Source organism: Esox lucius, chromosome 20, assembly GCF_011004845.1.
Source record: "Esox lucius isolate fEsoLuc1 chromosome 20, fEsoLuc1.pri, whole genome shotgun sequence".
NCBI lineage: Eukaryota > Metazoa > Chordata > Actinopteri > Esociformes > Esocidae > Esox > Esox lucius.
Window position 1 is genome coordinate 15,345,091 of NC_047588.1, and position 72,089 is coordinate 15,417,179.

Below are 72,089 nucleotides of genomic sequence, written 5' to 3' on the forward strand. Positions count from 1 at the left end.
TTTGTTCATGAATATTCTTGTTATTATTTTAATGGACGTGTGGTTCCCATTCTTTTGTTTACAGCTTAAGAGCCTGGTTGTGAATAATGAAGCCTCGTCTGGGATTTGAACGCAGGACCTTTCATATTTGTTCGACTGACTTGTTCAGCTGGTAGTAAACCTGCCAGACTGGAGTCTCATGACTGGCAAGAAAGGCTACAAAAATGTTGTTTACAGAGTGCACACTTAGAGTACTGTGAAACGTCTCAGGCCTCCTGACAACACTGTTTAAAGACATTTATCTGAGAAGTAACAGCTAATTTGTCAGAACAAAACACAGCTTAACATTCACATGAACACAAAAGAAACATGAACACAATGACAAGTAACAAAAGCTTCTTGTGTTCTTAAAACAAGCCAGTATTTTTTGTGGCCTTCCTTGGCATGTAAAATTGAAGCATCTGTATTGCTTTGCAGATTGGGGTAAATTCTATCAAGTCTCTGGGTGGATTTGCAACAACTATTCTTTTGAATGTACCAGGATTATGTTAAGAATGTGTGCAGAACTCGTTCATAAATACCTAACATCCATATATTGGCCGTGTCTAGAGTTATCTTAAGACAAGGCTACAGTGTCTCCGGAACCCCTAGTTTTATGGTGTAGTAGTTTATCAGCTGGAGGATTAGCATTAGTTGGAATTTCATTCAGAACTATCCTTTTGGATGAAAAAAAAATGCTCCCTTTAATTTCCCTGGTGTCCCAACCCCTCAGGATTATCTGGTTTGACAACTCCTGGGTGTCCTAGTTCACAGTCCACCTTGTTGGGTTGCAGATCTAGCTTCTGTCTGAAAGCTCTCGTCCCTGCCCGTCCCTGCCCAAAGCCCACCTGGTCGTCCCTGATGATCTGGATTCTGCCAAAAGACTCAGGACATGGCCCCCCTGTACTTATTGACACACTAGTTCCTTGCTGTTGCATGCTCTTTAGTGTTTTAGGTTTCAATCTCTGCCATAACAGACTTTTGACAAAGTAAAGGGAAAACACACAAACTGTCTCGATGTTGGGCCACCGTAAGCCACTCGAACTGCCTTTATGCACCTTGGCACAGATTCTATGTCACTGGAGGGATGGAACACCATTCTTCCATAAGATATGCCGTGGTGGTGGTGGTGGCGACGGCGGCGGTGGTGGTGGTGAGCGCTGTCTAACACTAAAACCTTTCCTCTTGCCATCTTGATCCAAATCGAAGTCAGCTGGTCCTGTACAGCATTTTTATACACGCCACAGAGCATGAGGGGGTGTTAATTATTTAACTATATCATGCAGTACACCTGTATGGAAGCATATGTAATTTGTCCTGTTCCTCCACTCATTGATTCAGGATTTCCCTTTAATTTGTCCCGAGTGGTAACTGGCCAGCGATGCATCACCTGATATCACAATATCCTGTCAGATTGGATGGTTGTACTAGCATGCTGGTTCAAACCCACCCAACACTCCTGCCTCAGCCTGTTTGGTTCTGTCTTTCTCTGACTCCTTTGTGGGGTGATCGGTGCTGCGTACCATGCTCATTGTCTATGGGGATGGCTATCAATAATATCATGGCGATGTTATTGTTGGTAGTATTTCACATGATCATGTGATGGCAGTGAGTGACCCCAGAGAACCAGTTATAACTACATGTCATCAAGAGGTTCAGAAAAGCACCAGCAGATGTCCCTATTACCTACGAAACTTCTTTAGCTGTGTTAATTGAGGCACTGATAAGCACACAGACATCCCTCAACCCCCTCCGTCACGCCCTCCCTCCCACTCTTTCTCTCCCCCTCTCCGCTTAGAGATTCAGTCACTATTGCAAAGCCAAAATAATAAAATGCTGACCTCTCAAAGTGCTGCCAGTATCCTTGTCTCAGCACAGGAGTCTGGGAGGTAAGAAGGGGAGGGGAGAGGCGGTGGGGCAGACAGAAAAAAAGCTAACTGGTTGGAGGGAGACAGAAAAAAGAGAAACGCCATTCTCGGGTTCCAACAGCAGGCTTTAGCTTGTTGAGGGCTCCAGCACTGCAACTCTGTGAAGGTAGGTGGGAGGCTGCTCCTCTCTCAACTGTGGGGACACCAACAGCATGAGGGTTGCCCTTTCTTTATTCTTTCACTCTATCTGGGGGTCTGCTTGGGGCAACGCTTTACCCAATGTGCATGTGTCATTGTGCGAGAGACTGTGTCAATGACAGTAATGTTTGAGTGAACATTGGTCAAATATGGTTTGGCGGCAAAACCAATGAAACCTCTGAAAACATTATTTTCATACAACATTTGTTTTTACAGGTGTCGCTTGAATAACATATGTTACTTTGACTGTATAAATTGGCAGGTTGCATTTCTAATTGCCTTGGATTATTTTGTTCACAACTTTGGCCAGCTGGACATTTCCTACGGGAGTTCAGTGAAACTCTAAGCTAAAGTATTTTCACTCAGTGAAGATCTTTGGCTGATATGCTGGGGTTAAGTCATCTTATATCTGTCTATCGTTTTGCAGTTAATTTGTCATGGGGGCTTTGTAGTGTTGTCTCAGGGGACAGTAGTTTTTGGGGGGGGGGTGTCTCACCGCCCACACCCAGCTCACTTTAAGGGAGCACCTGATGTTTGATTGGTAGTGTTGGCTGGATCGAGTCGTCTTGAGGGCCTTACCTTTTGGCTGATTTTTGCTAAAGAGGCACACAGCGTGTGACTTCATTGTGCCTAACTGTGTGTTGTTCCAGCAGCTTAAAAACGCAGAGCTGAATTACAATGTCCTTGTAATGCACTAGAGAGAAATCTTTTCAAAGTCGCTTTTACTTGAAAGGCAATTGGCTTTCATCCTTCAAAGAATTGCAATATTATTGCATTGTCATCAGAACAAGTTACTGTGATTTTGATGAGCATTAACGTTAACATACTTCAAGGCCTTTACAACGCCAACAAACAAGTTCAACATAGCAGGTTCTAAGTTGCTTTAAGTTCTCCGATTGGAGCTCCAGTGTGGTGATGGCACAACCCAAGCCGAGGAAGATTTACACCACTGGAAGGAGATGACTTGCGAAGCTAAAATTAAGCTGCGGATGATTTGGAATGTTACACTTGGTTGGCAAGGCATTGAGTAGCCAACCCAGAAACACAGAAATCTGCAGACTTGTCAACCAATGGAGTGACTCACCTCTTTGGCACTTTGGGCTCCCTCTCTATAATGGACATTTCATGTGGCTTGTTCGGCAGGTACTCAACAGGGTACATATCAGTCATATTGGCCTGAATCAGACTGTGCAGCAACTTGGCGAAACAGCTGTTTTGTGGAAAGTCGTTTTGAACTTTTTACACATTGGAGGCTCGTGAACTAGGAATTGACATCCTCGTACAGCTTGTGGATGCATAATTTGGTCGCAAGGTGCCACAAGCGGACTTGGAGAAAGTAGCTGAGTTTACAAATTCAAAGTGAAAATTGTCTGAACCAGATGTCACAAGGGGAAAAGTAGGGCCGCTTTAACAAAAAAGCATGAGAAATGTAAAAAATAGCATGAACTTGTTGGGAAACAAATGTAAAATAATGGATGTTCTCAAAGCTAGTGATCTCTGAGTGACTATCTGCCCACAACAATGTCAATTTCCTAAGGTTTTGATTAGCTAAATCAGAGGAATGTTTTATTTTTATTTTTATTGTGTACTGATTAAAAACTATCACAAGAGAATCTTTTAGCTAGGCATTGACCAGGTGCAGAGAATAACGGTGATTCTGTCTGGAAAAACATTCCTGAGCCAGCTGGCTTTGACAGGTGACACTATTCTGGTCGGCAGGCTTGGGCCCAATAAGAACTGAAGAAGGACAATTCAGGAAGTGATTTGAGTTGACATTTTGAAAACTTAAAAATAAATACTGTCTACTTTTCAGATGACTAAAACTGATTTCATTTTTTATTTTTTATTATTGGTTTATTTATTATTGACTTAAATGTACAGAATAATGTCTCTTGAGCACATCATGCATGTCTGTCAGATTTACAAGAGTCCAGATAACCCACTTTTGGTCCTTTAACGGTACAGCAGTCCAGCTCATAAAGACTTCAACTACTGCTGTATTGAGAAACCAGGCTAGCCCAGCTATATATTTTATTCAACAAAGTCTGAGTTGATCTAGCAAAGAGCTGTACACTGACAAAAAGTCTGCTGTAGAAATGCAGTAACTGCAATTGTCTGTTTCATGTAAGACGCAGTAACTGCCATCTACTGCAGTTATGCCTAACTTTACCTGAAGTAACAAGAGCATGGTAAGAGAACAAAGAAACAAATGAATTCCTGTCAGTCTTCAGGTCAAGACTCTAGTGAACAGGTGCCATCCGCATCTTTTCCATACTCAGCTGTTTGAGCCAGCCTTTTGTGTCATTGGCTTTACACATTAGAGCTGCACTGTGCTATTGAGGTGACTGCTCCACTGACATAAACATATGGACACGTGCCCTCACAACCACGAAACACACATCTAAACTTATATGTACGCACTTCAGTGTTATATGTTATACACACATTCCCAGAAAGATAGCATTTCAAAACTTTCAATTTCTGTCAAAGTGCGATGTTCATTCATCTGTCACAACATGTGTCTCTACTATAATACAGTTTGACATTGTAACTTGATCTGCAGGGATACAAAGCATCATTCCAGAAACGAACAAGATTAGAGGCACACCACTAATTTGTCAATCAACGGGTCCACATGACACCGATTTTCTATTGATGGACGCATTAGGTTTTCTGTTAACACCTGGGGCGTTAAACAGATCATCACAGCCACACTGAATAGCTCCCATCAAACTCTTAGTGTAGCAATGGAAGACTAGCAGCTCCTATTGTCATGTTCTCTAACTGAATTAAAATATGTGGTTATATATGTGTTAAGAGGCAACTAGGATACATTCTGAATGCATTTCCTAAAAAAGTAAACATGAAATGGAATATGGATGGAAAACATGTATTACATATATTATTCACCTTACGTCTAAAACAGTGGATATAAAAAGTCTACACACCCCTGTTAAAATGCCAGGTTTTTGTGATGTAAAAGAATGAGACAAAGATAAATCATGTCAGAACCTTTTCCACTCTTAACGTGACCTATAATGTGAACAATTCAATTGAAAAACAAACTGAAAGCTCAGAGGGGGAAAAATGAAAAACCTTACAATAACTTGCATAAGTGTGAACACTCTGTTATAACTGGGGATGTGGCTGTGTTCAGAATTAACCAATCACACCCAAACTCATGTTAAATAGAAGTCATTACACACCTGCCATCATTTAAAGTGACTGTGATTAATCACAAATACATTTCAGTGGTGATTTTTTTGTTCTAGATTTTCTTAGTTGCATCTCAGAGCAAAAACCATGGTCTGCAGAGAGCTTCCAAAGCATCAGAGGGATCTCATTATTGAAAGATATCAGTCAATCATTAGATATACCATTGAACACATTGAAGACAATAATCATCAGGTGGAGAAAATATGGCACAACAGAGACATTACCAAGAACTGGACGTCCCTCCAAAATTGATGAAAAGACAAGAAGAAACCTGGTCAGGGAGGCTTCCAAGAGGCCTAGAGCAACATTAAAGGAACTGCAGGAATTTCTGGCAAGTACTGGCTGTGTGTGACAACAATCTCCTGTATTCTTCATATGAATGGGCTATGGGGTAGAGTATCAGGACGCAAGCCTTTTCTTATAAAGAAAAACATCCAAGCCCAGCTGAAGTTTGCAAAAACAAACATCAAGTCCCCCAAAAGTACGTGGGAAAATGTGTTATGGTCTAATGAAACCAAGGTTGAACCTTTTGGCGCAAAAACAACACTGCACATCATCCAAAAGAACACCATACCCACAGTGAAGCATGGTGGTGGCAGCATCATGCTTTGGGGCTGTTATTTTTCAGGTGGAACCGGGACCTTAGTCAGGGTGGAGGGAATTATGAACAGTTCCAAATACCAGGCAATTTTGGCACAAAAACTTCAGGTGTCCGTTAGAAAGCTGAAGATGAAGTTCAGCTTTCAGCACAACGACCCAAAGCACACATCCAAATCCACAAAAACATGGCTTCAACAGAAGAAGGTTCATGTTTTGGAATGGCCCAGCCAGAGCACAGACCTGAATCCAATTGAACATTTGTGGGGTGATCTGTGCACAGATGTCCTCACAATCTGACAGATTTGGAGCGCTTTTGCATAGAAGAGTTGGCAAATATTGCCACGTCAAGATGTGCCATGCTAATAGACTCCTACCCAAAAAGACTGAGTGCTGTAATAAAATCAAAAGGTGCTTCAACAAAGTATTAGTTTAAGGGTGTGCACACTAATGGAACCAGGTTATTATTATTTTCCCCTCAAAGATTTCAGTTTTTTTCAATTGAATTGTTCACGTTATAGGTCAAATTAAAGGTGGAAAAAGTTCTGACATTATTTCTCTCATTCTTTTACATCACAAGAACCTGGCATTTTAACATGGGTGTGTAGTGTACTTTTTATGTCCACTGTAGGTACATTACTCATATGAGTCACCAGTTTTGCCTGAGTTATACATTATACTTTCGTTGGGGTATTTCCGCCACTGATTGCCCAGTCTTTGCGTTTGCTTAATTGTTGACCTCCACTCTCCAGGGTTTGGTGGAAACTGCACTCATATCTGGGGTGCATTTCGATCTGTGTCTGTCCAACGGTGGGTGTAGAGGGGATATGGGTGGGACTGCTCATGGGTGTCAGCCAGTGATAAATAAGGGAACACACTTTCCACCTCTCTGCTACGCTATCCTCTCCTCTCTTCTGTAATTCTAAACCTATTCAACGCATTGGAACTAAGAATAGCAAAGAACTGGCAATCTCTTTCACTTTCTTTCCTTCTCTGTCCCTCTTTCACTGTTTGACTATCTAAGTTCTATAGGAGTGTATTCAGTTCAGTTTCAGAAGAAATAGGTCCAAGTTTGGCAGTACTGGTTTGTGCATTCGTGGGCAGCAGTGTTGGCCAGAGGAAATGTGTGTTGATCACTGCAAATGCAGTTATTATTAACATAATACCCTCACTCCGGGAACACTGGGGAAATGGACTGGATATAACTTAATGGATATCACAATTCAAATGACAATGTGGTGGCTGTAACGGCCGGTCACGTCATTACGTTTCTGTGCTCTATGTAGTTATGTTCTATTTTGTCTGTTTCTATGTTCAGTTTAGTTTAATCTTTTTAATCAATTTCCCCTGTGTCCTGTTGACCCCTTGTTAAGTTCCTATTTAAGTTCCTACTGCCCTAGTGTTTCTTGTCAGTCATTGTTTCGAGTGACATTTGTGTCCTGTGTCTTCCTGATTTGCCCGGAATAAACAACCCTTATTTGAGCACTTCTGCGCTTGTGTCCTGCAACGCTCCACTAAGCGACAGTGGCAGCTAGCTAGATTTAATCCCTAAACCGGCATGACTATAAATCTGTTGTTCTGTCTCTTTGCGAGGTAGCTAGCCCTAATGATCCCAGGTTGTTGCATAAATGACAGTTAAACTAAATATGGTTAAAAAAACAAATGTGGTTAACTTCTCGTTACCCTAATGAAAAGGTTATCGGATGCATCCCTACATACATGGCGGGCATGGACATTGAAAGCATCCGCCATTTTAACTCAGTTAAGTGGGTGGGACTTCCAACTCCTCCTTCCTGATGTCCTGATTTGACATGACAACTGGCCAATAGCCAATAGTTCAAAGTCCCACCCAGTTCAAAGTCCCACTCAGTTTACTGGGTCATCAGAAATGATAACGTTTCCACACACTTAACTATATTAAAATGGCAGATGCCTTCACTGATGATGTCCATAATAAACTGACTTTTTGGCTGCTAGAGGCCTCTATAGGCTACTCATGCAGGGTACTGGCTGGTACTATCTGAGTTCTCTCTTATTCCTACAGACAGAGTCCTGCTCACCCCTGGGGTTGTGAGGCGTGTTTGTGTGACCCTAGCTAGAAGCCCAGCAAGCTTGCAGACATGTCAAAAAGCGACCCACGGGACATCGACGAGGATGCCATCCTCAAAGGGATGAGCGCTGAGGAGTTAGATGCGCTGGAGTATGAGCTGCAAGAGATGGACCCAGAGGTACTGAGGGGCTAATAGGGAGTTCCTTATAGGAACAATAACTCTAGCAAAGAAATTATGGATGTGCACAGAATTAATAGTTCACATAGAAAACCAAAAATAACTGAGCCACTGGCAATAATAAAATTTCCTTTACCATCTTTTGACATTGTAACATTTACTTAGGAATGTCTGCTTTTAGCATGTGCAATATATGTTCAATTTCTAACTTCCTGATTTTTCAGTGGATTAAGTAACTTTATACTCAACAATAAGTCTCCTACAACTAGTACTAGAGCCCCAGTGGATCCAGAATGTTCCGTACACTGTCCACAAGACCTCTGACCCCAACTGTTTGCGTCCCAGAATGCCATGCTGCCTGCAGGGTTCCGCCAGCGTGATCAGACCAAGAAGAGCCCGACAGGGGTTTTCGACCGTGACGCCCTGCTGGATCACTTGGAGAAAACTGCTCTAGAGCATGCGGACAGAGAAGACCTAGTGCCCTTCACTGGAGAGAAGAAAGGTACAGTAACTAGACTACAGGACAAAACTATACACTACACAAATCCACACTACAATACTAAAGGGTCCGCCTTTAAGTTCCAAGCCCACAGTTTGAGAACCGCTCAACCATAATATTGATATGGCATGAGATGCATACAACTCTACATACAGCTCTATGGACATTCTAATTTACAGAGGTTCACAAAGCTCATACAAGCCAGGGTTTGCTGGTGTTTTCCAAACAATACAAATACAGGTTTTCCCCAAACAATCAAGTCCTTTATTATCTTATAAGAATGCTACACAACACACAGTCCACTCTGGGAGGACCGGTGGTTTTACTCACTCTGCTTGCTCGACCAGGAAGTAATAACTTACACTCTATGATAAGAGCACATTCCCCAGGCCAACAGCTCAACCTGCCACCAGGAGACGCTAGGGGTCTGCAAGACAAGGCAGCCCTATCCAACATCCCGCCCCATCCACCATGGATGGCACTTGAGCCAATTTGGACCGCTCTCTGTGGAACCCCTGGAACTAAGATTTGTTTTTCAAATGACAAGATTTCAACCTGCAACTATTGGAGCTTAATCGCCAGTATATGATCTCACACCACAATGCCTATCTGCCTGCCAGTGTATTTGACTGTAACAGCAAATTGCCCTTGCTGGACGTCATATATAGGGTCATATATAGATGTATTTCCCATCTGAACAGCATCTAAATTAAAGATCTGGGATGAAGTCTGACTCCTGAACCCTTGTATATTAGTAGCCTTGTCAGTCCCTCTGTTTTTGTCTTTCTTCCTGTCTTTATTATTTTTCTCTGTCCCTCTCCAGGGAGAGCGTTTGTTCCTAAGGAGGGCCACGGGCAGATCCCCATCAATGAGCAGATCACCCTGGAGCCTGAGCTTGAGGAGGCCCTGAAGAATGCTACAGATGCTGAGATGTGTGACATAGCAGGTGAAAACCTATTCCTCCATGTACTTAAGACCCAATATGTAGTCCCATCATTGTGATTAAGACCTTTACTGTCCCAATATGTAGTCCTATCATTGTGATTAAGACCTTTACTGTCCCAATATGTAGTCCCATAACTGTGATTAAGACCTTTACTGTCCCAATATGTAGTCCCATCACTGTGATTAAGACCTTTACTGTCCCAATATGTTGTCCCATCACTGTGATTAAGACCTTTACTGTCCCAATATGTAGTCCCATCACTGTGATTAAGACCTTTACTGTCCCAATATGTAGTCCCATCACTGTGATTAAGACCTTTACTGTCCCAATATGTAGTCCCATCACTGTGATTAAGAACTTTACTGTTCTACTGTAGTCATGTAAGAACACACTTTTTATGATGCGGTGTCCGCATTATGATAATCAGTCGTGTAGTGGTACCCAGAGAAGTGGGTACATTGGAATATTGCTATTCTTTCACTCGTTTTGGTTCCATGGCTAAAAGCAGTAACAGCAGATGCTGTGTTGGACTGTTAGAGACTTAGAGGTTTGCATCTTGCTCATCTCAATATTGGCAGTGTGGCTCGTTGAAACATTATTGCAATTGCTGTTTCATGAAATTATTTTGCCATATGGGCTACTGTGTAGCAAGTTACATTTAATTGTATATACACTAGAAGGCAGTTAGGACTATTAGCTTCCCCATATTTGTCCTCTTGCTTAGGCTAATTGTTTGATACCTGCCCTTACAAAAAAGACTGCGGTAAGAGTGTAAAATAACTGCAGTACACAGCATTCAACTGCAATTACTGGGAATATAAACTTTTGGGGAATGATCTTATATCTCCTCATTGCCCTCCATTAATATTAGCATATATTAAGGCAAAATTTTCTGTGTCTTTCACACTACACAGAGGTAAATATCTGAATGTCTTACAGCTTATATAAACATTGATTGTCACAAAAAAAAAATTGTAAACATTAGCTGTTAATACAAACAAGAGTTACCTTTAAGGAGTCTTCAAAATTAAAAAAATTACCAGGTCCAAATGACAAGCAACAAAGAGCCAAGCAGATACAAATTGGACTTTAGTAACCACTATTTGGACTATTTACAGCACATTTTTGGTTTCTTATGATGTTAACTCCACTGTAACACTTGAATGCACATTTCTATTGGGTGGTAGGCTACTGTGTTAGCCTACATTGTTACTTCATGGGGTGAAACAACATGATATCATGTAGGCTTGTCCTTCATTTGCACATGCTGTCCCATTATCACTAATAGCATTGTGACCCAATTGTTAATTTTGATATCAGCCTATTTTCTTTTGGGTCTTTGTAGACCCATTATCCTTTCACTGCTTGTTGTTCCAGATATTACTGTTACCGTGCACCACTTAAACAGACATGGAGTGACATAGGGTGAGGGACATGGCAGCGCAGGGAGCTCCAATTCCCTGTGATCAGCAGCGGCACAAAAATAAGCTGGCTAACGGCCACCGAAAGGGAGGGATGGAAAGAGGGATGGGGTGGGAGGGAGTTAAACACTTGTCTGTTGGGTAAAGATAGTATATCAATTTACACCAAACAAGAGGCATTCCTTTTTAAAACATACAATATTGAAACTAAATATATTTTATTCATGTTAAGGGCAATTTAAGATGTTGAAACAAAGTAAAACAACTTAAAATTAGAGCATTCATTCCACCAATTTCTGGGCTTGTTTTTAGCCTTATTTTCTAATGTTCTGTGGTTGCTATTGGACTCACTCAAACTGTTGGAGGCTTAAAACAACCCAAACTCTGCGGTCTATATCTAAACACCATTGTAGTCCAGACCTACACACACAGAGCAGGAATTTCACAACGGCCGTGATGCCCCGAAAACCATTGTATGCCCTACGGCCACCATGGCCTTTTTGCTCCAGCTTCTGTAAAAATATTGCGCTCAGCAGTTGGTTTGTTGTTTGTAGTTTGCAACTGAGAAAAACTACAAAAACGGACTACATGTAGGTAAGCAAACTCGCTAGTTACCGATAGATAGTGGACTTAGTTCTAAACTGAAACAAATGTCTGTTTTGGATGGTGCGTTCATGAGCAATTGGGAACTGGGCAAGTTCCGACCTTGGAGTGGGAGAATCTCGGATAATACACCTGAACCCTTCTTGAGAGCTAGAAGTAACGTTGGGTTGGACATGGAGTGTTTGTGGTGAAAAACAAACAAACGATAATGACTTGCTCCGTGCACAAATAAGTGACTACATTTGTTTATTTAGGGCGTACTCATTATCGCAAATGATTGCTTTTGTGTAACTGAGGTAATGTTAGCCTTCTGGGTAGCTAGCCTTAACGTTACTTAACTGTCAATACCGTTGCCTGTTTGGTGTCAACGTGAACACTCCTACCTAAACATCTGAAATTAAACAAATTCCAGAATCCATACGAATTTTGAGGGAGGAGTAGATGTATTTTCAAGTATTAAAACATGATAATTTGACTTTTTATGTGGAAAAACTATATAAATTACAATACGTTATTATTCAAAGTATGATATTGTGTTTTTTCTTATCAACAATTCAAGATTTCACTCAATGGCATTTGTGCCCTTAACATTTTTGTGACACTGAAGGCCAAATGGCCTTCCCCCTAAACCTACGAAATTCCAAGCCTACACATACATACATCATATGAATAAAAAACTAAAACTTAAAAATGGGAGATGTAGTACATATTGGATGATGTGTTATTTATGTTGGATCATGAGGACCACTACTGGCTAAAATTATATACACACTGCATATTTAAGGATTTAGTCATTTACTGAAGCTGGAGGAAGTGCTTCATGCCATTGTTGTCCAAACAGCCACATTACTTTATGGTTACATTTGCTATTGGGTGATGTTATTTAGCCGTCTAGCTACACAACCATTTGCCACAATCACACCTGCGTCACCATTAAAAACACGCCCATCATTCATAATATGGCCGAGAACAAACCACTGTTTAATGACAACAGTTAAATCCCCATCCGTATCCACCTACTGGGCAGGGGCGGCCTACCTCGGTCCATAAGGCAGATCTAACACTAAAACCACCCGGAGCCTTTCTTTAACAGGAGAACCACACAGAACAGGCATCTGGAAAGTGGCAGACAGGGAGTTTGGGGAGTGGGACTATGCGTCCACATAGATTATCCGGTCTCTAACCCCCTTATTGGGAACAACGTTTTGACCCTGGAGGGAATCCAGATGAGGATTAGCCCTTCATTAGCCTCTGTCACTCCTTTGTTTGAAGCTGGATCTGAGTCTACAATAGCATAGTGGGCTGGCTGGCTCCACCAGCAGCAATGCAGGGACAGAAACCTCCCAACACTTATCAGCTATTAACTATAATGATGACAATTGTTGCTAATGTTGACGTGGGGTTAAAACCAATGTAGACTGCAATGTAAAGTTGAGTCGTGTGACGCTGGCACATTTTCTACATCCCTCTCTCCTCACAAGGCCTTCTTTCCCATGCTTCCCTGCCTGTCCCGGGTCGGGGCCCGGGGCGGGTGGGGGTTTTGCTGTCGCAGCAGTTGGCGTGTGACACAGTTTGGTAGCGAGGGGGGGGGATCTGTCATGAGACTGAGAGAGTTTGAAGTGCTGCCCTCTGGTGGGGATTTGGGCAACACATGGACTCAAAGGGACGCATATAACATTGAACGTAGTGTTTATTTGCATGTTTGGACTCAAAATGTCCTCAGGGCCTGGCGATACTGAGATTACAGAGCTCTCTTTTTAAGAACTGAGTTATCAGGTCAAGCAAATACACTGAGTTGGCACATGTATAACATAGTAAATACCTAGTATTCTCATGTTATAATGTCATGCAGTGTTTAGTAAAGTTGTTCTAATGGGGCCCTCATAAATATGCACAGTCACATTCACACCCAGTTTTGAGATAATTAGGGCCTTGTGGTTCTTTACAGTGACACGCTAAATGTATCAGCTAACAACGTCCTTTAATTATGTTAAATTGAGGAGCAATTAATTGAGGAATTCCACCACATCAAGCCATTCCATTTGTTTGCAGCCATCCTGGGAATGTACACACTGATGAGCAACAAGCAGTACTACGACGCCCTGGGCACCACTGGTACCATCGCCAACACAGAGGGCATCAACAGTATGTATAAAAAGGACTGTCTGCTGAAGCATTCACAATGTTACACATGTAGGACTATTCACACACCCACCTACCATGCTGTGCTTTAGGCGTCGTAAAACCAGATCCATTCAAGATCTTCCCAGACGAGCCGCCCAACCCTACGAATGTGGAGGAGACCCTTCAGCAGATCCAGACTAATGACAGCAGCCTGCTTGAAGTGAACCTCAATAACATTAAGGTGAAGACAGTGGGCTTGAGGATCTTACAGTCTGAATGTATACAGTGACCAATTCCACTATGGAAGATGTTCGTGGAACCTTGTGTTGTGGCTCTGAATCATCGTAAACTGATGTTCTGTTTATGTCGTAGGACATTCCCATCCCAACGCTGAAAGAGATCTTTGAGGCAATGAAGACCAACACTCACGTGGAGTCTCTGAGCATCGCCGCCACCCGTAGCAATGACCCTGTGGCCTTTGTGAGGACATCCTGCTTATCTTATCTTAGGCTAGCCATAAAGAAAATTGAATGTTGTATTGTAATTTGCACCTGATATTTATAAACCTGAGCCTAGTAATGTGTGTGTGTGTGTGTGTGTGTGTGTGTGTGAACTAGGCTGTTGCTGAGATGCTCCAGGAGAACACCACTCTGCAGAGTCTTAACATCGAGTCGAACTTCATCACCAGTGAGGGCATGACGGCCATTGTCAAGGCCATGGCCAACAACAATACACTGACCGAGATCAAGATCGACAATCAGGTCAGACACCCTGGCAGTGTGAATAGAAACATTTGGATAGTGTTAAAAACCAGGGAAGCCTGGTTTAGCCGGCCCATGATTAGAAAGGATGAATGTTGTTGTCCCTGGCTGGTTTCAATCCATTACGCTATTTAAACCGCAGGAATGAAGACTGAATCTCAGCCATTACATTTTTGCTGAAATAATGTGGACAACAGAACATTTATTAACGGAACTAAAATGTACTCTTGTACAAAGATAACTGTAGCTAGCTAGCTAATAGCTATACAGCATACCTATAATGAAAACAATGACTACAATCACTCCATGGCTGGTTAATTTCTTTAGAAAATAAGAAAAATATCAAAGGGTCACGTAATACAATTACTCTTAAATACATGAGATTCATGGTATTACAGAGTGGATATATATTGTTGTGCGACTGCTGAAAAGTACAGAGTGGATAAACATTTCTGAGAGACAAATACTGGAATATCTCAGAGGGGAATCAAACACAGGTCAAAACATGGAAGGGCAGGGTAATCCACAAGTCCACCTCCATATAGTCTTTTATCCCAGCCATTACATTTTTGGAAAATTGTGTCGTCTCGACATTATATCATTTTGTCATGCATTAACATCATGCCAAGTTTGAATATTAAGCAAGACACCTTATTATTATTAAAGTTTACTTCCACCACAAATAGCATTTATGAACTGTATGGCTTTTATTAGTCAGTAATATGCCTAATAGTATCTTAGTACTTAGAATAGTCATAAGAATTGAGCAATTGCTAGCGAGACTGAAGATTAACTTTACACTGCCAAAGCTATTTCATTTCAAAGCACAACGCTTGTTTTTCTTTCATTCGTGAATGACATTGATTCAATAACTATCAGTATAGGTGAAGATAACTGACTATTTCATCAAGTGAAAAGAGAATCGTGGAAACCCCTGCACTTTTACTGCGCAATTGGTTGTGATCTATAGGCTATTTCCCCAAAAAGCATGCACGGATGCGTACTTCGAAAATCTGCCAGAAATAGTCGCAATATAACCGTAAACAGTTTTATTTTAGGCTTACTATAATGTACCTACTGAAGGTTGTAACCAGCTACGTTTTTGTCTATCCTGAATAAATCCTAATGCGTAACTTATGTCTGAAACAAGACTAGAACACCGGTTGCATGCGTGAAAGGCTGCGTCTCAAACCACTGCAAGAGTCGAACACTCACTCACTAAGAAACATTTGCCGGACCGCGTAAGCAATGTCCTATGGGAGTTCCTCAATTGACTTGAAAGATCACTGGAGTGAAATAACCAAAAACCAGAACCAAATCCGTGAATTTATGCTATTATGTAGTTACTGAACTCCTCTAATCCACCACCCTGTAACAGAGACAGAAGCTCGGGGACTCCTGCGAAATGGAGATTGCCAGCATGTTGGAGAACAACTCCAGCATCCTAAAGATCGGCTACCACTTCACCCAGCAAGGGCCTCGTGCCAGAGCAGCCATCGCCATCACCAGGAACAATGACCTGAGTGAGCATCTATAGAATGCAGGAAGTGTTAATCATCACATTTCAGTTGTGCTGTGTTTAAAATGGTTGAATCGGAAAGGACTGGGTTAATTCATGTTAAGGGTTGTAATGCCCTCAGAAAAATGCTAGAAGCCTGAAATAGCACGTTTCCTGTTTGTTAGTTGTCTATGGTTTTCCTACATGCGATGATCTGTCACATAGGCGTTTCAGTTTCACATGACCAATACTGAATTCCTGCTGACTCATATGGTTCCATTTCTTTCTCCAACCAGTTCGTCAACAGAGGCTAAGATGAGTAAGGAGTGGAGGAACAAGATTGTGCCAACAAGTCGCTAGCCTGTCATTTCAGCCCCTTGGATCTAACAACGCTAAAGACTGCCATTGACAGCTTTGTGCTAGCTACGTCAATGGGGCGCAATGAACCCCGACAACACCCCTGTGCCTGCCCACAAGGTCTTACGAGGCTGGGGGTAAACCATTTTGTTTTTGTCTGTGTCCAAGCGATTCATTTCATTAACCACAAACAGGTTTTTGTCAACAATTTAATTAATCATAAAAGGATACATAGGTCACATCATTGTGAAGTCAAGTGTATTTTATGCTTCCAGAGTTTGCCATGAAAACGACTTAACTCCTTTCATGGAAATGTTTAATAATGTGGTGCTATACCTAGGGAAATAAAATCTGTAAATACTAAAAATAAACATTTTAAATAAATAACTGTGGTCTTAATTAGTTAAATATGTGAGATTTTGGGTCATGTAATCACCTCATGTCAACAGGCACAGTATTCAACATCCATCACTTCCATGGTTCAAAATAAACTTCAGCACTCAATTAAGCAGATGCAAAACTACATTTTATGCCCAGAGTTCTTTAAAACAGGAACTTTTCTATCCTTAGTGAGCCTGTCTGATCCCCCAACCACCTAGCCTATTTTTATACACCCCCCCATTGGGAAAGTAACAGAGTCCTCTGGGCTTAAATTACCTTGCCCAGAATATAACAACTTTTAAAGGGGGAGGGGTACCCATACGCACCCAAGGAGATGTATGAACCCTCTCCAAACAGCTGCTAACCTCAGAAGACTTTCACAGCCTTGGAGTGGCTCCATGTGCACATTCATTTTATACTTTATTAAACAATGTTTTGAATGTCACACTGAATGTCACACACATTTATGAACCACTAGAATGACCTGAGATGTAATGTCTCCCAGCAGGTTTTTAACAGGAGATCATTTTGAGTAATTGATTTCTCTTTGATCATACAGCCACAGGGAAAAAAGCAGGTGTATTGAAAGATCGTTATGCTCAGTCTTTAATATAGTACTACAGACCGGCTAAGTAGTGCTTGATTTTATTTCTTAAACAGGCGTCGAACATTGCGTGTAGTTTGCAGTGGAGAACGAGTATGTTTTCTTTATTGAAGCACAAGTATCATGATAAAAGCAACATATGCCTTTGCACTGACACTTCAACTCATCAGTCTTGATGGCAGATGGATCATTGTCTTGTGGCGTTTCAAATATAATGGCCTATGGGTGAGATAGAACCTGAATAAACTTATCCAGCACTTATAGTACACTCTACAATGCTTTGTCTCAACAGGGGACCAAACTGGGCAAACAGAATGACACACAGGTGCTGAGTAGTTTAAATTCAAGATGCACTATAGGTGCCAGTCAAAATCAGATCTTTTATAATGATAAAAAAAATGAAGAAAAAACTAAACAAAGGAGGCAAGGAGGCAGTGCCGTACACAACAGACATTGAATCAATGTGTCACCACTAACCAGCATGTTTGGATAAATGGCCTAGGGATTGAAGTGGTGTTAAGGACGGGTCACTGACCTAGTCAGTTTCCTACTGAGTCACATGGGGAGGGATGCAAAGTGGGTTCATCTTCATCTGATTCAAATTCCACATTCTCATCCTTTATCCACTTGCCACTCCTGTCCTGCAGCCACCCGGCACTACGAAACAATGAAAGGTAGGTGGTAGAAAAGTAAAGATAATACACTGACCCCTAGTGGTGAACTGAGCCATCACATTTGAAAAACAAAGTGCCAAATAATTTACAATGTCCCAGTATTCTGTGCACAAGGAGGCAAATTAAACATATTTAAAACAACATGGGAAAAAAACAAGCTCAAACAATGAGAAATTGTAAAAATGCAGACGATTGTAAGACAATGAATGACATTCACAAATTTCTAGGTACACAATACCTTTTTAATTTCAGGTAGTGTTCCATCTCTTTTCTCCTCTGTGCTGTCAAAGGTTCAGTCTTCAGAGTCTTGGCTGGCTTCTTACACAATTCTTGAGAGGGGAGACCAATAAGTATAAATATATTTATTTGAAAGATGACAGATATACCTATAACAAATATAAAATAATGATAGCATGTATTCTAAATTGTAATCAAACAGTTGTTGGAAGCCTCAAGACGGCAAGGTGAAAAATCAGAAATCCCTGAGCATGACAGCATTTATGGAATCGTGGCTGAAATTACTGAGGTAAAAATTAGATAATGCTGATGAAAAAAACAAACATCTGCTGCAGTCCTATCACTTGGCAATTCAAAAACACCATTTAAGGCAAATCTTTGATGAATTTGTCAACAACTGTACCCATTTAAAGGTAATTTGTGGATTTCCAGAACTGCTGTGGATTTGGTAAATTCTTATTTGCTAACAGGTTTTTATTTAATTTACAATAAATTTAGACATTACTTGCAGTGGTATGGTTGGAGCTGGGCAATGACATGATGTCTGTATTGCTTATGGTCCTCCCTGACAGATGTGGTGGTGATAGTCCTGTGCCAGAGGGCCTGATTTCACACTCTGGACTGGAACTAGTTGATCCTTTTTCAGTCTTTGTGCTGGAAATACATTTCAAAGGGTATATGTAATATGTGATTGCAAATGAGATTGTAATATGGGGCATGGTACTAGTCTCACAATGTTTTGTTATTTTCAAAACAGTTCCAGCATAGAGTACCTGGTCTTTTTGTGACAACTGTTGTATGGCACAGTCTTCAGTAAGGCATGATGAGTGAGTTTACGGGTCTGTGTCAACAAGGGTGCTGAACTAGAGGACTCCTGAAGGAAAACAAAACAGGCAAGGACATAGTGTGAAGTAAGCCATCCTGTTTAGCTTTCAGTATAAATCCTCAGGTTCACAAGAAATAAAATACACACACTTACAAGCTTGTTAGGTATATCGTGTTACCTGTCTACTATCTTCACCTTGAATAAAGTTTTCATGTTGTCGTTTAGATATCTCATTTTTCAGTTGTGTTTTCTTTCCGTAAAACCACTTCATCCCTGGCAAATAAAGGATTAATGTAGACAAATGTTTGCTTGGTAAAATGATTGGGCGTTCTTTCATATGCATGTCCCACCTTCGAGATGTTTTTTCCCTTTTCTGTGTACTGTTAACATGTCAACTGTATCAAAAACGGGACGATATGAACACACGAGGCATGTGTATCTGAAGGGAAATAGAAAAATACAGATACCTATCATGAGAAGTATTTGCTCTGCCAAATGCTTAAATGGATTAATTCCAGTTAATTGCAAAACTGGTTGTTTACCTTCCATTTTTCATCAATGCTGCTTCATCTTCTGGAATGAAATTAGAGAGCAGATCTGCAACACGCCGTTTCTGGAAAGTAAACAATAAGGTAACTAGCTTAATAAACTTCAAAATACAAACGTGTAACTCTTTTGGATGCAACTGCTGAACTACTGTAGCCAGTTAGAGTACTGTAGTTATTAACACAAAAATTGTCAAACATTTATGTGAAACCAACACACATCTAGCAAGCTGAATGAGCTTACCTTTAAGATGTTTAACTGACTCTGATCATTGCCGTCTCTTTTAAAAGACATTTTCAAACACGTTTAGTTAGCTAACTACCAGCTAATTTGGTAGTTACGCCGTTTATTTGCTCATCATAGATAAATAGTTAGCTAGCATCGCTAGCTAGCTACCTACTGTATTTTTAGATTAGCATCCCGTACAAACGATGACATCACATTCACATGGTAATTACGAAAAAATCATCTTCTTTTGGGAGTATATAAGGAGCTTGGCAAACAACTTTTAAGGAGCATTACCGCCACCAACTGGGCTGGAGTGTGGACCAGAGACAGGGAAGGTCTACGGTATCCTAAAGAAAGACTATTAGCTGAACATGTACCCAATATCTTGCTTAAGCTTGGTTATTCAACACCATTATTAACTAATAGAAATATCTCCCTTTCCCTCCCATATATCTGACACTGAAATAGATTGGGTTAGTATGTATTTTCATCATACAATTGAACAACGCCGTTTTTATTGTATATTGAGGAGGGGGGGGGGGTCACTCTTTTCCAGGTGGGTCATAACCTGTCTGTAATATTGGGTGGGAATATTAGCAATCCAACAGTACATTACATGTAGGGAGTGGCATTGCATGACTTGACGCTGGACTAACGTAATAAAACATTTCGCCCATCCTTTTTCCTCCAGCTTTATTTTTGTTGTTGATTTTATTTTAAATGGGTTAGAAGATAACTTGTACAATAAAGCATTGGTAAGTAGGTTCAACATCATGAAGGATTCTAGAGGAGGGAAAACTCTTAAGGCAAAACAGATTCTTACGCACACTTGACACAAGTGGGATGTAGCATGCTCGAATTATGTCTCCCCGTTTAGCAACCAAAATGAAACAGAACTTTCCCAAACAAAAATGTATACAAAGCGCAAACAATGGTAGTATCTCTATTTCAGCCTCCTACTGTCCTCTCGTCGCTCCTTCTTAATACCTATTGGATGAGATGAGGAAGACTAAAGTACCCCCTTAAGACTCTAATGGTTTTTGAGCGGTTTTGAGGCCAGGAGAGATAAAATACGTATTTGAGATAAAGATAATTAGAAAACAAAGGTAATGTTCACTCATGTTGACTTTGTGTAAAAAAACTGATATCGAATCGTTCGAGAATTGGACATCCAAATCCTATCCTAAATACAGCAACGTTTCCGTTCAATTGAACGTTCCAGAACGTAAAACCGTACTGAACGCTACCCAGATTACGGACTTGTGTTCCTCTCCTGCAAGTTCGTGCTTTGTTTATGTTAGCTAGCTAGCTAGTTTGTTATCGTTAGTCAACAAGTTAAGGTTAAACATAGATACATCCAATTACATACGGGTTCGATTGTTAATAGGTAGCTATATCGCTACAATAAATTGGTTTCGTTATCATCCAAAGTAGCTTGCTAGCAAGTTTTCTAGCAGTCAGTACATTGGTGTTACTTTGCAAGTCCAAACATATAGGGGCTAGCTAGCTATCGTTAGCTTGCAGGCAGTTGCAAGTTCTACCATGTTCCCCGGAGAACGGGCTCCTCTGCCAACCGGTGGAGGCGGTCTTCTCCGCGGTAACTGCACGAGATCATACGGGAGTCTTGTACAATCCTCCTGCTCTCCGGTACGACAACGACGAATTGAACACGAAGTTCAACCAGGAGAGACATTGCAAGGGATCGCGTTGAAATATGGAGTATCTGTAAGTAGTCGATGCTACAGCATTTGGAAACTTAAATGTGAAATGTTGCCCCGTTAAGCATGTCAAAATGTATGATTGTGCTCACATACTTTCACAAGCCCTGATCTGCGTTTCATTCTTATTAACAGATGGAAAAAATCAAAAGAGCAAACAGGCTGTACACACATGATTCAATATTCCTGAAGAAGTCTCTGTTTATTCCTGTGCTGTCAGACTACTACCCTGCTGCCAGTAATGGCGTAGATAAGGCGGAGGAGGACTCTGGCCAGGGACAGGACATTACAAATAAAGGCCCTACTGAAAATGGGATCTCAGAGAACAAGTCTGAAAAGACCCAGGCAAAAGAAACAACTGAACTTTCTCCAATGGATTTCTTGAAAATGATGGATGGTATGATCAGCCAATCCAAGCAAGCAGCTGTGAAAAGATGCCAAGAGGGAGAGAAAAGGTCAGTTCTCCCATACAACTTTATATTAGTTTGGCAATATATTTTGTTCAGTTATGTTTAATTTGAATGAATTTGCAGTATCCAGTCAATTAAGTAGTGTTTCATGTGATTAAATAATGACACCAATCGCACGTTAGTATGTTGTCGGTTCTATGCATAATGCATTATTTTGACAAGCTTTTGATAATTTTTCTTCTTGGCATTTTTCCTATACAGATTGGCTTCTCTGGAAGCAGCTTGTGTCAGCAGAACATCAGACCGTCGACTTATGAGGTCACACAGTGCAACAATAACTTCCTCTCCCAGAATACACCAGCATGCCATTCTTGGGGCAGTACCCCTCACCATCACCAAATGCACCAAGAAACTGAGAGAACAAGAGGATGAGATCTTTGAGTTGTGATTTAATTCCCTCTGTCAGGCAGACCATAGGACACACTAATACAAACATCAAAGTGATTAATGTCCCAGCTAATCTGGCATGGCAGATTTTAAAGAGTTCTTATTCACAGTAACAAGTTAACTGCTGCTCCTTTGGGCATGGTTCTTAAAAGTTTGTCGTAAGCACTGTTGAACTAATGTTTTTTGCTAGGATGCTTTATATTGACTTATGAGAAGACTTCTTACGCAAGTAATGCACTGTTAACAATTGATTTGAAGTTGGTACTTTGTGAGTTGTATTTGTATATTAGCGTGCAATCATTTATCTATTCAAAGTAATGTGTTTTTGAATGTATATCTGTTTGGCCAAAGGCGCAAGGTCATGTGAGAAATGCTACCTCCCATTGTCTTATACAATGTCAGAAATGTGAAAAATATCCAAGTTTGGGTTAACAATGGAAGTTGAAGTCTTCAAATCAAAATTATTTATCATAGAAAAGTCTTCTTTGGGTATTTGTTACAATTATGCAATATTGTACATATTTGTTCTTAGAAGAATAATTAGTCTTGTAATTTTTTTCTTGTCTTGGCACTTAGTTGTAGTAAACACACACCCGTTCAAGTGTTTGGGGTCACTTACAAATTACGTTGCTTTCGGGAAGAAAAGCACTTTTCTTTTTGTCCATTAAATGAACATCAGATTAATCAGAAATACAGTATAGACATTGTTAATGTTGTAAATGACTATTGTAACTGGAAACAGCTGTTTTTTTTTAATGGACCTACATAAGAGTACAGAGGCCCATTATCAGCAAAAATCTTTCCTGTGTTCCAATGGCACGTTGTGTTTGCTAATCTGAGTTTATCATTTTAAAAGGCCATGTGATCGATATAAATCCCATTTGCACTTATATTAACACAGCTGAAAACTATTCTGCTGTTTAAAGAAGCAATAAAATGGTCCTTCTATAGACTGATTGAGTATCTAGAGCATCAGCAACTCTGGATTTGATTGCAGGTTTGAAATGACCAGAAACAAATAACTTTCTTCTGAAACTCATCAGTCTATTCTTTTTCTAAGAAATGAAGGCTTTTTCATGTGAGAAATTGCTAAGAAACTGATGGTCTCATACAAAGTTGTGTACTACTCCCTTCACAGAACAGCACAAACTGTCTCAAACCAGAATATAAAGAGGAGTAGGAGGCCCCGGTGCACAACTGAGCAAGAGGACAAATATATTAGAGTGTCTAGTTAAAGAAACAGACGCCTCACATGTCAACTGGCAACTTTGTTAAATAGTACCCGCAAAACACTAGTCTCAATGTCAACTGCACAGTTCTGTGAAGGGAGTAGTACACAATGTTGTACAAGACCTTCTGTTACATGGCAATTTTTCTTTGTTCATCCCTGTCCTTCTGGTCCATCTGGTCATGCTTCCAACCTGGAATTGGTTTAAATAGACTCTGGACTCAGCCCACATGCATTGATTAATTATTATAGTTTGTACTCTTAATATGTTCATCCGGCACAGCCAGAAGAGGACTGATCACCCCTCTGAGCCTGGGTCTTCTCTAGGTTCCTTTCTACATTTCGGCCTTCTTAGGGAGTTTTTCCTAGCCACTGAAATTCAACACTATTGTTGTTTGCACCTTCGGGTTTAAGGCTGGGTGTTTTGTAAAAGCACTTTGTGACACCTGCTGATGTAAAAAGGGCTTTATAAAAAAATTGAATTGATTGATTTTGATTGATTGATGCTCTTAATACTGTTCTACCAGACTATAGAAGGTCAATTTTATTGCTTCAGTCCGCACAACAGGTTTTCTGCTGTGCTAACATAATTGCAAAAGAGTTTCCTAATGATCACATAGCCTTTTAAAATAATACATTTGGATTAGCAAACACAACTTGACATTGAAACACAGGACTGATTTTTGCTGATAATGGGCCTCTACGTAGTATGGATATGTAGATATTCCAGTAAAAATCAGCTGTTTCCAGCTATAATAGTCATTTACAACATTAACAATGTCTACACTGTATTTATGATAAATTTGATGTTACTGTAATAAAAAAAAATTTGCTTTTCTTTTGACATCAAGAAAATGTGTATATGACCCCAAACTTTTGAACGGTAATGTATGGGGTAAGGATGCCTTGTGACTAGCATTAAAATTCTAGTGTAGTGTATATATATTTTTGTTATCCTACAGGAACTACTACCATTTTGTTATACTGGACACATTTTGTCTCTTTTGACTGACAATATAAGGACATTATAAGGAGGAACAACAACTTCTGCATAATCAAAACCATTATGCAGTTAGTACTTGTTATCTCTGGGGAAAGGCAAAACCAGGATGAGCTAGGTTTCCTTTTTGTTTCACACTGTAAACCTTTCAATTTCAGAGGTGCAATTTTGATACTGTGCCCGTCTTAATTACTGGACAGCGAAAGTTATTGCTTTTCTTTTGGATACCTACTCTAAATGTTTAAATATTAAGACAAACCTTTACTTACTTTGAGGTTAAAATATAGATTCTCAGCTTGTCTTTGGCTCCATATTACTTTCACCATGTAGAAATTACAACCTTTTCTTATCTGTAGTCCTCCTATTTCAGGGCACCAAATGTTTTGTGACCATTTAAAATAATACGAATTTAGCACGTTATTTGGTCGCATTTACTTTGCCTGCAGTAACAGGCTGTCATGTTTCCCATTGACCCTTCAGACGGTGGGATGTTCTCTGGTGATGCTCTGCCAGGCCTGTACTGCAGCTAACTTCAGTTGTTTGTTTTATGGTCTTTTAGGTTTATCTTCAGCATATTATAGGCATGTTAAATTGGATTTAAATCTGGAGATTAACTTTGCCAGTCAAGATCCTTCCAGTGTAAGGCTCAGAACAGCTTCCCAGCTATGACAATATGTTTGGGGTAATTATCTTGCTGTATGATTAAGCAATGTCCCATCAGTCTGAAGCCATTTGCTTGTTTCTTTTTAACAGACAAGAATCTTCTGTACACTTCAAAATTAATCCTGCTGCTGATCCCAGGCTTTGCATCATTAAAATGAATATGTGTGAGCTGGTTCCAGTGGCAGCTAGACATGCCCACGCCGAAACCACTCCAGCTTATCTTACCAGTAATGTGGTATTCTGTGGAACTTGTTCCATGGCCTGTCTGGCTATTTACTGAGCTCACCAGTGATCTATTTTACATTTTTATGATTTTCCAAGCTGTTGTTTTGGTTGGCCTAATATATTAAATATTTTTTTATTTTTGCATTAATGTCTTCTTTGACTTGTATTGACAAATCTTTGGTCTTTATCTTTTCAGACACCAATTGCATGCTTGCTCTAATTATGTGATGGCACACAGATAAAAAACAGAAAAATATTTCAAGACATCTCTTCCATTAACTTTGATGCCTCAATACTCGGAGAGTATGTATAAACTTGTCATTTCTATATGGTAAAATACAAACTACCTACACCTTAACCTCATAATTGTTTGTCTTAAAATCCATGTTTTTCCAAGTATAGAGCCCTAAGAACATGATGCCTCACTCTCCCCAGAATTAAGAGTGCTTTGTACTTTGTTTTGTCTTAGTTATTAAAAGAACATATTGGCAAGTCATTTGTTTCTGATTTCTGATGTTACTGTTGATGATGTAGTTGTTGCTCATTACCCAGGAAGTTCCAGTTTTCTCACATCTATGCATTTTTGTTCATTTATTTATGTAAATTGCACATTGTCAGTTAACATACACTAACATACACTGAAGATTTCATATCAATATATTCACAAATAGGTAATAAAAGGGCACAGATTTACAAGTGCCCCACTCATTCACTCGCACACACACTGGGATGTACAAGGCCCAAATGAGACTGGATTCTTTCATTGATTTAATCCAATCCACTCTTATAAAATTACTGTATCGTACCACAATAGTAGATATGCACTATTTTTGTAACAGCTTTTCTTTTTGGTCGGTTCTTGCAGGACTCCGTCAGTTCCAGGCCAGACCATTAGATGGCAGTACTCTCTTAAACAGCATTTCACCTGTCTATTAAAATCCTTGTTTTCATTTTGTCAGTCAATATTGCATTTTATGAATCTTCCACTATACAACATGATATGTTGATGGAGAGAAAAATCTGCAGAAAAACTTGAATAGTTGGAAGTTAGTATACGATTGCAAGCATGAAACGTTGGACACGTCTCTATATAAAGCTGATGGTTTTACAATCTTAACCTGGTCCAGATGTTTCAGGAACTCTATTCTTTAAGAATTTCGCATAAAGAGACATGAACTTGACGTCCTACAAATTCTCAGCCTTTTCACTTTTTCCAGTGTCCTTTCCAGAGTAAAACAGATCAGTGAATTACTACATTAAGTAAACCTTGGGCCACAAATCTCAGCATTTATCATTTATAGCATGGTCACTTCCTGGCTTTCCACACAGTCCTCTTCTAAACAGACCCCTCCAAGCCGATCTCCCAGTGTCTCTCTCACAAGTATAGACTTCATAACTTTCCTTCCTCGATCAGTTCATTGAGGCCAGTACAGATTTTATTGAGGTTGTTTTTGAAGGGTCCATTTGGGTTGAACAGCTGGGTCAGAAGCTCAGGATCGGAGTAGTGGTTGAATACATGGTTGATGCGACCGTGGGATTTGGGTGTGAGGTGGGAGTCTACAAGCTTCAACAGCAGATCTCTGCATCCTGTCAGGAGCTCCGACATCACTGTCTTGTCAAAAGTGAACTCCACCTGAACCAGATGAAGTGGGAAATGGATTACAGTAACATTCAATAGCAGTTAATGCATAAAGGATGATTAACTCACTGTAATGTGGGAATGTAATATGTTACAGTAAAATGTAAGGTGCCGACATGTTTACCTCATAGAAGCTAATTGCTGTCATGGCTCCTTGATGTAGCTTCTTCTTGAAGTCCTGGGCCAGTCTCATCTCTTCTGGGCTGAAGCGGTTGTGTCTGAATAGCACACCAATCTTTACCGCTATCTTGATCAGGTCCTTCACCACTTTTTGGGCCTCAGCACGGTTCCCTGAGTATTCCTTAGAGAAACGGTAGAGCTCATCCAGGATCTCACTGCTGGTGTCATCTATGAACATTTGGACCATGGACTTGTTGGCCATGTGACTCAGAATCTTCTTCTGGGCCTGCATGGCCATGTCCTTGGAACTGAATGACTCCATGGTGACCTGAGTTTTGGAAGGAAGGCGGAGAGATGTTGAGAATTAGTGTAATCTTAACTTGGTTAACCACCTCACATATAATTCCTACTGAGCTCCCTCAGGTTTTTGGGCTATTACATAAACATTTATTTGTCCCAGGTTGAGGAACCATGGATAATACCCGCAGAGGATCCAGCCTCTCCACAGTCCCCAGTGTTCCTGTCATGGAGTGGGCATACAGGGAGACACTCCTCCTGGGATGTTATCAGTGTTCCTGGATCATGTAAACATAGACAACTGTTGCACTACTCAATGTTCAACAAGATTACAGCGCCATTGCACTGGAGCTTTGTCATGCAGCTGGGTTTCAGGTTTATGTTATTTATTCCATATCAAATAACAACAACTTACGTTTCAAGGAACACACGGAATTGGTTGTATTTTTGTTATTTTCACACGCAAAAAGTTGACGTGTGAAGACTGTGCTGAGCAAAATCACAATCCTATTGCATTCGGTTTATTCTTTTTACAAACATTTTACCCTGTGACCTCTTTACAATGTGGCAACATAATTTAAAAATAATTTTCAACACTCAGAAAGTGGGTATGTACTAACAGGTAATTACCAAGTGTTAAGTCATGTCATTGGATTATTTTACTGTACATAGGGAGAATCCTGTGGTGAACCTTCCAGTACTAAATCACTTGTGGCCTGTGTGGGCAAGTTTGTGAGAGAGGTAGGTAGCTTGCATAACCCAAGCAGGTTTCCACAAGTGAACCTACTCCTGGATTGCATGAAAACAGGGAGGAATGGAGAACGATGCCCATAGACTCAGTGGTTATCCTAATTACTGGCTTGTACCTTCTGACAAAATAATGTAACATAAGTCGTATACTAAGACATTTGCACATCAACAAGGCTTTTGCCCATCAAGGTCTTTTTGAATGACTTCAGTTGTTTGTGTTTTGAATTATGGTAAATGTGCCGTGGTGCGTGTTGGCTGTGTTACAGTCATTTATCTGACTCAAAAGGAAAGCATAGTAATTATTACTGATGTCACCCTGCTTAGAGAGTACCTGTCGTTCCACTTCCCACGCAGGGGTTTAACCAGTGGTCTTTGCTTCCCAACATGTGACCGCCTTCTTTGGCAGTGAGTTGAGCCATCCAAAAAGTACCTCTCCAATGGCCACAGCTGCAACATTTTAATTGAATTGTGGCGTGAGCTTAAATTTTTTTTTAAAATTAACGTTAACGTTTATTGAAGTATAATAAACTTTTGATTAACTGTGCCCAGCTATGCCAATAACCATATCTCACCAGTAGGTATGTTTTCTAAATACTTAACAAACTCCTAACAGTTCAAACATCTATAAACAACCAGTATCTGGTTCACTCCAGTACAAAGCCTCAGCTGTCTGTGGGGAATACATTAAATTAATTTCCTTTAATGACGAAAATGTGAAGTGTAACAGCATGATAGCTATTTTAGATTTGTTTCTAATCTCAGTGCGGTGTAGTTTGTACAGTGGGGATTCAGAGTTGTGCAGACACCAGCCGTGTCTCTTTGCTTTCTACGGAAATAGAGTCACAGGTGCCGAAACCCAGCTTTTTGTCCGGGATAAAAATGAATGTCCTCACAATTTATTTGACTAGTCTGCTAACGGTAAGGTGTTATGTAATGGCCATGTGCAAATATTTTGAAAAGCACTCAAGAGATACATTTGACTCAAAAAAAATGTGAGTTTTCCTTGACTCCAGTTGAGGCCAGGTTGGGTGAATCCAGGAGAGCTATGCTTGACAGACTGGAGATAGTGCTGATTGGAGGATTCCGCACAGGCAGGCAGGCATACGGGTGAGGTAAATATTTAGCATTCCACAGATTCAGCACAGACCTAGAGTGTCTGTGAGGGTGTGTGTGTGTATGTACGGGTGTGTCTGTGTGTATGTGTTTGTGGCGGTAAATCCTTTGGACTTTCACAGGACTTCGGGAGTCCCTTTGACTTGCCTGGACAGATGTTGACTTCTACTACAGCCATTAGAAGCATGATGTCCACGACTAACCCTGGATGCTCTCATCACTTCTGTCAGACCGAGACCCGCTGAGTATTGTAGTCCCCCTCCAGTTGATATGGGGTCTATCCAGCGCAACGTATTTGTTTGCATACATTTATCACATTAAGTAATTTATATTTACTACCTTTTTCACATTTAGTCTTTTAGATTTTTAGGAGAGGGCAAGAATGAACCACTTGGAACCTAGGAATGTTCAGGTGTATGGTGATATGATGTCCTGATGGAAAATGTAGTCAGGACATCTGGGTTACTCATGATAAGTGCAATGGCCACCTTAGAGAGCACACACATTCAGATCAGCCTTTTAACCATCTGCAAGATGACACTCTACGCAAGACAATGTCCCCTTCACAGCCCAAGGGAAATTGGGATACTGCCCTCCAACACCACATCCAGAAATACCTGATCTCCCACACATGGGTTGACCTGAATTGAGAACCAGTTGGATGCAGGGTGCCATGCTGCAGTAAACATGACACATCCACTGTTTCTAGAATATTCTGACTAGTCCACAAACTCATGTTGCCATTATCCTATGTGTAGGCCCAGGCCCTTCTTTCCCAATTTCCTGCTATTCTCTCTCAGCACTCCTTTATGTTTTTTTCCAGATCAGACTGTGTGTGGCTAAATAACACAGTACATCACAAAAGTACCACTTCATTGGTGTTTTACTGATTGTGTTTATTCCATGAATGCTTGTGGTTGAATGCTGGCCGTTTGTCATTCAAGAGTTCTCAGATTTTGTAGCATTCTCAGTCTTTGAAGAGTTGTTGTTGAAGACGACACCCAATTCAGCTGTCTCAAAAGAGAAGCGAAACATAGAGCAGTTGGTCATTTCCCTGTTTTTGTCTTTCACTCTGACTGACTCTGGCATTCTGAATCACAGTAGACTAGTAGAGGAAAGTAAAGTCAACAGCTCACTGTTTCATTGTGCAATCTCCAGCATAAAGCTCTCCGGTCGTAAAGCCATGTCTGTTAGTGTTCCGTGTGTACCTGTTCCAGCATGACTCTGACTGTACGTTCATGTCTCCCAAACCAAGCGTAACACAGGGATGTTTCAAGAAGGAAAGACATTGAACATAGTCTTTGGTTCTACAGTATAACCATGCTCCTTACATTAACTGCAGTGATTGATATAACTAAAAGGTACAAACTCGCAATGAATATTTAACAGATAAGTGTTACATTGGTGATTTTCTTTTCTGTCTATGGTTGAGATAATGTGTCATCCTGTCTGTGCATAGAATATACATGATGATTACTATCACATAGGAAAAGCCCTGAGAGGCTTCTTACCTGTGTCTGAGTCCTCCACTCTCCTGTGTGTCGAATGTTTCAGTCCCCAGAGCACGTGTTGTTTGTCAGCACAGAGTGTCAATGGAATCCCCTCATCTTACCCAGTGAAAACAAAAGAAAATCCTCTGTATCGCTTCAGTCTGTGCTGCTTACCACCCTGTCTCAAGATAATTTCCTGTTGTACTTCCTTGAGGAACTAAATTGCCATGACACACCCCTAAGTGTGTTTGTCTGTATTTCAATTTTTTTTCCTCACTATCTCTTTCTAAAATACATTTTCAAAAATGTCTCTGTTTGACAATGTAATTTCTCTTCATACTTTGTCACTGTCACGGTTCCTTTCTCTCTCATCTCCTGTGTTTGTCTCTCTCTCTCCCTCTATATGCTGACTGTGTGCCTCTGCTTGTCCTGACAAGTGAAAACCCCAGTAAGAATTTAGCAATAATCCAGTGATGCAGTTGTTTGAAAGGGGAGCGGCTAAACCCTTTTTGTGTTCACCATTGCAGGAATGCAGCTTCTGTCAGCAGTGGACTCCAATGTCCTCTTTGGTCTCAAGCAAAGTATACATTCACAATCTTTTAATTCTAAAATGTAAACTGTTCACTGTTTAATTTTTTTGCCATTGTATTAAAGCATTAAAAGATATTAAAAGATACCAGAAAACTGCTGGCTAAATAAAAACCCAGCCTTGTTTGCTCTGGCTGCCATATAGCAAATGCAGACACATTAGTATTGTATATTCCAGATATCCTGGTCTCAGATCTGTAATTGGGATGTGAATATCAGTCTCAACCTAACACAAATATAGTGCTAGTTCTGTTTACACTGAGGGTAGCCTGTTCAACTCATGGAAAGGCTTTATCCAGTGGAGCCAAAGCCTTTGAGCCAATGATTGTTTTCAGGTGTCGGGGTGAGAGGTCGGACCAAAGCCCAGTTGTTCTGGAGGGAGAGGCTGAATGGATTCAAGCCCACGGAGTGTGGAGTGGGGGATTCAGAACACCTGCACTTTTCTCTTTTTCCTCTCCTTCTGCAAGAAATTAACTGACCAGATATAATAAACTGAAACTGCAAAAGTGGGGCTGTTACCATGGCAACAAACAGGAAGTAGTACTTAAGCGGTTTCCTGATGGCTTCCTCTATATCGTGTAATGACATCTCACTCGGAAATGACTATAAGGAGCATTCTGAAGTGTCTGCGCACGTGTGTGAGACATAATTTAAGTTTTATTTGTCTTTTCATTCCACTTTCTGAACAATTGCAGCCAACAGTGCCTAGTGGCTGGTGTATAGAGTACTTTGCATTGTAAATAACTACACATTTGTAATAATGTGTAGTTTTTGATATTCTCAAACGTTGCCTTTTCTGACTGGTGTTTCTGTGTTTCAGAACACACCCTGCATTTTCAATAGTTAGCTTATCTGAAACTGGCCAGGTAAGATCTAGATAAGGGCATTTAGGTTCAGAGAAAGTCATTGATTAAATCTGAATTGACTGCAGCAGAGACTTTCCCCATTGTTTTCATCGATGACTATTACAGACAGGCTACTACTCCCCATTTTAAAGGTATATACATTTGCTTTTCTCTTTGCCAGACATTGAGAGAGAATAACACATTTGAAATGTATTAACTATGAAATAAAACTGGTTTATAACATTATTAATATCATAACTTTACTCCATCATTAAATACAGTGTAATATATTGCTTAATTCACAGTGAAGCCTTTTAGAGAATTCAGTGAGCAATTTTAGTCCGAATTTGACTATAAGTCATTATAGTCACATAGTCAAATGTATTTCCTCATTAACTCATACATCACTGACTTCAGGGAAAATTACACCAGCCCCTTGACTAAAAAAGTTAGCTTCTAGTGGCTACACCTGTCAAGTCCAACTTTAGCAGCCAATGAGCGTGGGGGAACATAACTTTTAGTTTTTTGCATTCTGACAGGTGGACTAAGATAAAGCAACAATATGTCGGCTTAATGACTCTTTATGGCACTGCACTCCCCCTCTTGCTTATTATTTTGAACCTTCTCCTCTTGGGTCTCTGTGAGGTCTGCTCTGTCCCTGGGGGACCCGTGTAAGGGGTTACGGGCTCTGCAGGTAGGTCTGTGGGGCTGGGCTTGCTCTCTGCCTGCTCCTCATTGGGGATGTTCAGCGTAGATGATGAGCATTTGAGGTTGTTCCTGGTTGCACTGTGTATGGGAAGATGTATTCAACAACTAGTACAAAGAGCACATTTGTTGTAGGCTTGTTTATATGTAAAAACCTTTTTTCCACAAACAGGCTGATGTTGGAGCCATACCTTCAGGTTCCTGGTGGAGCAGAGCTTAGCTGGAGTCTTCTCTAACTATTCTAATGCATCTTCCTGTATCCATTACCCAGAGATTGGACAGAATGTAACCATAAATAGAGCTGATCACCATTCATATGTACAATAACTAAATTATTATAAAGCAGGAAATAGATAGGCTGCAAATGTGAATTTCATGGATCTTAAACATACTTCATTGGACACCAACCTTCACAAAGATCTTGTCCTGCTCCTTAATTATGTCAGGCTCATGTTCCAGGGGGTCCTTAATGGCCTGGCCCATGTTGATCTGCATGCCCTGCACATACAGGCATAGAGAGAGGTCAGTTGAGGGCATCTTCCGTTCCACTACCCTGCCAGCCAACACCATCCCTTGAGTGGATGACAGAAAGGAAACAACTCAGAATGGAGTTCAACATCTTGCCTAAACCAGGCTTAGGAGCAAAAGGTAAAGCACTGATTTAGATTTCTTCACTGATAATTGAGCCCCACTGTATAGTACCTGAAATGTATGCTTTATGTCTGTAATATATGCTTTAAAGAGTATCTTCGGTGTTGCCATGGGTGTTCCACATTCCAGTAATTATATTTCTATGGAAAGGCCCACGCCTGTCTACAATGTCTGCGCCAAAGAAACAGAATGACCAGATGGTGTTTCCCTGGTCTCTGCACACCAATTCAGACCTGGACATTGTGGCCAGTTGAAGGGCCTTTGAGGTGGTCACTAGAGCTCAGCATGTCCAGGGCTATGTCGCAGATGTGGTGGGCATGGAAAGTGGTCTTACTGGGTTCTACTGCCACAATCATAATGGCGCAATATTTGACCAGGTCCTGGTGTTAAGGCTTAAAAAACACAAATTATCATTGCCCATAGCTCAACAGCTTAACATGTTGTTTCATTGTATCGCATGAATACAATGCTAAGACCACTTTCAGCAGCGTCTCTTCTCCAACACAGGTGGCTAACCAGAACTAACCCTTTTGTTTAAATATATGTTGCTGGCATAGAGGTATTTAGGAATTTCACATATGACCAACATATAGAATGAGATGTAGGTTTTCTTTATAAATGCAATCCATGTTATGCTATATGAGATGTAAGCAGAATATTTTTTAATATAAGCACAAATGACCGTAATGACAAACCACACAGGCAGCATTTACACACTCAGTTCCTTTCTTTTGCTCAATCATGTGGATGATCTGATTGGTCATAAGGAAAATTAGAGGGTCAGAATTGGGCTGCCTGTATAAATGTGCTTGCTTTTTTAATCAAACATTTAGGGTATGGGGGAAAAAAACGTTTATTATTATTGTATTTTATAAAGTTCTACGTCATTTTAGTGTAATGGGTGAGAAATGGCTAGTCAGTCAGCTCCCACCAGCATTTCAATCAGTTATGTCACTTGCTCTGAGACATTGGATTAGTTGTTTCCATTGCTTTGCAGCTTTTGTGAGGCAATGGCAATTATGCTTCATGGTGACAGCGGTCATTGTGTTCAGGGGATCTCTGATTCAAGCTCTGTGATCAACTGTTGGAGCAAGACCGTTACATTAGGCTACATGAGACAATTGGAAGAAGTGTCAAAGAAATTACGCTGGTTGCATATATACACCAATTGTGATATTTCACGCAATTATTGATGAAAACAAGTAGTAGTAGTTTTATTATAATGTTAACGATTCACTAAAGTAAGGTTGAGTGTTATTCCTGTTTCTGAAGGGCATGTTTGTAGATGAGGCTGTTACAGTAGCAACAAAAATACAATCCTGTTTCCAAAAAAGTTGGGACGCTGCATAAAATGTAATTAAAAACAAAATGCATTAATATAAATATAATTTAAACCCTGTATTCAAAGGAAAATAGTACAAAGACAACATATCAAGTGTTGAAACTGAGTGGTTTTATTCTTTCTTGCAAAATATATGCAAAACCTTGAATTTGATGCCAGCAATACATTTAAAAAAAGTTTTATTTTTCCAAAAACAATAACATTTCTCAGTGTCAACATTTGATATGTTGTCTTTGTACTATTTTCAATTAAATATAGGGATGAATAATTTGCACGTTGCATTCTGTTATTATTTGCATTTTATGCAACGTCCCAACTTTTTTGGAAACAGGGTTGTAATCAAATATAGATCTATGGGTATACATTTTTGGAGCGTTTTATAATATGATTTGACACATTTACATGAGCAAAAGTAATTTAATTCAGACAGTAAATACACTCCAACTTGCATTGTGGTTTGACAAGAACCATTACATTTTTGGCAAGGCAGGAAATTCCAAGTAGCTGCGAGGCAAATGACCAAGACAGCCCAAGAAGGTCCCCAGAGATCTGAATAATTTCTAAACTGAATAATTACATAATTATATCCATAGATTTTTTTATTATGGCCACATTTAAGAATAGGTTAGCTTCCCTTTCATCAAAATATTTGAGATTTTTGCATGTTATAGATTTCTAAGGACTACTACCCTCTTCTGTTTGTTGAATGTTGCAGCTGGCAAGACCCTTGACTTCTCGGTACCTCTCTCATCCTTTCTCTTAGGTCACTCCTTCTCTTTTTTCTCATCTTCATTTTCTGTGCTCAGTTCAAGGACTTTCTACAACAGCTTTGGACAGCCACTGAAACACATTTTTCAGGTGGGTGTACATCTGAGGGGAAGCACAGAAACAGTTTTCTTCACAAAGCGTCTGAGAGCAGCTGGTGTTAGATTATGTTCAATGGAACTCATGATAAAAAAGAGCACATATAGAAATAAAAAGGAAGAAACACCAAAACTTCTAGTGCCTTTCAGTATTATTGCCCCTTTGTTATAGATGGGAAGAAATCAAGCACTTAGATTTTTAGAAAACAAGAACAGTATAAAAGGGTCACGTAATTAATTACTCTTTTAAGTATATGAGATTCATGGTATTACAGAGTGGTCGGCTGAAAAGTTCAGAATGGATGAATATTTCCGAGAGACAAAAGTTGGAACGTCTGAGAGAATTAAACCGGGGTCAAAACATTGAAGGTCAGGGATAATCACACAAGACCACAAGGATTGCTGGTATACTCTCTACAGTCTCCCAATGCCACTTTTATCCCAGCCATTACATTTTTGCTGAAATAACGTGGGCAAATGAATGTTTATTAACAGAACTAAAGTGTACTTTTGTACAAAGATTACTGTAGATGGTCGTCCACACAGTAACAGATGAATAGCTAATCACTACGCTGTGTGAACTATGAGGGGACATACTACCTTATCAGAAGATTGTGTCTTGACATTAGATAATTTTGTCACGCATTAACATCACGCCAAGTTTGAATATTTAGCTAGACACCATAAATGATTGTGTTAAACTGACTAACGTGTCTTATTAAGTTTACCTCCCCCACAAATAGCATCTATTAACTTTATGGCTTTTATTAGCTAGTAATAGGCCTACGCCTACTAGTATCTACTCACTCACTCACTGAGCCTATGTAACAATGTATATTTATTCACTTTCCCTGAGCCATGAAAAAGAGCATACAAAACATGTCAAAGAGACCAGTCTGATGTGCAGCCAGCATTTCTTTCCCGACAGCTTTTACAAATGTCCATCAGGTTTAGCCATTATTAGCCAGATTCACTCAAGTTGTTGGAGCTGTAGCTCTCTGGTCCAATTACCTATTGAACAGGATCGTTCAGCAGAGCCTAATCACATTAAATGTCAGTATTTATTGTTCTTTTTGTATATTTGACGAACTAGTAATATGCTATATTCAGTAGTACAGCTCTGATCTGGGGGGAAAGCTAATGTTGTAACCGCTGTTGCTGTTTTTTGACAGTTGCCATGGGCAATTGTTTCCATTTGACATCAAAGTTTGATTCATTTTAATGAGGATTAACCGCATGCCCTTAGCATCGACTAAAATGCCCAGAGAAGGAGAACATTTATTTATAATTAGATCAAGTTTACAGGCCATTTAAAGTTGCAGTTTCTGGCCACTGATTGTAAAAGTAGCTCTATTGAGCCAAAAACTGCTCCAGAGAATCACAGTGAAATCACAACATTAAGTAACCTCAATCGATTGTGGTACATATCATATATAATTTTTACGTGATAAATATTCTCCAAACATGGCTCATTGGCTTGTGCAGTAAACTAATGAGCCGTCTTATCTCAAAACTCGTATTACTACTACATTTTCACATGCACACAAATCATGCGCTGTTATAGAAGCACAAATACTTACTTGAAACACTTATCCTGAGGTCTGGAAGGTGGGTGAACACTTTTAAGCTAAACTCATTTGTCAGGCTTATTCAAACAGATTAAAAAAGCAGAAGGTTATTAGACTTGTTTATCAAACATTAAACGGCACAGTTTGCTTCAACCGCCACCCTAATGCAATTGACTAGAATCTCACTGTCATCTACTTAGCCAGCTGACACACACTCCTAATCAGTCCCCATATTATATCAAAGGTTATTCATATGAAGAGACAGATGGGGGAAAATATGGGTGCCTTGTCTGCATCCAGTCCCTCAGTGGTATTTGATTATCTGGTCCAAATGAAGGAGACAACAACATTGTTCTGCTATGACTGGCCAAATCCCTGCTCCTGACATGGCCCTTTTTTGTCTGGTACAGTACCAAAGAAAAGTATATTTGGACGTCTCATCACTGATGAAGACATAACAGGCTGATGTGTGTGCACAGCTGGATGTATGATCAAATTTTTGTATGCAGAAGGAAATGGGTTTGAAATTATTTTGGTGAAACCCTTCAAGAAAGCATTCTATATGACTTAAAAATCCTGTTACATACATTTTAGGGGAGATAAATGTAAGTAATGGACCGCTGTGTATTTGAATATAGACTTGTCAACTGGCTCAGGTCTGACTAGCCTTTTGGGCAACCTAAACGAGATTTGATTGTGGCCACTCCTGAAATACTACCAATTTTTTTAAGGAAGCTAAGGAACGTTTCCCACAGTTCTGAACATATTGCCTTACAGCAATTGTTTTTAAATCCACACATTTTTAAATTCCTCATGCTACTTTAATGTAATTGCATATTGCATACTGACTGTCATAACAACATACAGGGATGTGTTCAATATAATCCATATAATGGTTAATCTTGCATGCAGCTAATTGTTTAACCCTGTTAATGTGTTATGCATGTTAATGTCATTCCCCATCTCTAGTCACTGGATGTATAGCTAGGACATTTCAAGAACACAGTACAACAATTTCTAGATTTTGCAGATGGACCATTTAGAAGCTAAACTACAGTAAATCAAAGTTATTTTTGTAGTGCTGACATACCCTAAAGCCCAGGTTGTATCAAAGCCACTACAACATAAAGTTTAGATGGCTGGCTGGACTTCAGATTTGTCTAAATTACCAGTTGTTTTATGAGGGCTTGTGGTCTCCTTTAGAGTGTGTAGTGCTGGTGAAGTCTTCTGAATCCCAAATGGGCCCCTTCTTTTTTTTTTCATCCACTCTCCATTTGCATATCTATGCGGTCTTCCGCCATGAAGTGTTCAGACATGAGGATGTGCAGGTAATCAATACAGTGGCCCCCTCCAGCGAGTGCACAACAATGCAGGCTCCATGAATTACTTCACTAAGGCACGTGTTTATCCTGAAGGTGATCCCATCACTGGTCTATAGACATTCTTGTTAAGAGTTTTGTCATGAAGAAGTGCAAAAGACAGAGAGGCTGATTTGGGATTCATTAGCCTTGTCATCGCTCAGCCATTGTGATTCCATTGTGGGTATGTTAGCAGTGCCAGCTTTATTAGCATGCAGGTAACAATATGCATATTGACAGTGGAAGAACTGTTATGCTGTGGTGCCTGAAAGGGGGAAGCTATCATCAAAAGTGTTCTGATGACACACTGTCCTCACTCCATGGACAAAGTCACACTGATTTGTTCATGCTGAGCTTTGTTTGAACATGGGCTTACACAGAAATATGTAAACCATCTCCTACAACGTTTTAAGGCTTTAAGCTATCACCTACCCAATGTTGGGATTCAATATCTAAGCATTAATATGCATATTAAATGTTTAAATGAAAACCTCAGGAATGAAGTGGTAACTATTCAGCATGTCCATATTCCTTGACCATTATAGCTGTGCAGCCAACGCTAAAATATACAGGCTATCTTACATTTAAATTCTCTAAAACCTCCATGCACTGGCAAACAATTTGAACAACAAACTTCTGTGAATGTCCTTTCATAGTTCATCTTTATGCCTTAGTTCTGCTAGAACGCAGTTTCATACCAAATCTAGGTCTGTGACAAAACAGAATACATTCAGTTAATCTGTACTTTCTTATTTTCTGTTTTCTTTTGTAGCTTTAACATAAACCATGTCGTTTCTCAACATTTCCACTAGGGGGTACTGTTACACTGCTCTCGATTTAAATGAAAACGTCATTGCTTAGCATCCGAGGTAGAAACTACTCTCTATCTAACATCACTGTAAGTTGAATTACTGTCGGTATTGCTTGCACTACTTGCAGCAGCTGTTCCTTCTTTGGCTACTTCACACCTGTAAGCCTGTCAATATCTTAGGACAACGCATGATTGATCAAAGATGTTTCACCCACTTCGTCCACCACTACATTATAAAAAACAGCTCCTTGGTCTGGGACTGCTTACACCTGTTGTGATAAATAATATCAAGATACTCAAATAAAATGCATTTTAATAAATTATCTTGATTGAATGTAGCCTAATGCCAGGCTGATCCATGTTGATGTCTCTTCTTCAACACGATATCCTTACCTATGACCACATTAAATAGTCTTCTCCCCTACTCCGTCTACATTTTTGTGACATATGTAAGGCATCTGGTGAACCTCATGTAGTTAGTTGCTTTTGTATTTTATAAGAATCCTCTACATATTTCCCAAATGAGCTGGACTTCCCCCATTTCCTATTTCTCTCTCTCCTACTCCTTTTCTTCCAGGTGTTGCTGTCTTATTTAATTGCCTCTGTACAACTGTGCAGGAACTACCCAGGAGGTCTGTTGCTGCCTCGTAGCTGGGAAATGCAGGGAGATAACAATGTGCTGATGTTGCCAATCAGCACCTCTCCACAGATGCCTTAGTCAATTATATCAAAGAAGAACTGACTCATGTTATTTAGCTATGAGTCCACCTATATTATATCTGCTAGTACCTATGTTGACAAGTGACTGGTAACCCCTTTCCCCTAACCCCAAAACCCTCTATCCCTAGCCCCACAGTAAATCATAGCTGGACTCTTGAAAAGCCTATCCTGTATAGATTCTTAATGCTTTGCTATTCCTTCCTTTTATCCCAGAAGGAGTTGCAGTTTGAGTCAACATCATTGGAAGATGATTTGATTGCAAGAGTGCCAGGGTCTGTAGATGAGACTATGTTGCCTGTGTATGAGATTATGTTGTCTGTGGATGAGACCATGTTAACTGTGTATGAGACTATGTTGTCTGTGGATGAGTCTATGTTGTCTGTAGATGAGACTATGTTGTCTGTGGATGAGACTGTGTTGCCTGTAGATGAGACTATGTTGTCTATGGATAAGACTATGTTGTCTGTGGATGAGACTATGTTATCCGTGTATGAGACTACGTTGCCTGTAGATGAGACTATGTTGTCTGAGGATGAGGCTATGATTGCTGCCAACTCAAAAGTGCTGGTGGGTAAATGGTTCTAAATCTAAATGGTTTCCGTAAATGTCACCAAACAATGCTGCTTCTTTAATCTGCCTGCATGTGGAAACACATAGGTGGCTGTCTAATTTAAACATGTCCACTGTGTCAAATTGAACATCTGACACCACATTGCATCACACCCACCGACCCTTTCTGGGAGAGCTACCATCCTGTAGACTTTTTTTTATGGATGGTAGCTCTTTAAGAGACAGGGCTGGAGACCAGTGTTACAGCCTAATGTTCAGTGTCTGCACTGTCCCGGCCTCTGATGAAATGCTAAATCCTGTAGTATAACTAGTCCGTGACTGCACAACAGTTGTATCGATGATGCACAGGATGGAGATAATGGAAATCTCAGCTATGGCGCTGTATATGCTGTTGCTATTGTGCACTGTAGTCGAACACTTAATGGCGGTCTATATTCAACTCCCATCTCTCATTCTCCACCCTCAGCACTTTTCCACCTCAACAATGTGCCACACAGTGGCAGCGGTAGCGGCTACGCCAGCTGAATGTTAACAACAATGAGGACGGGCGACTTATGTGGCTTTATCCTACTGGGGCCTATCACGCTCCCCGCTCAGTCTCTTCCCATTTCTCTGTCTCTCGTTCTCTAAGTTCAGAGTTGGCTCTCTTTCTCGGTATTCTTTGTCTGTCTGATTGTCTGAGTCTCTCCCATATAGGATTGAAATACATTTCAAATGGGTGTATTTCTTTAATGTATTTTGGATTTGTTCCAAATCTTAAGGCTTATGGTTGTGCTTTCTTGCCTATAGAGTATTTTTACTCTGTATATTTGTATTTTTTTCATGATGCATTGGTCATTATTGTAGATTCACTACAGTGTAGTTGATCCATCCTTAGCTTCCACTGGTCACAACAATTGAACTCTTTTGCTGATTTAAAATCAACAATGACCTCATTGTGACATTCCTGACCAGTTTCCTTCCTGTCCTGCAGCTCAGTTCAGATGGATGAGTTTGGCTGGTTTAATACTGTACATCATCCAGAGCATGATTATTAACTTGAACATACTTAAAATGTTACCCAGTGATTGGTAGATTTGTAACCCATCGTTACCCATCTACCAATCACTTCCCTTCTTTTTGAGACAATTGTAACTTACGTAATTTATTAAACCATATTTCACTCTGAATTTAGTTTTTTTCAAACAAATTGAGGGGAATACTTATGCAACAATGTAATTTTAATAATTTGTAAGAAGAAAATATTCTATTTTACTAAAATTGTAGGATATTTTGTGTAGATTTATCAATCACCCTTTGTACTGCAACAACATGGGACATTTAAATTCACTGCATTATTTGGCCATTCTTTATTTCACATGCATTTTACGTTTTTCAAATCTTTCTCTCTTCCTTTTCTCTCGTTATCTCTCCTTCCACATTCCCTTTCCACTCACTTTTCTGTCCCAAACTCTGTCCTGCATTTACTCTTCACGCCTTTCTCTGGGATTATCTTTCTGGTATTCCCTTCTCTCTCCCTGATCTCTGCAAAGATGATCTCTCACTTTCTCTCATTTTCTCCTCTTTCCCCCATCTCTGCAGTGATGATATACTGTAGGTAACTCGGTTACATTGTTGTGGGTCACACTAATACCTAATACCCTTATCTTCCCTTCCTCTGTGCATTTGCTTCATAAACTATTTCGGTGCCGTTTATAAAGCATGATCTGGGTCGTTCCGTTATCCCTCTGCATTGATTTTGATATGTTTCGGTATGGTGAAGCTAATAGACCCAGACAAATCCTAGCTTCCATTCAGTGGCTCTCCACTAGACCTTTTCAACAGATGCCAATGGAACCACAGTCTTCTAGGTGGTGCAGAAATGGTGTCAAAGCCTAACAAAGGCAGTTGTAAAATGAAGGAGAAAACAGACTGCTGAGAAAAAGAAAGAAAATCCTGGAGTCTGCATATAAATATTCCATTAACTTTACCCGGCTCTATAACAGTGTGTTTATGCATTCAGTGCCCTGAATTTGAAATGAAATGATTGCAAGGGGAAGGGGAAAAATTGCTGTTTCCTTCTTCCAATTTTTCCCTATTCCTTTTTTGGCGCTTGTGCTTATCAAGGGTGACACTAATCCAATTTTGGCTTGGCTTGTGACAGCTCTAACATGTTTTTTTATAATGATTGTCTGATTCCTCCTCCTGTTCATTCTGTGCACACACACACACACACACACACAACATCTATTGTTAGCATTTCAAAATCCCTATCCCTTTATCAGTGTTATTTCATAAAATAATTTAAACATAGGGTACTGTTGTGGTAGCATTTTCAATACTTGCCAAATAATTTGCAAAATCGGGCAGATGGGCTCTAGTTGAAAATACTACTTTTTTCTGGAATAGCGACTTGTGTTCCTCAAGTGTCTATTGGCACGAATTGTCTCTGATTCAAATGGAACTTTGTGCTAAAAGAAATGTGGCTCAGCAAAATAACAATCAAATAGCCATTGATACCCTCCCTAATCTGTTATATTATTTTATATCCTGGCAATGAAATAGATGTGTGTTGAATGTGTTCAAACAGGGATTAAAAACAATTTTATGTTATTTATTTGCCATGGCATAAACTTGACGAATAAGCATGGATGAATAACATTTTAAACATGCTATTCTGTTTGGTTGAAATAAAATGTCAAGCAGGCTATTCTTTTTTTATGCCCTTGCTAATAGGAATATTCAGGCACTTCTTTCTTATTGTCATGGCAATATTAAATAAGTGTCTCACAATTGTGGCCATCAGGGACCCAAACCCTGGTTTAGACTTAAGGGAAATTAAAATGAGGTGGCCAACAAGACTGGATCCATGGGAAGGTACAGAGTTTGTGCCCCTCCAGTCTTGTTTTCCCATAAATGTGTCTGCCGTTAACCTCCTAATTGCGCAAAGTGCATTTGGGTAGAAGTGCCTAGGAATGAGATTCCTCAGCTGTATAATTATTCCATCTCTCTGTCAGCTGACCGCATGATGTGACAGTCTGCACAATTCTGCTTGCCAAGAAACAAGGGTATGTAACATGCGTACTGTGTAAGCTGTGGATGCTAGCTAGATGCACTGGTAAACTCTTGGAGGTATAGCTTGTAAAAATGAAGTGAGAAAGGCTGCCACATGGAAATGTTTATTTTAATTGTGACTGCTGGAAAAAGCCAATGAAATGTAATGAAAACAAGAGAATCAACACTGAGGATGCAGCGACTACTTAGCAACAGGAGCAGGTACTGGGCACAATTTTCCTTTACAATCACCAACTAAAAATAGTTGTCCAGACTTGACTAATTCAGCAATTGAGTTTATATTATTGCCCAAGTTTAGTCTGTGAAGTTTGGATTATTTAACTGTTATTTTTACCCAGGTAAGTGTGAGCGAAGTTTGAACTGAAGTTGTAGACAGGAGAGTTAGCCTAATACAACAGGTAAGACAGCCTTTCGCAAATAGTTATTGTTGGACAGAAATATATGTGGTTCAAATTATTTTGTGGCCACTGTGCCCAGGAATTGTACATTTTAGATAGCCATGCTGGCGCATAATGATTTGCGCCCAGATAATGAATACAGTTATGATAATTGCCAAAAATGCATAGATAAAATGTATTGACCAAGTATTTAACAAAATGCTGCACAATAAATTCCCAGAAACCACTAATGGTCTGATCTAAATTTGGTCATTCAGACGATTCATTAATTATATGACCAACTGGTCTGAGAAAACTACATCTGTGCTACAACAAACTCTACTACTACCACTACCAGAACTCCCACTACTACTAATACTACTACTACAAGTCCCACTACTACTACTACCATTACAAAAACTCCCACCACTATTACTACCACTACTACAACTCCCCCTACTACTACTAATACAACTCTCATTAGTAGTACTACTAATACAACTCCCTTTACTGCTACTACCACTACTAATACAACTCCCACTACTTCTACTACTACTAATACAACTCCCACTACTTCTACTACTACTAATACAACTCCCTCTACTACTACTATTAATACAACTCTCCCACTACTTCTATTACTACTACTAATACAACTCCCACCACTACTGCTACTACCACAACTACTACTACTCCCACTACTACAACTCCCACTACTTCTACTACTAATAACTTCCAGTATTACTTCCACTACTACTACTACTGACACAACTCCCACTACTACTACTACTACTACTAACACATTTCCCACTACTTCTACTACTAATAACTCCCAGTACTACTACCACTACTACTACTGCTTACACAACTCCCACTACTACTACTACTAACACAACTCCCACTACTTCTACTACTACTAATACAACTCACTCTACTACTACTATCAATACAACTCCCACCAATTCTATTACTACTACTAATACAACTCCCACCACTACTACTACTACCACAACTACTACTACTACTCCCACTACTACAACTCCCACTACTTCTACTACTAATAACTCCAAGTACTACTACCACTACTACTACTACTACTACTGACACAACTCCCTCTACTACTACTATTAATACAACTCCCACTACTTCTATTACTACTACTAATACAACTCCCACCACTACTGCTACTACCACAACTACTACTACTAGTCCCACTACTACAACTCCCATTACTTCTACTACTACTAATACAACTCCCACTACTTCTACTACTACTAATACAACTCCCTCTACTACTACTATTAATACAACTCTCCCACTACTTCTATGACTACTACTAATACAACTCCCACCACTACTGCTACTACCACAACTACTACTACTCCCACTACTACAACTCCCACTACTTCTACTACTAATAACTCCCAGTATTACTACCACTACTACTACTACTGACACAACTCCCACTACTACTACTACTACTACTAACACAACTCCCACTACTTCTACTACTAATAACTCCCAGTACTACTACCACTACTACTACTACTGACACAACTCCCACTACTACTACTACTACTACTAACACAACTCCCACTACTTCTACTACTAATAACTCCCAGTACTACTACCACTACTACTACTACTGACACAACTCCCACTACTACTACTAACACAACTCCCACTACTTCTATTACTACTAATACAACTCACTGTACTACTACTATTTATACAACTCCCACCACTACTACTACTAATACAACTCCCACTACTACTACCACTACTTCTACTACTACTAATACAACTCCCACTATTTCTACTACTACTAATACAACTCCCTCTACTACTACTATTAATACAACTCTCCCACTACTTCTATTACTACTACTAATACAACTCCCACCACTACTGCTACTACCACAACTACTACTACTACTCCCACTACTACAACTCCCATTACTTCTACTACTACTAATACAACTCCCACTACTTCTACTACTACTAATACAACTCCCTCTACTACTACTATTAATACAACTCTCCCACTACTTCTATGACTACTACTAATACAACTCCCACCACTACTGCTACTACCACAACTACTACTACTCCCACTACTACTACAACTCCCACTACTTCTACTACTAACTCCCAGTATTACTACCACTACTACTACTACTGACACAACTCCCACTACTACTACTACTAATAACTCCCAGTACTACTACCACTACTACTACTACTGACACAACTCCCACTACTTCTACTACTACTAATACAACTCCCACTACTTCTATTACTACTACTAATACAACTCCCACCACTACTGCTACTACCACAACTACTACTACTACTCCCACTACTAAAACTCCTACTACTTCTACTACTACCACTACTACTACTACTGACACAACTCCCACTACTACTACTACTACTACTAACACAACTCCCACTGCTTCTACTACTACTAATACAACTCCCTCTACTACTACTATTAATACAACTCCCACCACTACTGCTACTACCACAACTACTACTACTACTCCCACTACTACAACTCCCATTACTTCTACTACTAATAATACAACTCCCAGTACTACTACCACTACTACTACTACTAACAAAATTCGTACTACTACTACTACTAATACAACTCCCACCACTACTACTACTAATACAACTCCCACTACTACTACCACTACTTCTACTACTACTAATACAACTCCCACTACTTATACTACTGCTAATATAACTCCTAATACTACTGCTAGTATTAGAGGTATTAGAGGAGGATCAGGTGCAAATATTTTTCATGTTGGGGAGGGTGGTGTTTTAAAAAAAATGGATACCTAGAGTTTGCAAAGCCTCCCGACCCCAATAACCATCTGACCCTTACACAAGTAGCAGTCTATTGCAGTTCTTGCTTTTACATATGGAACTTAATCTATTTCCCATCCAAGACCCGCTAAAAGAAATGTAAAAACTGTGCAAAGTGGATAATGTTCCTTCCATCAATCACACTACTTTCCCCAGCAGTAACCATAATCTCCCATTTGTATTCCTTTACCTCCGATGGGAATGATCTCCCCATGTTCCGTTCCCTGTTGAGTAATGTCTTTGGTTTAGCATCACGGAGTGGCAGCAGCTAAATAGAGACAAGGTCAGGGAATCTTTTGTTCTCTGGGGAATATGGTGCACTGAAGGGACGCATTGGAATGATAGCAAACACAGATCACTACAAAACAAAAGTGAACACATAACCCTGACTGGATGGGAGGTAATTGCCTCAGACACCACTATTCTGAGATGGGGTCTTGGTGAAGTGATGCGTATGTGTGATGTGTGTGTGTTTGTGAGGTGTTTGATCAGCTCAGTCTGTCTTAGTCGAGAGACTTATCACTGAGAGAAGACGTGCAAAGGAATGGCATGAATGTGTGTGTGTGTGACTGGATATGTGAGGTAAAAGCCCAGTGCTGCTAAAACAGCTTAATCAGCATGTCTGTGTGGAAGCGAGCGTGTCGGCTGCATGTCTTTCACAATGCTTACAGCGTGTGTCCATGCCTGTGTGTGTTTGTCACATGTCAACACAACAACAGGACCGTGTCTTTAAGACAATGTGCAGCATGTAATTAATTCTCTGTGTGTGGTCGTCTTCAGTCAGTCCTACTTATTCTCATGACTCACTCTCGTTCCCTTTATCTGTCCTTTGGAATTAGGTATTCATCTCATCTCCCCGTGTTTTAAAGAAATCACCGGTTTCATTGTTCACCTTATTTCGTACGATCCATAGACACAAAATTAAACTGTGATGACCTTCTGAATCCCTAATGTCTTATAACAGATAGTGAATTGCAAAACCAAGCACAACCTTTTTCATATACCGCGGCATTGGAACTTTGGCTACAGTTATTCTGCTGCAGCTCTTCTGCTCATTCTCAGTTGGAAGCCTCATCTTAACAGCACTAGTGATTAATTAATGACAGCCCTCTGCTGGAGAATAGCGCACATTACGTCCTTCAGAAGGGCTCTGAAGCAGCCCAATGACCTCTTATCCGTAGAGGTCATTCCTCTTGTCTGGAGTCTGAGCTGTGCACTGGACAAGGCAAACCTTCACTCTAGTTACACTGTCTTGGCAGTTTAGATCCAAGGAATCTATTCAGAAATATGAATATTATTTGTGTCATGTTTTCCTTGACCTTGAAGAGACTCATACTGTATCTATTATTCCTGCATTCAACAGCATTTTGGGCTGTGTCAAAATATGTTAGATCAAAGGAACCGAAGAATTGGCCACATCTGAAATTTTTGTTTATGATTGATAAGCTGTTTTCTGTATTACCTTTTATTTTGGCTGTGTGTGTGCCCGTGTGTGTGTGTGAATTGTGGATCCCTTTACATGTGTCAAAATGTGGTTGGGCTTTGGCTGGTTTCACAGCAAATCTGTGCCAAGTTTTGGGACTTTGCAGGATCTCCAAACATAGTGGGAAATGGAAACCAGACTGGGCCCCATATGTAGAATGGACTAATGATGGGCCTGCCAACATGGCACTAATCCTGCACTAATCCCCTCGGTTTTTTCTTCTGTTCTGTTTGGTCTGCTGTAATCTTCATGGACTCATTTCTAAAGAGCTCCCATAAGAAAGCCACCAACACTCAACATTTTTAGAAATTTCAATATAGTGTACACAGAGAATGAGACATTCATTTGTCAAAGTAAACATTTCTATTGCAGATTAGTTTAATGCACAAACTTTATCTAGTGACTGTAGGTAGACAGGAGACATGTGAGTTGATATGAAGTGCTGTGCAGACAGTGAGTCGTGGTAATGAGTTGCGTCGGGAACAACACAGACCCTGGGGAGAATAAGGGGACTTTGTCTGTGGAACAGGAACCCACATTGGCTTCAGGAGATTTACAGGACAATCTACGACTGTGACTCACTGATACTACCCAATTTTCTTGGTTTTCTGGTGGCTATGCTGTGTAGTAAAACAGGCTTACCTATGTACGTGTGTTTCAGGTAGGGGATATGGGGATGCTACACCTACAGGCATTCTCTCAGTAGAGTCTACCAAGATGATTATCCTCTTGTATTTCATTGATTTAGGTGTTATGCCCTTCCTTTCCCTTGCTTCAGATTGTTTGGCATTGGCTACCTCTCATCACCTACACCACCCAAAACAGTCAGATTAGGAGGAGAGGGTAGCGTCCAGGGTAGCAGTAGTGCAAAAAGAAAGCCTTACTGGTCCAAAAGAAACTAGGATGAAGTTCTGGAGAACTTACCATAGTCTGGCTGGTGTGAAATGGTTAGCCAAATAGCCAGTCTGCAATGGTAACGATACTTCATGGGTCATTGTGTTCAGAGGATTAATGCACACATGGAGCTGTTTCACAGTTGAGGATGCCTGTAATAGCTTGCATGTAGATATGCCAACACATTTCTTTTGTACCATGTTTAAAAAGAGGAGTTGAAATGGCTTAATTGACCATTTAGTAATTTGAGCACAGTTCTCCCACAACATATTGAACATTTTCCTCCATGTTCTCTTCTCTTTTCTGCAATTTTGCAAACTAGCATATGGAACTAACAATTCTCAAAAAAACTGTGTTGAACTCTGCTATTCAAGCCTTCAACAAGCATGTGGGGGAAGGTTTCTTAAAATGTAACATCCAATAGAAATCTTAATGCTTGGAGCGTGAGCGCCATTCAACCTGTTTTTGAGATACAAAAGTTTCCAGACCTCAGAGGACTGACTGGATACAGATGTTTGGCCTTACAAGACTATTCCATTCGTAGACACTGGAGGGCTGAAATAAAGTATCATGATAATCACCCACCAAGATAAAAAAAAAAAAATGGCCAATAGCTTTTTCTTTTAGCTTAATTGCCTCCTTACACCATTTTATGCTGATGCCATGTGCGTGTAATTCATCCTCATTTACATACATAACACATCCACGTCACACAGAAACAATCACACATGGCTACTGTTCAAAAACATTTTGCCACAGACGTTACCAAGAGCAGTGAATCCACATGCAGTGCAATACATGACACAATGTTAAGAATCATTTTCCCCAGATCAGAGTTACACAAGCAAACACTGCAAACGACTAGCGATTCAGCTATGCAACAAGACCAAGAACTAATACTGAACTGGCTTTGAGCTTCGCAAAACCTGCGTACACGTGGTGCTCTGCTAACTGGCTGTTCCTGTGACCAGCATGGAGACGGGGAACTGGGAAGAATGAATAAGAAGACGATAATGGGAAAATGAGACACAGGTGAGAAGAGAATTGACACAGGTGAGAAGAGAATTGACACAGGTGAAAAGACAATTGACACAGGTGAAAGCAATGAACACACAGGATGATAAACTGAACACAGAAACAGAACGACTAAAACTTAATACACACTTAATACAGAAATGTATCACCCGGCACGGTTGTCGATGAATGATGAGTCCTGCCACAGAGATCTGGCCTTTACAAAATGACATTCCTTGGCTCAGGAGGGTCTTTATGTCTTTACTAAAATGTGTTTAGGGTCAGGTAAATGTAGGCACTGGTCAGACGCTAGAGCAGTTATCACCTCGTCCTGATTAGCGATTGTTGCACTGACTACATCTCAGCAGGGAACCTTGTGTTGCGCACATACAAGCAAAAAGCTACATTATTTCTGGAAGATGACTAACCATGTTTACTGTTTACTTGTTTAGTTAATATATTCAAACCCTATTTTAGAATTTCTGTAAGTCTTGGTTTTGTAAGTCCTCTCTCTTCCATCATCCTGGCAGCCATGTTAAGTGTCGGTTACATAAATACTATCATTATTCCTAAGAACACTAAGCTTAAGACCAATTATGTAATCACACAGAGATTGCCGTCTGACAACTGTATTTGGGAAGTGACAGTGAGCCAGAGAAGGGGGGAACTCAATCGATTCATTCAAGTGTGCTTTATAGTTTACTGCCTCAAGAACCGGCCTCTCATTTAGTCAGTAAAACCTCTCATTTGTTTTGTTAAAAATGCTCTCGCCTCTTCCCGGCGACCACCCAGCACAGAGTAATTCTGTCACCCACAGAATGAGATTACCATAAAACCCTGACCCTCCCTCCCTGTGTACTGCCTAAACCAACACCGAAGCGGGGGGGCAGAAACTGCATTTCCACAGCTATTGTCTTACTGAATGCTGGGTAGTGAGATAAACCAACTCTGGCGGGGCATACTTCCCCCTGTGCCAGATGCTGTGCCCTGCCAAGACAGCCACGTGCCACACTCCCTGTGCCACCCTTCCAGTGCCAGCCTCTCACAACCATCTGTGTGTGGACCCAGCTTCTTATTCCAGTCAATTTATTTGTATCTCCCCTGTTTCAACCCCCAGGGAGAGAGTCAAGGTGTTTAGTGTCCAAGAGCCTGCCGAAGGAATGCTGTATGGGAGATTGTTGCTGGGCATTTTTGTAATTGCCACTCTTCAACCCCCATCACTCTTTTTTCTTGTTACTTAAGCATCTAATCTGCCTCTGAGAAAATGTTGATAGAAGATGTGGACGAATCTCCTCAGCTGCATTGTTTTTATAGCCACACACAGACAGCAGAAATAACAGAGAATAAACAGTGTTCAAGATGCTTAGAAGAACATCCAGGACCTGGTATGGGATCAGTCCGCTATCAGAATCATCTGAAGCTACAGTTACATTTCTTCATTGAGAAGAAATGTTAGATTATATTTATGAAAGCATTATAATGGATCTATTTCAGTCTGGTCATGTAGAAAATAAAGCCCATTTGTATAACAGCAATTTTCTCTCAGATTTTCTAGAGCTTTAAGTACATTTTAACAAGCCTGGTGACAACAGAAGAAACAAACATAAGGACCTTGGGTCAGATGGCTACAGCTGTGAAGATGTCTGAACTGGTATTCTTCAGGACCTGGACTGCCTGGACATTAATCCCAGCGATAATAAATCAGATAAAATGAATAATTTATGAAGGTTTTGTGAGTGGTTTATGGTTTAAAATATCGCCTACAATGTTTAAAGTGTGACAGAAACAGGCAGTTCACTCAGTTTCAACAAAGGATATATGTCTATGTTCGCCATTGTCTTTTGAGTGAATGTATGTTTAAGACCATTCATTCTAATGCAAAAGTTTTCTATCCAATGCATTATGAATAAAGTCTAATACACATAATGCATACCAATTATTTTGCTCTTGCCCTCTTTCTCAAAGCAATTAACTTCACTTAAAAAAATTAAAGTTTTTTTTTTACGCTGAATCACATTGCTAGTGTGCCCCGGGGGCCTCAGTTTAATATTTCATTCACAGCTGTGAAAGTCATTATATGAGTTTTTCTGTTATATTATTCCAAAGTTTTATCTGACCCTGTATGGAATAATGCATCAAAGATTTCATAGAGACATTTATTTGAGATTTTAGCTACATTTTATGTTATTATCCTATTGGTGCGCATACAAAACCACCAGGTTAAATTAATGAACACAGATGATTCAATAACAACAGTAATACAAGGGACAGGCATAATCTATACTGCCATCCAGGATATACTGTATTACTGGCAGTGCAGTAGTATTGGACTCCTTTGATACAACACCAACATCTTAACAAAATACCTGCCAACTGGTTGCTAAGAGATTCCCATAGTGGTTGCTTGGTAAATGCTGTTCATGAAGTTCATGAAGTTACGCACGTTTCTCAAAAGGCGGTGTACTAAAACAAATTTTCATCCACATTGTATTTTTCATCCACATCCACATTGGAACATAATTGTAACCATTTAATAATTACAGCAAATTTAGTTCAATATCCCCTTATTTAATGGGTACCTAAAGTATTTGATTAATTATTATGTGTGCAGATTAATAGTATGTGTAATAGTCATCTATAGTTCTTGAAGAGGTAGGCCAACTTCCAAGAAGAGATGTTGTCCAAGCATGCAGAAATGTCAGCCACTATCTGGATGTCAAAGGGGAGAAGGAGAAAAATAGTTGGGAAAATAATGTAGGTAACATGATCAGATAACATGCTCCAGGGGCCTCTGAATGGTGTAGAAGTTAAGTCATTGCAAGACCAGGGTTCAGATCTTGCTCATAGATTAGCTCAGGGGTCTCGCAGAGGCCAGTGAAATTGGCCATTACTGTCTAGGTCTTGGGGTTAGTAACCAAATACGATTGCCTTGCCTCATTGCACCCTAGCGACTCCTTGTGGCAGCTTGGTTGCCTATGAGCTCAATCAGGCAAGAAGACCGGAGAATGCATTCCTCTTGACATGTAATGTTTCAGCTGTAGTCTTCCTGGTTCAGCAAACAGTGTGATAAGCACCAGAATGACATTGGTTGAGCTTCAGAAGACTGATATCTTGACACTGACTGGGTGTCACAAAATTGGGGAGAAAAACAGGGACAAAAAAAGTAATGCTGCTGATACTGTTTCGCCTACAGTGGGACATGTCTGTCTGAAAATATTGTTGATATTTAAGTGACCATTGAAGCAAACCATCAAATGAAAATTATGCAAACAGCGTTATGTTTTAATCGGGGGTTTGCGATTTTGCAATATTCTTACAGTTTAGAAAAATTTACCCATGAATTTGGGTTAAAAATGTATTGTGTGTCTCTCTCTTGCCTACTGGATTTTCAAATCCCACCTCCCTTTTCAACCTATCATCCAATTCCACACCCAATGTGACCTGGACGTTTCTCACCATTTAGAGTTGTAACAGTATTGATTCTCATATAAACAGAACAAGGCCCTCTTTCCCATTGTGCAATTTCAACTTAACTCATACATCAATAAATCGATACACTCCAATGAGGCTGCTCGCAGACACACTCCCCAAATTGATATCCAATGTAGGCTAAATGAACAGCCTAAAAACCCTAACCCTACCTCTATCTTGGAGAAACCGTACTTCAGTGGATGCTTTTGTGTGATCTTCCACTACTTTCTTTCATGTGTTTGTTTATTTGGGTTCGTATATGCTTCCAGTTCAAAGTCCTCCTTTATGATTTTGCTATGCTATTGCTCTTATTCCTGGTGATTTTCTTCAGCCCAGATACACAATAGAAGTAATCTGATGCATATTTGTGCAACTGAACTGCTTTATATAACCAATGAGCTTAAGGGTATTGCTCTGCAATTCGGATGCTTATCAGATATTTTTATTTTAGGTTTCAGACCCAGTCTCATTCTGCATTAACTAGACACTAGGAGTGCATTATTCACAGTCTGATAGCTATTGTGTCCTTACTTATAGAGTTCTCCTCCCTGAAAATGCTTGAATACCATACCCTTTTGATGAACGGGCATTCTTTATACAAACAATAAGAAACTGTACAATGGTTCTTCACAGGTGTTTATCAGTTCTGGATATGCCTATTGAATATGTATGCCTATTGAATATGTCTCTCCAATTTTTGCATTGAAAGGCAATATGATGTAGGACCCCACATGGGTTTCAAAGGTTTTCATCACCAAGGTGGAGCTTCTACTATTGAATAGATACTACATACTATAGATGGAAGAGAAATTAAGGGAAGTTGCTGTTGACAGAAAAGAGAGATTCCCTCTTTGAGGTATCCAGGTGCAGTGGCCATGCCTGGTCCAGGAGGCCCCCTAAAGGAAGAGGAAACAGTAACTAGCTGATCTGACCACCATCTATTATTTACCAAGATCAAGGCTACAGAAAGTGAGAAATGGGTCTGATGGGTCTTCCAGGACCGGAGGGGGGATGCAAAGTTCACTGAACTGTTGGAGGTGGATGGTTTAGAATAAAGAAATAAAGATATAACTGTAAATTCATATCCTTCAAGACTGTTTGTCACATGATCTCTGGGAGGTAAGGTTGTTTGTTGTGGCAACTCCTTTCTACTCTATGAACTCTTAGCTGGTCAACAGAGCTGCAGATAAAGTCAGTGTTATAAGCTGTAAAGGTGTGCTGGCAGCAACTTTATACAATTATTTTCAATGCCTTGAGCTAAGAGAAAGATGAGGTGTGCATTATAAATGTGTCTTTGAAGAGGACTTTCACGTATTATTAGCAGAATATTTGTGCACCAGTGTTTGGTATTCAGATTTGTCAGGTCCTTCCAAACCAGGGATACTGGTACTGAAATGTAGCATTAAGTTGTTGCATAAATACCTCAACAAAGAAAGACATCCGACAACACCTGAAATTATTCCATAAGATCCATGACATGACTTGAAGCGGGAATCAGTATTTCAAATGATAACAACCCCCCCCCCCCAGGTGTTGAAGACATAATTATAATGAATGTATCCAAAACTGTACGGACCAACTACTATTGAAAAATACTGGGATAGAACAGCAACCAAAGGTTCACGTTGAAAATGATTAATGATCATTATCAGTTCATTATGTAAACATTTGGCAATATGTAATAAGCTAGTGCTTTGCATGCAAATGAACATCTGGCCCACATCTGTCATTGCCTTTTTCTTAAATCAACTGTGGTTAGCCACCAAAAAGATGAATTCACATTTTGATATTCTAACATTGTTTACACCACAATTAAAAAAATAAATGACTGTGTTTGTTTAAGTAATATTTCCAATTATTTTTTTATATTAGTTTCAGGAAGGGTACTTGGCCTGTTGCTTTTTCATAGCTAAATTGTAGTTTTGGCTGATTAGAAAACCAGTCATCATAAAATCCAGGGCCTAGCCATAAAGATAATGAGGCAATGCCAACGATGGCCTGTTGACCATAACCTTTATGCTCTCCTTGATGTCGTCACTCGATCAATAAAGTAATGGCAACCACTTGAAACACTAGGGCAAAGAATCATCGACCACCTCACTGACCTTTTGAAAATATCCTTAAAAATGTCTGGGTTTGAAAAGACTGCCTATTCACTTCTGTACAATAGCTTTACCCTTTGTTACTATTTAGCCAGGAGAAAGTAGTAGAAGTTTGGCTTAAAGTATAATGACACAAAGTACTATATCAAAGTCCTATATGGCCTTATGACTCCATCTTTTCTAAATGTTCGTGTTTGTCTGCAGGGGGTCCTGCTAGGTGGTCTGGTGTTATTAATATTTGATGGAGCATGATCGAGGTAACCTTTAAGATATCCCACAGCTATAAAACTCCCTGGTGACCTTTTTACAGACACCTGGATGGACTCACCGCTTCAGTGGTTTATCTGCCCTCTTGCTCAACAAGGCAGTAGGCTATAGATACACAGCATACAAATGATTGACATATGCAGCAATTCACTCCGCCAATCAACATTTCATCCAAAAGTTCTCCACCAGTTAGAATTCAGAATTTCCTTGTTTTGCCTACATGATGTAATTTGGCTTCATAGGCTGAAAGCCCTGTTAATACACATGCACTGCCCTGCAGAATTTGTATTGCACTCCTTGCATAAAGATGAGTCAAAATGGCTATGAAAAAATTGTAATGTTACTGCCTTGCATTCTGCTACATCATTGTGAGTCCAGGGTTGGAATCCTGTGGATTACCCAGGGTGTGTGGCACAATTGGCCAGCACGTCTGGGTTTGGGAGGTTAATAATCGAATATCGCTGCCTTGCCATGTCACACTCTACTGACTCTTTGTCGTGGCTTGGGCACCTGTGTGCTTAATGAAGGAGGAAGGCAGAAGAGTACATTCCTGACAGCAAGTAAGGATTTCGGGTTGGACTTTCATGTTGAGCAAGCAGTGTGACAAGAATCAGAACATGTTCAAATCAGAACATGTTCACTGTGTGAAATTTCTATCATAGAAATTTCACACAGTGTTCATCATTTTTAACATTAAGCACAACTGTTCACAGAGTAACTGATTACAAAAAACAGCAACTGTAATCCATTACGTTACCAACTAAAATGTTGTAAACGGATTACAGATACTTTTCAAAAAATGTATGATTCATTCTTGGATTAATTTAATTGAATAAGAATAGATGCCTGGAAAAAGACGTTGTATGTTAGAGTTTTTATTTTTTAAAACATTTGAACCCAAATAACTGCGCACTTCAGTTGTTGTGTGTGATCACACGCAAAGGTGGGCGCACATAACCAGATTAGTGACCGATGAAGCACTTTAATTTTCTCCGGTTTTGGTTGGTTGGATGCCTGGTAAAAACAGAGTATAACTACGGTAATATTAGCCGACCCATATAAAATGAGATTTAGCCTAGTTATCCACTATCCACTATTTAAGGACAACCTGATGATGTCCTTAAAGTCCTTTAAGTCCAGTTTTCTGGATGGCAAAGTTGATAAAATGTTTGCCATTAGTATGGCAAGGAACATAAAAGCTTGGCAGTTGAACAATATATTCATCCAGTAACTTTTGGGGCCAATTTCACATAGACAGGTTAAACCAAGTCTAGGACAAAAAAAAATCAAGATTAATGGAGAAGCTCCTTTCACAAATGTTGTTAGTTTCACACACTGTGTCCATGTTGCATATATTCCAAATCTTTTATCAGGGAAAAGTTGCTACATGCTTGCTTAATTGTTGTAAAGTGAATATTCAATTTCCCTGCATTGAGTGAGGGAGCAGCTACTAACATTCTCCTCTGCTCTGCTTAATCTCTTCTTAAAAATTGTGGCGCAGACTTGCAGAGAAACAAAATATTCGGGGGTGGGGTTGGGGGGTGGAATGAACCCACCTTCTTCTGAATCGATGTTGCACCAACGCCGCCAAGAGACGAAGCTGGCAGGTTCCTGAACATTCCAGAAGCAGCTACTGTAGCAGGAACAGGCCATCCCCTGCACCACCACTACCAGCAGGACCTCATCAGGGCAGGTCTTTAAAGGCTCAAGAGGAGCAGCTCGGAGGCGAGGAACAAGATGATGGAGCAGCTACCACCGCACTGCACCAGTGACTTGGGATGTGTATGAGATAGAGGAAGTGAAACCAGGAGAAAGAGGATGCCCGAGGACCCCCTGATTTTGCTGCCTGATCCGATTCCTCTTAAAATGCCACCATGAGGCTGCCATGGAGACTACACAGCCATCCTGGGGAGCGATTCCTTTCAGTTTAAAATTTCCCTTCACCTCCTGTTTTTTCCATCAATAAAACAGCCTTCGGGACACTGAGCACTATGTCTTTCCCTGTTTCAATATTTACACATAAACCCTCTAGCACTGAAATGTTAATGTTAACGAACTGGCTGTGTGTACTTGCAAAGTTTTCCCAGTGACTTAGGACAGAGAAAGAAATATGCTCTACTTTCCATACAGCATGTCACCAAGCCATGCTAAGAGGGTTCTCTTACTTATGTCGAAGAAATGTGTCTAAAAGGGGTGGAACATCTGTGTAAATCAATAATGCCTTGCAACACCAACGCAATCAAATTTCCTGCTTCGTGTGGGCACTTAAAGGTGTTTACAAATCATAACAAACATAGCTAGCTGCACACATGACATCCATTCTCTCTTTTCCAAGATCATTCAGAATGTTTTAGAGGAAAACATTACTCACTGTGAAAAACAAATTTAAATCTGTTCAATGCTGAATCCCCCAAATCTGTAAGTGTCCAGCTAGATTTGATGTAATTTTATTTTATTTGTTAGTGACCTATGTTATCTACATAATGTAAATCTAGCTGTGTGACTACCCCATCAGCACAGACTACGGTACGTAATTTGCATGGTGTCAAATGTTAGCAAGCAGAAAGTTGACAGCACCTTAGTTGAACACTGTTGTACAATGTCATTTCCTCCTGCCTGTTTAGTACTGTTGATGGGGTTGGGAAATGTCAGTGGTCACTAGCTTTTCATGCACATTCACAAGTGCATTTTGTTCAGCAATTGCTTACACATTCCATTCTGCCTGATAGTAACACTGATAAAGCCATGCTGCCCACTGTGGTAGACAGCCAAGAGATCCTCAAGGATGTAGGTCTCCATGGCTTTGTTCTCAGCCACCCAGTGAGGGTAGTTTGGGTAGATCAGGGGGGCAACAATTCTGACACATTAATTTCAGGCCTGAGGGTCAGAGCTGTTGGTTTTACAATCAGACATAAACTCTGAACTCACACTGTATTATGTTATGCCCCATACTCATACTGCACATTTCATATATCATCTAATTCATTATAGATCCGGGGCCGTGTTCACAAAACATTTTATCTTATCACTAAGAGGCCTCCTAAACAGCAGTAAAATTTCCTAGCTATGAATTTCCTCTTAAAACCTATTCACAAAGATGCTACGTCCGACTTCTACTAAGGTATGGGGAGAAATCTTAAGCTAAGAGAAAGGGCAGGGTTGATCTCGTTGCTATGGATTTCCACAAACAAACTTACTTAATATGCCCACAGTGATTGGGTGTTAGGGAAGGGTCTCTATCAGTGAATTCATCATAGCCATACTGTAGAGGGATGTGTCATGTTGCCATATTGAAAGAAAGATATTCAAATAAAAATGTTGGCTGAGTGTCACTGATTAAATATGAAACCAATAATTATATACTGATGTGACAGCCACTTACTGACAGTTCAACGCAAATGTGTGCATGCACATTTACAGGCAGTTACTTTTCTCTGACGTCACTAGCTAGTTTGATACTCTGTACAGGACTGGACATGCAGGACTGGAGGTTGTTGCTCCGCTCTGATGCTCGTGCGATAGTGAACTCTGCACGGTTCTTTGAATCTATTCATGCCCTGCTCATTAATTTCTATCTGCCCGTGGCCTGTCTCTGGACATTTTATTTTGCTTCTCCAGTGTTGGATTTAGCTGTTGTTGTGGATCTGTGAAGTTAGCTCTTGTGGTTATGCGCTGCTAGCATTAGCATACTGCTTAAACTGCGCTGTGTTGTCTCCTCTTGACAATTTAGCAGAGCAGAGCTTGGAGTCTACTTGTGTCACTGCTGACATCTCCCTCTTCCCGCTCTACCAATCTGACTTCTATATTCTATACTTATGCGTCCAGAGGTTACACAACCATCACGTTTCACTTAATGTTTCCTTGACGTGGTATCAGTGCGTGGTGTCGGCACGAGTACATGTGCCCAGAGTCGGCCCGAATCTCGATACTGGTATTGATATCGGTGCATCCCTACCAAGTAGTGTAGAGTTGTCACAGCCTTGATCTCCAGTGGTTAAAGTGGTGGAGCTGTCACAGTCGTCGTGATGCTTAACCAGACATTGGAGGACAGCGTGGATGTAGGCCACATGTTCCGGGTATGTCGGGGAGGAGACCAGGATATCGTCAATGTACACCACCACATACCTCCCCAACATATCCCGGAACACTTTGAAGAAGGACTGGAACACTGCTGGTGCGTTGGTCAACCTCTCTGGCGTGACCAGGTACTCATAGTGGCCCAACGCCATGCTGAAGGCTGTCATCTACTCGTCTCCCCCCCTTATAGGCACCAGGTTGTATGCACTCCGGAGGTCCAGCTTCATGGAGAAATGTGCCCCTCTCAGCTGCTCGGTGGCCAAAGGGACGAGGGGCATCGGGTACCTGAACTTGATGGTGATGTTGTTCAGGCCCTGGTATTCTATACATGGCTGGAGCCCCCTCTCCTTCTTCTTCATCAAAAAGCAGCTCGCTGAAGCAGGGGAGGTGGAGTGGCGGGTGTGCCCTTGCTACAGAATTCCCTGGATGTAGGTCTCCATGGCTTTGTTCTCAGCCACCCAGTGAGGGTAGTTTGGGTAGATCAGGGGGGCAACAATTCTGGCAAGAGGTCAATGGCGCAGTCCCAGGAACAGTGAGGAGGGAGGCACATGGCCTTATCGCTGGGAAAAAACCCTGCTTAAGTCTGCATACTCTGGCAGGATGTTAGCTGAGAGGGTGCCCTCCAGGCTCTCCACCGATGTTGCTCCACACATCATGGTCAGGCAGGTCTTCCGACATTCCGGAGACCATTCCAGGCTCTTCCGCTTGCCCCATAAAATTTTAGGGTTGTGTTTCAACACTACTGTTGTTTGCTCCTTGGGGTTTAAGGCCGGGTGTCTCTGTAAAGCACTTTGTGACAACTGCTGTTGTAAAAAGCGCTTTATAAATAAATTTTGATTGATTGATTGATTGTTTCTGGAGCCATGGAAGTCCCTGGATGATAAAGTGTACGGAAGATATCATCACCAGCAATTCCAGTCTCTCTCGATAGCAGCCATTAATGGTGAGTTTGAGCAGCCGGGTCACGTGGGTGATGGAACTGGATCCCACGGAACGACCAACCAGAGCCTGGATGGGCATCAAGGACCTGAAATGGCACAACGGCAAGTACAACTGGTAGTACCTCTTCTCACCACAGAACATGCACAGGCCCTGTCGACTCCGGCGGTCTCTCTCCTCTTCGGGAAGCCTTGTGATTCCCACCTTCATTGGCTCAGGTCCCGGATCCCCCTGAGAGGGTGGAAGATGGGTGCAGTGTGCCAAGCGGTCATGGTCCCGGAGCTGCCCGTTGATTGTAATGGCCCGGGTGATGTAGGCGTCCAGCGACATGGATTCACTTACGCACGCCAGCTCCATCTGGAACACAGTCCCCTGCGTAAAGTGGTCCGAAGAGACGGCTCATTCCAGCCACTGTTCACCGCCACCCTCTGGAACGACAGCGCATACTCCAAGGCCGTGCTCATTGCCTGTTTAAGGCACATAAGCCACTCGCCCCATCCTGTCCCTTTGCAGGATGGTTAAAAACTCTTCAGAACTGTGCAATACACCTGGGAAACGACCTCAGTTCCCCATATCCACCATCCCATAATGCCGTAGCCCATTCAAGGCATTGCTCGGTGAGCAGAATTATTATCGTGGTCACCTTCTCAAAATAGGAGACCGGCTGGTCTTATCAGACAAGGCTCTCCGGAGTTCTCTCACCTGGCCGCGTCTATACTCCACACGGTCAACGACGGGAGGCGCAGCCGCACCCGGCTGGCTCAACAGGGCTCTCCCCTCCCGACCATGCTGCCATGTGCGACATCATCTCACCGATCCCTGTTACTAATCCGGCGATCTGTCCCTACATGGGGTGGAGCCTATCCTCTAGCTCTGACTCTGACTCGGGGATCCCGCCCCCCTCCCCGTATCCACCCTGACTCATCTTGATATGGGCAGGGAAGGGAAAACAAAAAATAAATAAAGCAAATTGTCAAAAAAGAATGAAAAAAAGCCCGGGGTGATAGATTATGCTGTGAGGTGCGAAGGTAGCATGTGCAAAAACCGAAAATTACGAAGAACACGGATCCAATTCACTTCCCTTGAGTAATAGAAAGCAAAAGGCAGTAGCACACAGTTACAAACAACAGGACACAATCTGTGAGGTGCAGGAGATAAAAAGGCATGCTAATACACAACATAATTGATGATGAGGAGCAGGTGTGTCTATGGGATGGGCTGATGCCATTATCTTCTGCCGGCGGTTAGTATGCCAGCGAGGAGCACCGGAGAGGGAGAGGGCACGCGGTGCCATGCGGGGCAGTGGCCCCATCCCAGTTATGGGTAATATTGAGCTGAACAACAGACTCCCACTCAATCTGTGGCTGAAAACGAAGCTCTGTCCATGGCAGAAGATAGCAATTGTAGATAAATGGTTCTCACTGGCACTCACCCACAAATAAAGCCAAGTCTGAGCTGCTGTCACATTGCCTCCCGTGGTCACGCCTCCCTCAGGGGAATCCCAACTGCGTCAATCCCAGTTCGCCGGCCTTTTAGCTGCCACCGTCCAGTCCTCCGGCTGTCAGCCATCCATTCCACTACACATCCTGGACTCTCCACGATTACGCACACCTGCTTCTCATCACCACAGCCTATAACTGTTCTTGTGTCTGTCTGTATCTTCGTGGAGTATTGCCTTGTTAATGTCAGTGTTTGTTTCATGTATTTCCCGCCATGAGCGCTATTTACGTTGTACCAGGCTGAAGCCTTTTCAGGGTTTTGTATGCAATATGTCGTATGCACGGTCTGCTGTAGTAAACTCCTTTTCATTGTTCATCCAGCGCCTGGTCTTCTTACCACACACTGTGAAAACTGCTCCATCCAAGTTGGAGTGCTGCACTCCTTTTGTCCATGAACATAGCCAGGAATCCTTTAGCCTTACAATAAAGGTGACTGCCAGGTAGCAGGCTGTTTGCCAGCATGCTAGCTTAGTGGAGTCTCCCCCTAACATAGTGTGAAGGTCCATCCAGTAAAACAGTTATAGGTAAGCAAAAGCAAATCTCTAGTACACAATAGCAGTTTATTTAAACTTGCACAGAAAGAGGAATAACAAGTATAAGGTAACCAGTGACAAATCTTTGAGACAGTTGAACATTCAATACTTATTCCAGAATGGGTGGGGGTAAGTGTTTAGTCCTCTTGTAAAAACAAAATTATGTTCCTTATGCCTTCCAATCCCCTGTTGTGTCTTCCTCGATCCTGTCCTAAAACACATTGATCTGTCTTTGCCCCCACTCTGACAAATGGTTTACAACAATGTCAACATCTCATATTTTTCCCCTCAGGGATAACAGCATAGCACTTTTCTACTTGACCATCCTGCAACCAGTACTATAGTCTAGACACACTTTTATCCTAATAACTGTTCTTTACCTAAAACATTTATTAACAACAAACACAGTGACAGAAACCTCCATAAAAATAGTCAGTGTAGTTGGGCAAACCTAAAAATGGTGATGTTCACCTTGACATCCACACTTTCTGTCATTAAGAAAAATCTGTGATAATAATAATGTTAGATCCCTTATTTAAAAATCAATAAAAATAAATTCACTAAGCACTGATTATAAACTGGATGTGTGAAACCTCATATGTTAACTGAACTGAATGAGCCCTCTCCTCTTGGTTAAAATAGTTACCGAAGGCAGAGGTGTGTCTAACATTTATAACACAAAATGTGAATGTATACGCAAAGGACATGAACACTCATGTTATTCGGACTTGCCAATGAATCTCGGTGGTTGTACAGTCATAAAAAATATATTGACAATAACTAAAATCTAGATTCTGCTTGAATACTCCTGCTTTAACTGATCAATGCCCAACTGTTCTCATTTGGATTTTTGACCAGTAGACCACTTAAATATTGATGAAAAATCTGGCCTTTTTCTCCTATGATCTCGACTCAACCCCCTGGTGCCCTGCCTCTCTTTAGATTCCCTCCTAGGTTCCAACCTTTCCAGGGAGTTATTCCTTACCACTGTTCAAGATCTAATTGTTTGCTCTTCAGGGTTGCCTGTGTATTTGTATCACACTTCTTATATAAAAAGGGATTCATACAACACATTTGACTGCTTGATATCAGAGGATTAACTGGAACCTTGCTCTTGGTGGGATCCAGACTTGGCAACAGAGAAAACAGACCATACTGGTGGGGTTGGGAATCATCTAAGCAACTGTCAAGAACAGTAAAAGGCAATTTGAACATGCTAAATCATACGATTATGATTTTTTTGTCTGATGTTCATTTTCTATACTTTCTGTGTACTTCAGCCCAGGTATTGGACTGCTACGGTGACTACGCATTTAGCATTTAGACTCTCACCTTCACTTAACTGGTAAAGATCCATCCCTGTACATTCCTATGTACTGGGTGGCACTTGTCCAATAGGGCTAGCAGGGACATTGGACAACAAATGTTTGGCTGTCCTGCTGCCATTGATTGTAGCTGGACAGTTTATTTTACTGCTATCATTGAAAGCAAGATCAGTCTGCAGGTTTATGAAAATTAATTGCAGATTTGGGAGACATCACTGAGTCTAAGATTGAATTGACTTCTGTCAAGGTTGATAAAGAAGAGCTAGGATTGCCACTGGGCCTGACTGTTTGAAGTTGGTCTGACACAAGTTTGATGAGCTGGAGACTGAGACTAGGCATGCTCTGACTCAACAGAAATGTAATGAGGCCAAACTAAGAAATAAAAGTGCCTGCCCAGACCTTTTCCATTTTTGCTAAGGTTAACCAGGTTATTAATTTACAACACTGTTGACCACAAAATGGCAGAGACTGCAGGCAGATGAGTTCCGTGTACAACAAAAGTGAATAAGGGACAGGGGAATTAAAATAGGCAGATGCTGTTGCTTCTGATGTCTTTTTTTACGTGTTTGTATTTCAGTGAGCTCCTGTTGCCTGACACAACCACACATGTAATCAAACAGTGTTAGATAAAGCACAAATTCCACTGTTTTATTTACACTTTGCCACGTTGCAAAACATTTTTTGTAACACCCTAGTTTGACTTGAACAGTTTCTCAATGGTGTATGTTTACACTCTTACCAGAAAGGTGTCAATTTAATAAAAGGCCTACATGTACACAAATGGCTCAGCTCTCGTTTGGTCCTCTACTCACTTTTTCACTTGTTCCTTGTTTTTGTGAGTCATATTATGAAGTTGGCAAATATCATCTTCAGTAGGCATATCTGTTTTAAATTAAATAACAATTGGAGCCTTGAGGCAGTTTTAGGAATGTGATGTGAAGTTTTATCTTTGTCGGCTCATGGAAGAACATATTTGAGTAGATATGTCAATTAATTGCAGACAATTACTAAGGCAACATGGACACTATTCTTGTGCATAAATAATTACTAAAGACCATAGATCTACAGATATGATACATTAATAAGGATAGTGATAAATGAACAAAATATAGATATACAGTACATGAGTCAACAATTCACAGTGATAGGTTTTTGAACAGTTCCCAGACAAAAGATAAATTAACAAAATGGAGATGTATAGATAAACAGATCATTAAGAACAACAATTCTTAGTGATAGGTAGATTAATAAAACATAGAGAGGTAGATTGACATTTTATAAAAGTAACTGTACGTCCCTGAACTAAACAAAAACTCATAAACGTTCATAGAGAAAGTTGCACATTTCATAGTGATTTATAGAGACTTAGAAGTATTTACCCCATTGGACTATTCCACATTTCTTATTGTGTTAAAATATGAAATCTGGAATCTATTTGAATTTTTTGTCTCTGATCAACAAAAACAAAATGCTAAATTAATTACAAACACAAAATTAAATAATTGATTTATATTCACCACCTTTCATTAAATACTATACTATAGAGACTCCAACTACAGACTCCAACTACAGACATTAGTCTATTTAGATAAGTCTGTACCAGCTTCTTACACCCGAACAGAGCAAGACCACCATTTTCCAGATATTCTTTGAATGCTGCTTAATCCTCATGAGTTTTTAAAAAAAAAACACACTAATTATGGAACCTCAGAGAACGTATTTAATCTAACATCATATAAAAGACCTACATTCCAAACAGGTATAATCCATTCAGGTAATTACATGACTTCTGAAGACAATTGGTTGTGCCACAGTTCAGTCAGGTGTGTCATAGAAAAGGGGTGAATACTTTTATTTTTCCCTTTGATATTATCAACATTTCTGTGTTGATCAGTGCCAAAAAACACTAATTAAATACATTTTGGGTTCATATTGTAACACAATAAAATCTGGAAAAGTCCAATAAACAGCTCTGGAAGAAAGTAAGAGACGACTCCAAATATTTCTTAAATCAGCATCTCTACATGTATGGCAGCCATTCCATTCCAGTTAAATTCCAACATAGGCACGCCTCATTGTTTGTAATGAGGTACTGATTAGGTGATTACCTGAAACCAATCTAATGTAACGAGGAAAAGTATAAAAACCACTGCTGTGGTCATCACTATCCTGGCAATAGGGCCAGCTGGATGGCAAAAACAGTGCAAGTAGTACCTCAAAGGTAATTTGGATAAAGAAATAACTATTCTGCATGACAAAGGAGTTGAAAAGAAAAGCTTTGAGTGAGGAAAAGAAGGGTTCAATTCTGGCTTTACTGGCATAAGGATACAATGAGCGTCAGGTTGTATTGAAAACCTCTGGAATGGATCAAGAGGAAGATGGATGGTCACAACCCATCAAACGAAGCCAAACTACTTGAATTGCTGTGCCAGGAATGGCATAAAGTCACTCCAACAGCAATGTGACAGACTGGTGGAGAGCATGCCAAGACGCATGAAAGCTGTGATTAAAAGTCTGGGTTATTCCACCAAATATTTATTTCTGAACTATTCCTAATTTAAAACAATTGTATTTTTTTGTTGAAAAATGAATATGAATTTGTTTTCTTTGCATTATTTGAGGTCTGAAAATAATGCATATTTTTTTGGTTATTTTGACCAGTTGATATTTTCTACAAATAAATACTCTAAATAACAATATTTTTGTTTGGAATTTAGGAGTAATGTTGTCAGTATTTTATAGAATAAAACAAAACTGTTTACTCATTTTACTCAAACACGTACCTATAAATAGTAAAATCAGAGAAACAGATATTTTTGCAGTGGTCTCTGTTTTCCAGAGCTGTAGATTAATACTTCTGAGAGCCACTGTACAAAATGGCCTTCATCAATGTAAAAATGTAATCCATACTTAACTTATGTCTGGCTTGTTGTCAAGTTCAAAGGTCCTAGAAGTAATGGAAGTCTGTGGTAGCAGCTTGTGGAAGTCTTTGTTATAGCAGTTTGTGACGATGTTTTCCCATTTGGAGATGGAGCCATAGTGGGCTAGGATCTCCTTTAGAAGTTAGTGTATCGGGTGAAATTCCTTTATCTATGTCCTCGGATGTGGGATTTTCAAAGTTTTTCTGATCCCTTTGTAGAAAGTGCACTTCTCCAAACCTCTTGATGCGATTTAAACTCAGGTGCCCTGAGTACCTTGGGGAGAGGGAGGGACTGGTCACAGAGCAGCCCACTATCTTCCCCTCTCCCAACCTATATATCCCCCAACTGTTTAATAACAAAATAACATTTGGAACAATATATGGCCATTAACTAGGGTTATTTACTGAATCGTCTTTGAAAGAGAAAGGAAGATACATTCGGTGAGCTTAAGACATCCACCGATGCTGTCCAGTGTGGTGCGTTTCATCTCGGCCATAAACCACAGATGACAAAGGACATTTTAAATCCTCAGTCTGGGGTCCCCCTTATCCCCCTTTAATGCATAATAAATCCTATGGCAGATTGGTTTTAAAGGCCCATACTCATTACTGTTGGGAAATGTTGGGTCTCATGGCTGCAGGCATTTTCCCTATGGAATTATGTAGTAAACTGTAGTTTATTTATGTAATAAGGCATACGAGGTAATGAAATATTTCCAATACACCATGGCTAGGAGCTGGTCTTCGCATAACGCCTTGCAGAGGGCCTGGAGTACTGAGCTGTGGCAAATTGGCTTTATGCCTCAAACCCCTGGGATGCCAATGTTGATGTAATAAAGTGGTTACCAACAAAACTAAAGCAGTAAAAAGTGATGTCATGTCATACCAGTGGTATTTTTGGTCTCACATTCCAAGGCTATTAGCCAATCAACATTCAGGATTTGAAGCACCTTGTTTATAATTTAGACAATAACACTGCATTCTGTATTATTCTTTGACCATGTTAGTGTTTCCTATAGCACTGTGTTGTATAATGTAGCATACTATAATGCACACGTTAATGGTAAAATAGTCAACATATTCCCCTGACACCAGGTTGCATAGACTTACAACTTATGTCATAGCTAGTGTTTTAGTGATTTGTCTTGCTGTTTTGCAAGGGCATGGCCCTGGGGTCACCAACGCATGCCAAACAAATGACAAAATCCAATCTTTGTAGGCCACCGTGTCTCATTGTACAATATATACTGTTTTTGGTAGGCCTGACATTAGGGGAAACTGTTTTACGGTTATAGCCTATAATTTCTCAAACTCTGTATAGAATAAAAAGTAGGCATTACTTTGTGTTGAGCACATGGTCCATAAGCATTAAAACACAGCAACTGTGTTTAAGCTGTCTTTCGTTCTGCAATGGTCACCTAATCAAAAAGTCCTTGTAATATTCCTGGGTTCTCTAGTATTGTAATGTGTTCTTACTGTGGATCCATGTGGTATTACTGTTCTTTAATGGAGTTATATTAATTGCAGTATAAACCAGGGACGTTCACCAAAGAAAATGAAGCCTTGTTTTGGGGGGGGTCTCTGCATACTCCCTGTAACTGTCTGAAGGACAGTGTTTCTGAGATTTCATGCTTAGTCTATATTTTGATAATTTCATTAGTGTTTAAATTCATACAGTAATTAAAAAAAACATTAAAATAGTGTAATAAGAGTTTAAAAAGGGGTGTTTAATCTAATACTGTACTAAAATATTTTACCTAATATTTCTTTTTAACGGTTTGTCGTTCTTTATTTACAAAATGCCGTTTTTTATGTTGAGGTCAAAGGTGAAATTAACAGAGCTTAGTGAAGGCCAAACCTGTGTGCATTGCGGGTAAATGAATACTGAGAGATGTCAACGTGGCTGCAGAGAAAGCTATGTACGGCCTCAAACAAATATTTTGCACGGTCCAAGAGGCGCACACGGTAATTGGGCTTTTGTATTTCAGCCTTATCATGTTTGTTGTAATTTTCTTTGCATTAAATGCACTTTCTGTACTGTTGTGACGCTAACATTGTGGGGAACGTCTAGTTAAGAAATGTGCTTAAGAGACTGCAGAATGACTGAAAGAAGTATATTCGACTCATTGTATTTTGTGTGTTTTCTTTTTGTAGTCTTTTTGTAGACGGTGTCTTACGAAGAATGTGGAAATAAATAATCAAAAGACATCTGTATGATGCGTGGCCTTATTTAATTGGACCAGTGTAATTACACTCCCCAAAACATATTTTCATCATGTATTTTTAGAGTGTCAACGGGTGTAAAATATATCAAATTTTAAATGTTTTGGCCTAAAAGTATACCTGTCTCAGTTTGTGTTAGACACTGATCTAATATGATTTAAATTCTATATAAATAAAGAAAATAAAGTCTACTTTGTCTTCATCCATCCAACACCAACAAAAGTCACAAATACATTTGTCAACTATAGTTCATAGTAAATGAAAATCTACATACAGTATATTCTGTTTCTAAACAAGATTTCAATGAATCATTCTGAATCATTTTAAAAACTGATTTAGTCATTAGCCCATTCATCTCGGGAAAAAAGTCATAAAAAATTACCATAATTTGAAAAAGATTTTTTTCACAACCTGATCTCCTTCTGAACAGAATACGTTGCAATAGGTTAACTTAAAACCAAAATAAACATGAATATGTGAAACACGCAGTTTTGCAACTGTGTTCATGATGATTATTATAGTAACATACAAATGTTAGCTAGCATGTCATTACCCTACTGACAAAACGTGTCCATGCCAGATATGTGCCGGATGTATTGCAACACACAGTTCCGAATGCGTGTAATGGACCCTGCCCGGGGCCCAGCTGACACCCAAATCTACTAAATAAAATGTTACCTCTGGATTGGCTCTGGGCCAGATCGGTTTCAGTTCCGGTTTTGACTCGCTACTAATGATTTTACTAAAATATGCTTAACAATTACAAATTAAATAGGACTATTTTACATTCCTACCATGACCATAACGTTATCTTTCCATAACTCATCATAACTGATATTTTAATACCTGTGAAACAGTTTTAAATAATAATGCAGTTTTCTGTATTGTAAAGCAATGTCATTTTCAGTAATTAATATGAAAGCATGAAAAGGAATTGAAGTATCTATCACAAAAATGTACATAGTATTGTACAATTGAAGCATGTCTCAAAACCAATTAGTGTATTGAATGCAACTGTTTATAATAGATAAATAGAAATTAATATCAAAATGTAAATTCATGGCTACAATGAAATATCAAAATCAAAAACATTTCAATTCTGAATCAATTAGTACAGTGTTTCTTAACCCAAAAAATAAATAAGGATTTATCAAATGGTGGCATTCAACAGTAGTAAACATTCATACAATTTGAGCTTAAAAAAGTATAAATCAGGGTGGGGGCACACACACCCATTCCAACCCAGGACCAATACACCCCAGACACAATCCTGACAATTCATTTACATTTTCATTGTTAGACAAAAATGTGAAATTTCAAACATATCCAGTGGATATAAAAAGTCTACACACCCCTATTAAAAAGCCAGGTTCTTGTGATGTAAAAGAATGAGACAAAGACAATCTTGTCAGAACTTTTTCCACCTTTAATGTGACCTATAACGTGAACAATTCAATTGAAAAACAAACTGAAAATAATAATTAAAAAACTCACAATAACCTGGTTGCATAAGTGTGCACACCCTTAAACTAATACTTTGTTCAAGTTGCCTTTAGATTTTATTCCAGCACTCAGTCTTTTTGGGTATGAGTCTATTAGCATGGCACATCTTGATGTGGCAATATTTGCCCACTCTTCTTTGCAAAAGCCCTCCAAATGTGTCAGATTGCGAGGACATCTCCTGTGCACAGCCCTCTTCAGATCATCCAACAGATGTTCAATTTGATTCAGGTCTGGGCTTTGGCTGTGCCATTAAAAAACTTTAATCTTTTTCTAATGAATCCATGCTTTTTTGGATTTGGATGTGTGATTTGGGTGGTTGTCGTGCTGAAAGGTGAACTTCCTCTTCATCTTCAGGTTTCTAACGGACACCTGTTTTGTGCCAAAATTGCCTGGTATTTGGAACTGTTCATAAGTCCCTCCACCCTGACTAAGGCCCGGGTTCCAGCTGAAGAAAAATTGCCCCAAAGCCTGATACTGCCACCACCATGCTTCACTGTGGGTATGGTGTTTTTGGGTGATGTGCAATGTTGTTTTACGCCAAACATACCTTTTTGGAATTATGTCCAAAATGTTCAACCTT

At 40.1% G+C, this 72,089-nt stretch overlaps 4 protein-coding genes and 1 long non-coding RNA gene across 8 annotated transcripts; 3 read left to right on the top strand and 2 right to left on the bottom strand.

Annotated features, from left to right (window-relative positions):
* Positions 1-1,853: 1,853 nt before the first annotated feature.
* tmod4 (tropomodulin 4 (muscle)) lies at positions 1,854-17,704 on the top strand. Of its 2 annotated transcripts, XM_010905572.5 has the most exons (10): positions 1,854-2,052; positions 7,942-8,125; positions 8,471-8,627; positions 9,448-9,570; positions 13,647-13,739; positions 13,829-13,959; positions 14,091-14,198; positions 14,336-14,479; positions 15,858-16,002; positions 16,274-17,704. In XM_010905572.5, exons 2-10 carry the CDS (start codon positions 8,018-8,020, stop codon positions 16,294-16,296), a joined length of 1,032 nt encoding a protein of 343 aa, XP_010903874.1. In that variant the 5' UTR covers positions 1,854-2,052; positions 7,942-8,017; the 3' UTR covers positions 16,297-17,704.
* Positions 17,393-20,067, bottom strand: scnm1 (sodium channel modifier 1). Of its 3 annotated transcripts, XM_020041378.3 has the most exons (9): positions 19,846-20,067; positions 19,599-19,669; positions 19,407-19,495; positions 19,235-19,329; positions 19,004-19,104; positions 18,736-18,884; positions 18,232-18,337; positions 17,855-17,976; positions 17,393-17,538 (listed from the first exon to the last, which is right to left on the bottom strand). In XM_020041378.3, the coding sequence occupies exons 1-8, from the start codon at positions 19,894-19,896 to the stop codon at positions 17,859-17,861; spliced, it is 780 nt and encodes a 259-aa protein (XP_019896937.1). In that variant the 5' UTR covers positions 19,897-20,067; the 3' UTR covers positions 17,393-17,538; positions 17,855-17,858. The 3 variants fall into 3 exon arrangements, with proteins under 3 accessions (XP_019896937.1, XP_019896936.1, XP_019896938.1); XM_020041377.3 differs by lacking the exon at positions 17,393-17,538 and having other exon boundaries at positions 17,609-17,976; XM_020041379.3 differs by lacking the exon at positions 17,393-17,538 and having other exon boundaries at positions 17,609-17,976; positions 18,232-18,322; positions 19,846-20,065.
* A 412-nt stretch (positions 20,068-20,479) lies between these two features.
* lysmd1 (LysM, putative peptidoglycan-binding, domain containing 1) lies at positions 20,480-23,118 on the top strand. The gene is made up of 3 exons (XM_010905573.3): positions 20,480-21,555; positions 21,684-22,003; positions 22,220-23,118. The coding sequence occupies exons 1-3, from the start codon at positions 21,373-21,375 to the stop codon at positions 22,404-22,406; spliced, it is 690 nt and encodes a 229-aa protein (XP_010903875.1). The 5' UTR covers positions 20,480-21,372; the 3' UTR covers positions 22,407-23,118.
* A 2,979-nt stretch (positions 23,119-26,097) lies between these two features.
* On the bottom strand, positions 26,098-31,362 carry tnfaip8l2b (tumor necrosis factor, alpha-induced protein 8-like 2b). Its single transcript, XM_010905575.5, has 3 exons — positions 30,952-31,362; positions 27,285-27,608; positions 26,098-27,154 (listed from the first exon to the last, which is right to left on the bottom strand). Exons 2-3 carry the CDS (start codon positions 27,600-27,602, stop codon positions 26,912-26,914), a joined length of 561 nt encoding a protein of 186 aa, XP_010903877.1. The 5' UTR covers positions 27,603-27,608; positions 30,952-31,362; the 3' UTR covers positions 26,098-26,911.
* A 1,884-nt stretch (positions 31,363-33,246) lies between these two features.
* Positions 33,247-35,944, top strand: LOC109614801. The gene is made up of 3 exons (XR_002195725.1): positions 33,247-33,324; positions 33,515-33,716; positions 35,825-35,944. It is a non-coding gene; the product is annotated as an uncharacterized LOC109614801 (long non-coding RNA).
* The last annotated feature ends 36,145 nt before the right edge of the window (positions 35,945-72,089 follow it).

Bases quoted from the DNA above. Each gene is read 5' to 3' on its own strand.
- scnm1 (XM_020041378.3), bottom strand. From the start codon at position 19,896: ATGTCTTTTAAAAGAGACGGCAATGATCAGAGTCAGTTAAACATCTTA. The intron at 18,885-19,003 runs GTACTCTATGCT...ATGTATTTCCAG, and splicing joins AGTTGTCACAAAAAGACCAG to CACAAAGACTGAAAAAGGAT. The intron at 18,338-18,735 runs GTAATGTCTAAA...TTATACTTATTG, and splicing joins CTCCAACCATACCACTGCAA to GTCTCCCCTCTCAAGAATTG.
- tnfaip8l2b (XM_010905575.5), bottom strand. From the start codon at position 27,602: ATGGAGTCATTCAGTTCCAAGGACATGGCCATGCAGGCCCAGAAGAAG. The intron at 27,155-27,284 runs GTAAACATGTCG...CATCTGGTTCAG, and splicing joins CAGCAATTAGCTTCTATGAG to GTGGAGTTCACTTTTGACAA.
- lysmd1 (XM_010905573.3), top strand. From the start codon at position 21,373: ATGTTCCCCGGAGAACGGGCTCCTCTGCCAACCGGTGGAGGCGGTCTT. The intron at 21,556-21,683 runs GTAAGTAGTCGA...TCTTATTAACAG, and splicing joins CGTTGAAATATGGAGTATCT to ATGGAAAAAATCAAAAGAGC. The intron at 22,004-22,219 runs GTCAGTTCTCCC...TTTCCTATACAG, and splicing joins TGCCAAGAGGGAGAGAAAAG to ATTGGCTTCTCTGGAAGCAG.
- tmod4 (XM_010905572.5), top strand. From the start codon at position 8,018: ATGTCAAAAAGCGACCCACGGGACATCGACGAGGATGCCATCCTCAAA. The intron at 8,126-8,470 runs GTACTGAGGGGC...TTTGCGTCCCAG, and splicing joins TGCAAGAGATGGACCCAGAG to AATGCCATGCTGCCTGCAGG. The intron at 14,199-14,335 runs GTGAGGACATCC...TGTGTGAACTAG, and splicing joins GCAATGACCCTGTGGCCTTT to GCTGTTGCTGAGATGCTCCA.